General features: G+C 41.2%; 3 protein-coding genes across 3 annotated transcripts; all 3 read left to right on the top strand.

The window, feature by feature from the left end:
- The first annotated feature begins 5,022 nt into the window (after positions 1 to 5,022).
- LOC115377005 (sodium- and chloride-dependent GABA transporter 2-like) lies at positions 5,023 to 17,131 on the top strand. Its single transcript, XM_030076858.1, has 15 exons — positions 5,023 to 5,212; positions 5,390 to 5,524; positions 5,626 to 5,766; positions 8,791 to 8,875; positions 8,970 to 9,102; positions 10,122 to 10,256; positions 11,879 to 11,982; positions 12,075 to 12,199; positions 12,403 to 12,515; positions 12,658 to 12,795; positions 12,912 to 13,014; positions 13,335 to 13,435; positions 13,638 to 13,808; positions 14,271 to 14,364; positions 16,734 to 17,131. Exons 1-15 carry the CDS (start codon positions 5,023 to 5,025, stop codon positions 17,129 to 17,131), a joined length of 2,166 nt encoding a protein of 721 aa, XP_029932718.1.
- Positions 17,132 to 24,529: 7,398 nt separating this feature from the next.
- On the top strand, positions 24,530 to 33,982 carry LOC115377004 (sodium- and chloride-dependent GABA transporter 2-like). Its single transcript, XM_030076857.1, has 14 exons — positions 24,530 to 24,719; positions 24,898 to 25,032; positions 25,134 to 25,274; positions 28,293 to 28,377; positions 28,472 to 28,604; positions 29,643 to 29,777; positions 31,419 to 31,522; positions 31,615 to 31,739; positions 31,934 to 32,046; positions 32,189 to 32,326; positions 32,443 to 32,545; positions 32,866 to 32,966; positions 33,169 to 33,339; positions 33,818 to 33,982. Exons 1-14 carry the CDS (start codon positions 24,530 to 24,532, stop codon positions 33,980 to 33,982), a joined length of 1,839 nt encoding a protein of 612 aa, XP_029932717.1.
- Positions 33,983 to 42,423: 8,441 nt separating this feature from the next.
- Positions 42,424 to 54,260, top strand: LOC115376343 (sodium- and chloride-dependent GABA transporter 2-like). Its single transcript, XM_030075857.1, has 15 exons — positions 42,424 to 42,472; positions 43,909 to 44,124; positions 47,016 to 47,150; positions 47,252 to 47,392; positions 47,792 to 47,876; positions 47,975 to 48,107; positions 48,481 to 48,615; positions 51,597 to 51,700; positions 51,791 to 51,915; positions 52,110 to 52,222; positions 52,354 to 52,491; positions 52,604 to 52,706; positions 53,028 to 53,128; positions 53,331 to 53,501; positions 53,992 to 54,260. The coding sequence occupies exons 2-15, from the start codon at positions 43,935 to 43,937 to the stop codon at positions 54,154 to 54,156; spliced, it is 1,839 nt and encodes a 612-aa protein (XP_029931717.1). The 5' UTR covers positions 42,424 to 42,472; positions 43,909 to 43,934; the 3' UTR covers positions 54,157 to 54,260.
- Positions 54,261 to 72,089: the final 17,829 nt, after the last annotated feature.

Genomic DNA, 72,089 nt, shown 5'->3' with positions numbered 1-72,089 from the left:
AAAAAAGTTACTAGTTAAGTATCATATAGTGAGATATCATTCAAGATTCAAGATTTAAGAGGTTTATTTGTCACATGCATGATTGTACATGTACAGCAGCAGGGAAATGGGATTGCAACTACTCCAGCAACTGTGCAATAAAATAGAAAAAGTAATAAATACAGTCAGGTCCATAAGTATTTGGACAGTGACACAATATTTATAATTTTGCCCTTGTACACCACCACAACAGTGGATTTGAAATGGAGTAACCAAGATGTGATTGAAGTGCAGACTTTCAGCTTTAATTTTAGGGGTTGAACTAAAATATTGCATTAACCTTTTAGGAATTACAGCCAGTTTTATACATCGTCACCCCATTTCCAGAGGCTCAAAAGGCATTGGACACCAGGTGTTGCCTTTTCCCTCATTATTCCCTGACCGATTAAGAAAATTAAACGTCGTTGTTTATCAGAACATGTGATCCAAAGAGGTGTCTATGCAGGTGAAGGAGGCCATCATCAGGCTCAAAAAGCAGAAAAAAAAAAAAAAAATCTATCAGACACATAGCAATAACTTTAGGAGTAGCTAAATCAATGGTTTGGTATATCCTGAAAAAGAAGGAATGCACTGGTCAGCGTTAAAAAGGGTGTTTTTTGGTATTATATGGTCATATATAGGTGATTTTCAAAACTTTCCAAAATGTTTATATTGCTCTTTGTTACTTATTATCTGTATATACTGTTTATAGTGTAAATTATGCTTCATATCTTACTATCCACTTTGCTGCTGTAATACGTGAAATTTCCCCACCGTGGGACTAATAAAGGAATATCTTATCTTATCTTATCCCTTAGGACTTTTTCCCTCACTCAGGACAAAATGAGGATACAAAATCAGTTTGCTTCTCTTGCAGTTTGTCCTTGGTTGACCCCAATTTTGGCCTAAAATTACTGGACTACCCATGGAAATTAAAACAAGTTAGCTAATTATTATGTACCACTGTTGATTACCAACATAATATTGACACAAAATCAAATAATTTAGAGACAATTTTGTTATTATTGGGATTAATACCATTATTAGTTAGTAATACCATAAATTTAACAAAGGCAAAAAGTCACACTCTTTATGATGCAGCCTCTGAGGTTTGGCATGATGGATGGTGGAACTTTCTGAGGAGCTCAAACTGGTTGCGATAAGCTTTTGCCAGCTTTTGCATAACCTGTTCTGGAAACTTCCCACTTACTTGTTTTGTTGATCTACCTCTTCAGTGCCATCCTGCCTATCATGCCATCCTTTGCCACAGAGTGAATGGATCTCCCCTCGGACACTTGCCTTGCTGCTTTTTTTAGACCATCCAAAGAAGGTGAGCCACTTTTTTTTGTACTACCTTAGCGTCTTGATCTCATCTGTAGAAAATCAGAAAATAAATGTACAGGTTACTCTGTACTCAAAGTTGTATGCGAAAGTTTGTGCAACCCTTTAAAAACAGCACTTTTTGGTGATTTTTTACTGAAAAAGATGTAAAAACAGTCTCTCTGGTATATGGAAAAAATACAATATTATAAGCACATTGGACGCTATAAGCACATTGTTTATTGATGGGATAGCCCCTTGAGATGAATCATCTCGTTTTCGAGGGGGTCCCAAACAGAGAGACAAACCAGACAATAACATTACAAGACAACCTGTACAGTACTGACATTACAGGAAATTGTAAGAGAAATAAGTACAGACATTAAGAGAAAAGACAAATTGACACAGACATAACCCAAACATTACAAAAAAAAAAAAAAAAAAAAAAAAAAAAAGCTCTCCCAGCCCAACACCCCCCACCATCACCAGCTATGATGATGATTTTCCAGTCACAGCAAAGCTAATAGCACGAGCAGTGTGTTTGTAAATGAAAAAACAGAGATTTCTTAAAAAGATGAACAGAAGAAATGGTTCGAAGGGAAATGGGTAGCTTATTCCAGTCAGAGGGGGCTTTATATTGAAAGGCATACCGACCAAGTTCTTTATGTATTCTAGGAACACAGAAAAATACGGAGTCTGTATGACGGAGGTTATACTGTGAACTGTAAGGGGTCAGGTATTGTTTGAGGTAAGGGGGATAGTTGAAATGAATACATTTGAAAATAAAAAGTAACCAGTGAAAATCATCAGGATCAGCCATTGTTTGCAGCTCAGAGAGCTCAGTTTCATCAACTATTGAACTGAACATTTTTTTGGCTGACTCTGTTTGACTGACAGTTTTAGTGATCATAAAGATAGCAATGACTTGGAATGAAGTTGGTTCTATTTAAAAATAAATAAATAAATAAATAAAAATAAATCGTTAATAACGCCCTGACTGCTGATTTATGTTTTTATCTGTGTGAGGCTCACACAGTGTCAACAGCCAATCAGCAGCCAATCAGCAGCACTGATCTTTTAGCATGTGATTTTATGGAGTATTTTAATGAGAGAGTAGATGACATCAGAAACAGGCTACCAAAGTCTTCTATCAGTGACTCTTGTGATGCTCCCATTTTGCCCAATTTTACAGGACAGGCTTTTTCTGAGTTGGAGCTCATCTCTCTGCCTGATTTCACTAAAGCTGTTATGGCTGCAAGATGTACAACCTGCTCTTTGGACCCTCTGCCAGCATGGGTCGTTAAAGAGCTATGGTCAATTTTAGGTTTTTATGTTTTAACTATAATGAATCTATCACTTTCCACCGGAATTTTTCCAGCTTGCTTTATAAACCGCTATTTAAGAAATCAAATCTTGATGCAAACTCCTTGGCAAATTACAGACCTGTGTCAAATCTGTCTTTTTTTAATCCAAAATTCTTAAGAAAATTGTCTCAGTTCAATTTATGAAATATTTATCAGTCAGTGATTTATTTGAGCCATTGCAGTCTGCATTTCGGGTTAACCATGCCACAAGAAACAGCACTCACCATGGTGGTAAATGACTTATTGTTGGCAGCTGACTCAGATTCAACTACGGTTCTGGTGTTGTTGGACCTTAGTTCAGCTTTTGACATAGTGGATCACGGCATACTTTTGGACAGGCTCAAGAAACACTTTGGCATCTCGGGTCAGGCGCTTAAGTGGTTGGGCTCTTACCTGACAGGAAGATCTCAATGTGTTGTATATAATAACAAGTTCTCAGAGTCATTTCCTGGCATGGAGTCCCACAGGGTTCTGTCCTAGGCCCACTGTTATTTTCATTGTATTTGGCACCAGATTATGCATTCATTTGGATTATCATTTCACTGTTATGCTCATGATTTACAATTTTTTCTGCCAGTTACAACTGGAAATGGAGCTGGTTTAACCAGGCTAAATACCTGTCTGGCTGCTGTGAGGAACTGGTTGTCAGCTAATTTCTTATTACTAAATTCAGCGAAAACTGAAATGATTTTCATTGGACCAGCAAAATCTAGCCACCAGTATGATCAGCCTACTCTCTCTTGATGACTGTGTTATTCATTGCAAAGACAGAGTAAAGAATCTTGGTGTCCTTTTTGATTGTACTTTTTCATTTGACCTTCATGTAAGTGAAGTGGCACGTGTTGCATTTTTTCGTCTAAGAAAGATTGCAAAGATTCGATCAAATCTATCATTGAAAGATGCTGAGGTTCTTATGCCTTTGTTACATCCAGGTTGGATTATTGTAATGTCCTTTTGTCATGGTTGCCTAAGAAAAGTTTTTGAAGCCTGCAGATGGTGCAGAATGCAGCAGCTTGTATTCTGACCGGCTCATCTAAATATGAGCATATCAGTCCTGTGCTGGCCTCTCTTCACTGGCTTCCTGAGCCTTCCAGAGCTGATTTTAAGGTGCTGTTGCTAACCTATAAAATAGTAAATGGTCTTGCACCAGCTTATTTGACTGAACTGGTGAATCTTTATGTGCCTGCATGCTCCTTGCGCTCTCAGGGGTCTGGACTACTAAGTGTCCCGAAGGTGATAAAGAAGAATTCTGGTGAGCAGGCTTTCTAATTCCGAGAACCAATGTTGTGGAACAGTCTTCCACTGGACATTAGACTGGCATGCTCAGTTGATGTTTTTAAATCAAAGCTGAATACCCACCTGTTTTCTGTTGTGTGTAATTCTTAGAATGGTTGTCTTCAATGTTTTTACGTGATTGTTTGTGCTTCTGTGCTGTTTTTAACCTTTGTAAAGCACATTGATGGAAAGCGCTCTATAAATAAATGTATTATTATTATTATTATTATTATTATTATTAGTGGTAGTATCCTGTTGTAGAAGCCATCCTCTTTTCAGCTTCAGCTTTTTTTACAGATGCTGTGATGTTTGGCTCCAGAATTTGCTGGTATTTAGTGAATCCATTCTTCCCTCCACCCGAGCAATGTTTCCTGTCCCACTGGCTGCAACATAAACCCAAAGCATGATGGATCCACCCCCAAATTTAACAGTTGGCAAGGTGTTCTTTTCATGAAACGCTGCTCCTTTATCTCCAAACATACCTTTGCTTATTGTGGCCAAAGAGCTATAGAGCCTGAAGGTGCAGCTGTGTGGTGTTACATACAGCTGCAGCAGAGCCGTGTGTGTGGTGAAGACTGCAGTTCTTCAGTGCAAGACACAGTTGACAATAGACGACTCCACTTAAAAACTATATAGTGTTGCTGAAGTGACAATACTTGAACACGTCTCCTAAATCAAAGTTTAGCCATTTAATTGCAAACCTTTCATAATCAAAGAGAGATATTTAGAAGCAGCTCAAACTGAGGACACTCTGGCAAGTGATGTGATCAAATTAGTTCTAACAAAGGCACGACTGTGGATTTTTCTCCACATGCTGAAATATAAAATTGGATTCTGGGGTTTGTAGCAATGACAGTGTGGGGGACAGAGGCTTAGAAATGTTTCATCTTTCATAGTTTGTTATGAGGTTCAACATGTACAGCTTTAGGTAGATCTTACCTAGAACAGACAAGCTATATGACAGACAGCTATATAAAATCATCACCTCTCATCACTCCAATACTGTTTGAATACAACAGTAGAACCCAGTTCACCACCAGACCCAATGCAGCCAGCAAGCAAAGGCGAGGTGAAGCCGATGACAGATGAAGAGGATCAGGGTCGTGCACGATCAGAGTCTCAGGACAGAGGACAATGGGCCAACAAAAGAGAATTCATTTTGGCCGTGGCTGGAACAATCGTTGGTCTGGGTAATGTGTGGAGGTTTCCCTATCTGTGCTTCAAAAATGGAGGTGGTGAGTGTCTAAAAGATGAAACTTTCACTCTTATAACTGAAAGTACTCAGAAGAAGTGCATGAATTAAATTCAAATTTAGATTTCATCTCAGTATTACTACAGTAACAGTCTTTATTACAAATGTAATGTGTCTTGCATAAATTTGCCTCCTTTTCCTACAAAATTTTTCACATTAGGAGTTTTCTTGGTCCCGTATGTCCTGTGCCTGTTTACCTGTGGAATCCCCCTTTTCTTTTTGGAGGTGTCTATGGGACAGTTAACCAGTCAGGGTGGAATCACATCTTGGAGGAAAATATGCCCTGCCTTTCAAGGTACCCCTAGTTCAGCATACAACACAGTAAACGCAGTACTTTCACACTGTAAATGGTAATATTTCGCATATCTGCAGATAATAACACGTTTTTGCCAATAGGTATAGGCTACGGTAGTCAAGTGATCCTGCTCTACGGTGTCATATATTACATCGTCATACTGGCTTGGGCCTTCCTTTATCTCCTGTTCTCCTTCAACACCGAGCTTCCCTGGGCCAGCTGTAACAACACGTGGAACACAGGTACACACACCTGTCACGTCGTTTTCATGTTAATATTCCTGACATTTTGGAAGCCAAATTTTGAACTGATAAGTAATTTGCACTCTTTTCTGTCTTTTCTTATCTTTCACTTGGAAGGGTTATTTCTGTCCAACTAAAGGCTGTAAAAAAAAAAAAAAAAAAACATTAGGTTAGACAGGTGCATATGTGAGGATCCAGAAGAAAGTACAGTGGCCATGGATTTGAGTGCATTAGGACATTTGTATAATCCTTGCGCTCCACACAGTGTGCGACCCGACGCGGCGTACCCAGCATCGTTTTATTCGTTTTTATTGTGTCTATTGTGTCATACACTGTGTCATACACTGTGTTTTTTACGGGTCAATGTGAGACCAGGTGTGTGGACCAAGTATGTGGACTAAGAGCTCACTTGCACAGTTATATGGACTTGTATGTGTGATAACGCTATCACTAGCACTCCTCTGGCAAGAGATAGCTGGACACAATGAAGGCTCTGGTAGCCGCCTCACTCTTAGCCGTGAGCTCCTTCTTTCCTTGCGGACCTCCGCTAAGGGAGACGTACCAGTGGCAATTCTAGATTTGGTCAGAGGATAATATCTCATCACTTCAAGCGTGTTTTGAATGCCCCTACTGGAACTGTTTTCTAGGTGCTTGTGATGACACTGATGAATTTTGTGATACTGTTTCTTTTTATGTTTCGTTTTGTACAGACTCTGTCATTCCAACAAAAAAGGTTGTTATCTATTCAAATAACAAACCCTGGGTTACTAGAGATCTCAAATTAATTATTAACAAAAAGAAAAGGATCTTCTACACGGGTAACTCTTTTGAGAAAAAGTCGGTCTCAAGAGAGGTGAGAAGAGAAATTGCCAAGGCTAAAGCTAGTTATAAGAATAAGATAGAAATGCAGTTCAGCAGTGGAAACATTAGAGCAGCCTGGCAGGGTTTGAAATCAATGGCCTCCATTAACCAGTATGCAGAGGAGGCCAGACAACTGGTCTGTATTAACGGAATAAACAATGCAGATTTGCCTGGTACGTTTAATAGTTTTTTCTCTCATTTTGAAAGGTCTGATTTTACCTCTGAAGTTCATATGTTGAGGGATTCTCTTGTACCGCAAAAAGATTTTGTAATACCACAAGACAGGGTCACCGGCTTACTAAAGAAAACAAATATAAGGAAGGCGGCCGGCCCCGATGCAATTTGCAGGCTCACTTTAAAATACTGTGCTGACCAGCTCAGTGGAATCTTTTCGAGTCTCTTTCAGCTGTGTGCTGATCACTGTCAGCTTCCGTCCATTTGGAAAACCTCAATAATAATTCCAATTCCCAAATCAAAAAAACCCAGAGAGCTAAATGAATTCAGACCGGTTGCTTTGACGTCTCTAGTAATGAAAACCTTTGAGAGAATTTTGAAAGATGAGGTTATGTCCTTGGTGTCTGACAAACTTGATTCCTTGCAGTTTGCCTATCGGGCTGGAAGGGGGGGTAAGGATGCAAAGGTCTTCATCCTAGATAGGGTTTACAAACATCTGGAGAAACCCCAATCTCATGTCAGGCTTCTATTTGCAGATTTTTCTTCTGCTTTCAACAAGATGCAGCCACATATTTTAATAAACCAGCTTTCATCTTATTTTAAATTACCTGATCACTCCTCACTATTATTTTTAAATTTCTTAACTGACAGGAAACAGAGTGTTTTAGTTAATGGCACTTTGTCCGATTTCCTAGCTTCAAACACAGGTTCACCTCAGGGTTGTGTTCTGTCACCCCTCCTCTTTATCCTGTATACAGATAGCTGCAGGTCTGATCAAGAAGGCAGCTATTTAGTGAAATTTTCTGATGATACAGCACTTTTATCTCTTCTTCAAGGCTCAGAGTCTGACCATGGTAGCGCCCTCCCTGACTTTGTCAACTGGTGCGACGAAAACTTCCTAGACCTTAATGTGTCGAAAACAAAGGAACTTGTTATTGACTTTAGGAAAAACTGTGGAAAATTGGAATTAAGTATTATCCATGGTGACAATGTTGAAATTGTTGATACATATAAATATTTAGGAACTATGTTTGACTTGAAATTAAGGTTCAATATTAATACAGAGAGTATTGTGAAGCGAAGCCAACAGAAGGTTCACCTGCTGAGGCTAAACTCCTTTAATGTGTGAAAGGAAATTTTATGTATTTTTTATCAGTCCTCTATTGAAAGCATCTTAACATTTTCTTTTATTTGCTGGTTTGGGGGCCTCTCTGTCAAGGACAAGAACCGCCTCTACAATACTGTGAAGACTTGTTCCAAGATAATTGGCACCCGCCAAAGAGACTTGTGTACCTTGTGGGAGAGGCAGGTGGTCAAAAAACCAAGAGGAATAGTTTCCCTACCTGACCATATCCTGTCCTCCTACTTCATCTTAATGCCTTCAGGCCGTCGGTTTATGGCGCCACTTGTGAAAACAAATTGTCTGTCAAAATCTTTCATTCCTTGTGCCATCAGGCTGCTGAACCTCGATGGTAGTATGTGGAATGAATAAAAATGTACTCCATTTTCTTGGAGCTTGTGTTTGACTGCACCAAGCCCACAATGCTGTGCGCTGTGCATTGAATGGCCTGTTGAGGCTACACTGCTGCTATTATTGTATTTATTATCATGTATTTATTTATTTTTAACATATTTATGGTCCATTACTAAGTGTCTGTGGGTATCTGTGCCATATACTGACTGTCCCTGCCTGGTATTGTTCTGTTTTGTCTGTTTCCTCTTTTTCTTCTTTTTATGCATAGTCTGGGTACACCGCTAAACCGAATTGCCCCTAGGGGATAAATAAAGTTGTCTGATTCTGATTCTGAAACAGTTTTTGGAGGATGAACTTTAGTTTTGGACACTTCTGGTGACCAAATGGTGACCAGAATTATAATACACACACACACACACATGCACACAAAATATACAAGACTTATACAAGAACTTTTCATCAACATGTTAACAAAATACCATTCTCCCTTGTTATTCTTACTCTCCCACGATAAGAGAACTGCATTGATTTGGCTCAGAATCACACAGCAAATGGACAGATTTTGGGGAATGCAACATCTTCGGTTCAGGAATTCTGGCAGTACGTATTCACATTTACATGATCAGTGAAGGAATTGTTTTACACAAGTGAGAAGCACAATTTCCTAAACCTACACTGATATTTATATGTTCAGAAGAAGGATCTTGGGCTTGTCTGGAGGAATCGAGGAGATGGGTAGTATGCGCTGGGATCTGGCTGGGTTTCTTCTGCTAAGCTGGATTATCTGTTTCTTCTGTGTCTGGAAAGGAGTCAAGTCTTCAGGGAAGGTGAGTTCATACCCTACCCTTCTTACCCTTACCCAGTTCTCTCTTTTCTCTTTTTTTATGTTTTGTTCCTTTTGCATTATGCAATATCTGATGTAAATAACTGATCGTAGTAGTTGTAACTTAAAGGTAGGCTGCAATATAATGCTATCACCATTAAGATGCACATTTGCCAAAGTGTTAATTGAGCTTAGTTGTAACTAATGTGTAATTGCATAGCATGTTTAACACTGCCTGTTAAAAATGCAGCATTGTATTGTATGCGTCATAACATTCTCCCATTTATACATTTGAGTATATAGTATAGTATAGATAGGGCCAGCCCAAGTTGCCCTGGACCAGCCCTTAGTTATGCTGCTATAGGCTTAGACTGTCGGGGGACTTCATATCATGCTCTGAGCACTTTCCTCTTTTCTAATCTTCCTCTTCCCTCTTCCTTCTGTCCTTCCTCCTCTATATCCCCCCTCCTTTTTACTCAGTGCATGCTATTGTTCCAGAGTCCTCTGCCCCTTTGCTTTCGCTGTGCTTTTTGTGTCTTGTCTAGGCTATCCTGGAAGGTCATCCAGCTGCAGACGAGAGGGCTGGATGCTGCGTGTCACTTCCATCTAGAGACTACCTGTTCAGGATACTCTGCTGTTTCTGTTGTTGTCTGCTGTCCCAGTTTGTCCCTATCTCCCTGTCTCTGTCTCTTTGTCTCTCTCTCTCCCCTCCCCACCCAACCAGTAGAGGTAGATGACCGCCCGCCCTGAGTCTGGTTCTACCTGAGGGTTCTACCTGTTAAAGGGGAGTTTTACCTTGGCACTGTCGCCAAGAGCATACTCAGGAGGGAATCTTCTACTATAATCTGTAGAGCGTGGTCTTAACCTGCTCTACCTGTAAAGCGTCATGAGATAACTTCTGTTGTGATTTGACGCTATATGAATAAAGTTTGATTGATTGATTGATAATCTGTAATGATAATCTGTAATGAAATTTGACCTCTCCTCTTGTAATTGTTGTATTTTGGTGGTTCTCTCTCACAGGTCGTCTACTTCACGGCTACTTTTCCCTACGTGATGATAATAGCTTTGCTGATTCGAGGTCTGACGTTACCAGGAGCCTCAGACGGCGTTCGATTTTACCTCTCTCCCAATCCAGGCCGCCTTGCGGATCCTCAGGTGGGATTAAAGACTGAACAATACATTGTTGCACTTAACACTAACATTTCAGTTGTACTGTATAATCATGCCTATTGTTTGTAGACACTTTACTGTATAGGCGAGTAACTGTTCTGAGGCCTGATTTACAGTCAGGTCCATAAGTATGTGGACAGTAACACAATATTTAGGGATCCAAGCGCAGGGTGGCTTCCAGTACCAGTGGTGCTGGGAACCCTATTAGTTTCATTTTTTTTTTTTTTTTTTTGTTATTATTAACACCAAATTTGGTAGCCCAGTGACACATAGGACGCTGAAGGTTTAAATTTGGTGTGAATCAGCCGCTAGGTGGCGCTGTTATGCTCATATATTTGCATCTTGAGAACACTTGGTCCCATTTACACAAAACTCAGGGCAATACTTTCCCATACCTTAATGAGACTGTCTACCAATTTTGCCGCAAATTGGCCACTCCACAGTGCTTTTTCCACAAAAAATAACTTTTTTTTTTTTTTTAAATTGTCTATGACAATAACTCCTTATGCTCCATTTGGCCGTCAAGCAAGAGAGAAGAGCTGGTCTGTTCCACAACCAGGACGAAAACCGCATTGTTCCTCTTCAATCTGAGGTTCGACTATCGGTCGAACCCTCCTCTCCAGCACCTTAGAGTAAACTTACCCAGGGAGGCTGAGGAATGTGATACCGCTATAATCTGCACACACCCTCTGGTCCCCCCTTTTAAACAGGGGAACCACCACCTCGGTCTGCCATTTCTTCGGCACTGCCCCAGCCTTCCACGCAATGTTGAAGAGGTGTGTCATCCACGACAGCCTCTCAACACCCAGAGCCTTCAGCATTTCTGGATGGATCTCATCAATCCCCGGGGCCTTGACACTGTGGAGGTGTTTGATTACCACAGTGACTTCCTCCCTAGAGATTGACGCTGATCCCCCATCATCCTCCAGCTCTGCCTCTACCCTAGAGGGCGGGTTAGTTGGGTTGAGGAGTTCCTCAAAGTGCTCCTTCCACCGCCTGACAACATCCTCAGTTGAGGTCAACAACATCCCATCCCTGCTGTATACAGCCTGGATGGTCCCCCGCTTCCCCCTCCTGAGGTGCTGGATGGTTTTCCAGAAGCACGTTGGTGTCGACCGAAAGTCCGTCTCGATGTCTTCTCTGAACCTCTCCCACACCCACTGCTTTGCCTCCCCCACAGCTGAGGCTGCGGCCCTTCTGGCCTGTTGGTACCTTGCAACTGCCTCGGGAGTCCCCCGGGACAACATATCCCAGAAGGCCTCCTTCTTCAGTCGGACGGCTTCCCTGACCACCGGTGTCGACCAACTATGTTCGAGGGTTACCGCCCCTCGAGGCACCCATGACCTTCAGACCACAGCTCACAACTACAGCTTCAGCAATGGAAGCTTTGAACATTGCCCACTCTGGTTCAATGTCCCCAGCCTCCACAGGGATGTGGGAGTAGCCCCCCCCCCCCCCCTTTCCCAAGGTCTGCATTAATTAATGTCATTTGGTTAGGAACCACTAAAGCAGAGTAATTGTGAATGTAATGCAAGACTAGTAAAATGTAAAAGGTGAGATAAAAAAAAAAGATAATACAACTAAAATGTTTCATTGTTTGTTTTAAGGTGTGGATGGATGCTGGAAGCCAGATATTTTTCTCCTATTGTGTGTGCGTAGGTTGTTTGCAGTCTCTGGGAAGCTACAACAAATACCACAACAACTGCTACAGGTAAGCAAAATTAGATTATTTGTCTGTATTTTCTAATTACCTCCCTCTTGTTCACATGACTCAGGATACACAGTCATCTTTCTCACTTACAGAGACTCAGTTGCCCTGTGCCTGCTGAACAGTTTAACCAGCTTTGTGGCTGGCTTTGCAGTCTTCTCTGTTCTTGGCTTCATGGCGAAAGAGTTGAGTGTCGACATCTCAGCAGTGGCTGAATCAGGTATTTGATTGTTTGCGATGCAACACAATTACATACATGATCTATTTTTTTTCATACATGCTGTTTTTGGGGGGGGTGTGTGTGAAAATGAAGCAGCTCTTCGTATTAAATGGCTCTGAGCATTTCATTAAGGTTGGAGCTGAAAGCTGCATCACCTATGGGGCCTTGGCTAACACTCTGCATCTGGTATGGATTACTTTCAGGCCCTGGCCTGGTGTTCATCGCCTACCCTCAGGCAGTAGCCATGATGCCTGTTCCCCAGCTCTGGGCTGCATTCTTCTTTATTATGATCGTCCTCCTTGGACTGGACACTCAGGTGCATGGTTAGCATTAGATTGTGGTAAATACATCTTAATAGGATGTAGGCTTGAGGAGCATTATGTTTGATGCTCTTTAGTTATTTTTCTTTTGATGAGTAACGAGGTAAACAAATGGACATGAAAACATTGTCCCCACAGTTTGTGTCTCTGGAAGGCATTGTCACAAGCATATCAGACATGTATCCCTCCGTCTTCTTGAGTGGTTCTCGACGTAAACTACTTCTGCTGGCCGTAAGTGTCGGATGCTTCCTTGTTGGACTGTTGATGGTCACTGAGGTAAGTCAGTTTCTTTCTTTATCATGTGTAGTTTAAAGTAAGAATGAAGCCCTAGATGCATTTATATCTCTTGGTCTGTCTGTCTGTAAGTTTCTTCCTCTCTCTCACTCTTGCAGGGTGGACTCTATATATTTCAGCTGTTTGACTACTACGCTTGTAGTGGAATGCCACTGATGTTTTTTGCAATTTTGGAACCTGTTTGTTTGGGATGGGTGTATGGTGAGTTACAGGATGTTGTTATTCAAAGACAGTTACCATCCATCAAAGTTACCATCAAAGACCATTAAGAGTACTTACAAAGGCTGTAGAAAGCCTTTAATTAAAATCTACATCCATTTTCACGTGAGGGTTGCATTCATTTTACAAACCTACATTTGACTGGTGTTACCAGCACTTATACAACATCACTAAATGATACTGCTGATTATATTCAACATGGGTTTTATCAGAATTTTTGTCATCATGACATTATGATGTGCTCAGAATTACATCACTCCAGTCACGGTTACAACAGCTGACTATGAATATCTGTCTCCAAGGTGCTGATCACTATTACGATCAAATTCAGGACATGCTTGGCTACCGCCCTTGGCCCTATATGAAATACTGTTGGAAGTACATCACACCAGCTGTCTGCACAGTAAGTAAATATGGAGTATGAAGACTTCTATAAGCCTGCGGACACTGGAGAGAGAATGGGATAAAATGAGTGGGCTATGCATCTGTAAATAAATGTATACCGACCCAGAATTACCCAATTAATGTGGCTCTGACTGTCATCTTCTTCTACGAAATGAAAACCTGTTTTTCATTCATGTTTTCTGTCTCTTTGTTTCACTCAGGGCATATTGCTGATCTCCCTCATCAAGTTCACCCCTCTGAAATACAACAACACCTACCAATACCCCTGGTGGGGCTACGCCATCGGGATATTCCTTACTCTCTCTTCAGCTCTCCTGGTTCCTCTGTGGTTTCTCTACAGTTTGACTGTAACCCCAGGGACCCTGAGACAGGTAGTCTGCATACTGAACAGCTTTCACATGTTAGCTTTGATCACCGCAAGTGGGTTCTGACCAGCTCTTGGATGTGATGGGAAACAAAAACATTTTGATTAGCTATGTGTATTCATGCCAGAGAGCACGCCTTGTTTCTGCTTAAATTGATTGGCGCCCATATGTATTACCTTTAATTTTAGGTTTTATGGCACAGATGAAAAATTATCCCTTTTCATTTGAGTCTGTTTAGCCAGTTCTGGGCTCAGAGTCAGCCCTTGAGGTGGCCCAAGATATTCTTGCAGGTGGAATATCTCCCTTTTTAGACCATCTCTGCTGTGTTTTCTACCCTGATACTGCCCAGAGGGATAAAAGTGGCATGAGTGCCAGGTTTCATGGGGCCCATATTGTGTTTTATGTAATGCAGTATGGATTGCTGTAATGGAGAGTCAATGGTATATTTTCTTTCCCTCCTCTTTCCAGAGACTCAGAGTGTTATGCACTCCAGCGGAGGTGCTGGGCGGCTCGTCGGCAAAGAGGACGGTCGACTCTGAGGCACGTCACTCCTTCACAAAGAGTGAAGCGTTCCCCTTGAACACGACTGAAGAACCCACACATGCTGTTTCTGAGGGTTATTGTTTAGAATGAAAACAAGAGCGCTGAGATATCGTGAGAAAGGTGTTGGTGCATCAGACAGGCTGTCATAAACATGGGGGACTCTTCTGATTTTTTACAACTTCCAACTCTTCTTTTAACATGGAAATTATTTTGTGAATTATTTTGTGAATTTGTTTTACCAAAATAAATAATAAATCACCTCAGGGACAACTATACTACATAAAAGATCGTTATTGTTTCATACTTTAATTCACATGAATGCTTTTTTGTAGTCTGTAGTGAGTGAAACACAGAATATATTGCCTGTTTTCTGTTCCATGGTATTCTTCACACAAACCTCACTGAAACAGAGCTGCTATAATATAAATGGTTTTGTGAAAACATGCAAGAGTTTTAGCAAAAACACAGCTTACATTTATTTATGTTTACGATTATTCAATTAGTCAAACGATTAATTTTTCAAGTAATCTATCTATCTATTTTTTTTTTTTTTGTTTGTTTTGTTATGTGCAACATATTAACGTGCATCGTTAAGTTTCGTTTCTCGAAGCAGCGGGGTGCAGTCAAAGTTACCTAGTGTTGCTTTACCTCATTCACGCTACCATGTTACCGTAAATTCGCGTTAGTTGGTAATTAGTTAGTTAGACTTACGATTGTCCAGCTTTTTGCTTCCTGTCATCCTCCAGCAGCACCAGGATGTCGCCGCTTCAGTTGCTCGTTCATCGCTGTGGTGCTGTTGTGGTACGCCATCTCTGTTTTGCAAAGGCTGCAGACGACCAAGTCATTTGGTTTCTCTTTAAAATATCTCCACATTTTTGATGTCTTTGACAGTCTTTTTGGCTGTTTTGTGGTGCCACTGCTTCCATTTTTTTCCACTTCTGTTCATGAATGTCAACGTCTGCTGTACGCTGATTGCGTAAATTGCGTAATCGACGTAATCAACAACACCTCGACGGTATGTTGTACGTGTCGACGTATTTACGTCACCGACATAATCAATTAATTGGGACAGCCCTAGTTGACTTGTGCAATCTCCAAGTGACACAACCTCAACTCTGCTCTGAAGAAATTTAAAGAAAAGCAAAGAAGTGTAAATTAAATCAACTGAAATGACGGACAAAACTCATGAATCAACATCGGAGTGAACAGATTAAAATTTACTCAGGTGATTCCCACTTTGTCCTGTAGCTCCAGATATGTGTTGCCACTTAGTTTGCATAAATGAAGATGCCAGTGGAGGTATATACATATACATGCTCTCTCTCTCTCTAAGGTGAGAGCTGAACAGTTACAGAGGCTCCCCTAGGCTTTTCATGTGTATGTGGCTACATCTAGTGGAGGAAACTGCTAACGGCAACTAAACCCTCTCAGCCCCTGCAGCCAAACAGAGGAAACCCTGTGTGACTGTGGCAGCTGGACTCGTCACAGTCCTGTCATTTAGTTCATCTGTAACCCTGCAAATTAAAAGTCCAAAATCTAAACTTTGGCTTTTGTGCTCGTGACCAGAATGAAAGTTTCATTCTGGTCAGGATCTTGAAGGCATCTTCCCTCCATGTTTTGACATTTCTGGTTTAATCAGGATGTTGCTGTGTGTGACAAGGATTTTTAAAGAAATACTTCCAAAGTTTTGGGCAAAATCCCATTTTCCTGACTTCCCCAGACTGAGACCAGATGTTGGCCACCATTTCTGCCTCTATGTCAAGTGCTTCAGTTCCTATGGGGAGCATTTCCTGAAACCGCTGAACACATTTATGCTTCCATCTTTGTGCTCATCTGTTCACCACTGAAGGCTGAGGAAGATCCAGCACAAATTAACTTGTCCAACAGTAAAATAATTGAGCTTTGTTCAAGTTTCAATGGGCTCATGAAAATTTAAGTGACTCAACATGAATCAAGAAAAATAAAGAACAAACATCCCTTCAATCAGCAGTGTGTCTGTGTGTGTGTGTGTGTGTGTGTGTGTGTGTGTGAAAGAGTGAGAGAGAGAGAGAGAGAGAGAGAGAGAGGGCACACACCAGCATAGACATATCGAGTACGGCTGTATGGAGAAGATGCTGAGTGTCTTGTCATGTGCACTGAAGCTCATATGAAACAGTGTCACCCTTAAACTGGTCATGCCATACTGTTGCTGTTCACAGCAAGAGAAAAAAGAAAAAAGAAAAAGCAACCAAAGCAGAAAGACATAAACAGGAAAAGAAAGTCTAAAAATGAACCATTTCATGCAGAATGGAGAGCATATTTTATGTGGTGTGATGAATGTCAAAAGAGGGACGGACAACAGCAGGCAGGGAGAGATAAAACTAATGCGGTTCCTCAGTGTCTGAAAAGGGGCTCGGTGGACCTGGACCTGGATCTGCCCCCACCACAACGACGCCAAGCGAGCACCGCCACCATTACCAATAAGACTGCTAAAACCTGGACTGTACAACAGAGCCAGGGCCCTCCTGTCCAACGATGAGCTAGAAGAAGAAGTCAAGCCCCACCCGGCCTACTGCACAGAGTCCTTACCAGCAGGTACATCAGTCACGTCGGCCGCCCCAATACTCTCCCCATCACTCACCTGGACTGGAATGAAATATAGAAGAGACAACGGACACAGAGACAAGACCCTGAGTCCAGTCATGTTCATCATTCAGGCCCCCATGGTAGAAGTCCCTGATGGTCAAGGATCAGGACAATCAGTTTACAAGCTGTGGACACAGGGAGGGAAGCAGCCACTCGCTTGATGGCCATTTCAGAAGATGGTGAGGAATTTGCAACTCCATTCAGAGAATTTGAGACAGTTCCACCCAAGCACAGAGGAAATACAGACACTCCTGTGGGTTAAACATGGAGCTATGATGGGCAAAGATAGAAGACACTGACATGGAGAAGAGGCAGAGGACAGGGCAGAAGGAGAGGACAAAGAGGACGGGGTCGAGACAGAGACGATGGCTGTTTGGTATGCGGCGCCAAGGACCATTGGGCTAGAGATTGTCCACAGAAGAACTGCAGGCTGTGGTGAATCAGACTGACTTGTGACGGAGTGAGAGACAGGGACGGGGATCCACCAGCCAGTCAACTCCAAGACACATGAGCACGCAAAACAAACACACAGCAATGAAGAGCAGCTTACATCACCTTTAAGCAGTGCTGAAATGCGTATGGTCCCCTGACCCTTGGCCTGTAGGTTTCTTGATCAACTATGCTGGTTTTTTTTTTTTCTTTGCTTTTTATTTTTTATCTGATTATATTGTGTTTTAATAATGTGAACACTATGTACAACACCAACCTGCCAATGGGACTAGAGATGGAAATTAGCCACAAGGCTATAATTTCACATGTTTACATGTATATGTGCATTAACATGTATTGTCCCATTTCTTTTAAAAATAAATAAATCTACAAATCTACTAACTGATACATACAGCTATCGCACGCTTAGAGAGCAAACAGGTTCCCTCACAAACTAAATCCACAGACAAAGTCTATCAGATGATGATAGAAACAAGTGGCAGATGCACAAAACTGGCAGGAGCACGGGGTTTCCCCATAGTTTAACAGTTTACACAAGATCTGCCCTGTGAAGATGAACATATTCAAACATGCATTTCTATTGTCACCCTGACTGTGAGCTTTCCCGAAGCACCCAGCAGAAAATGGTCCCAAGGTTAGCTTCCATCCACCACAGTGACCTATTTGGGAGACATGATCACAGCAGAGGGCAAATCCCTCTCCTCCAAAAGAACAGAAGTCATCCAAAAGGTTCCTAAACCACAAACAAAAAAGCAACAAAGCAAATGATATGTTATCTGGGAATGATGTCTTATTGCAGACAATGGATCCACTCATATCCTGAGGCCGAGGCTCTGCTGGCTGGCAGGTGCACCACTTTGGGCCTGCCCAACTCAGATAAACCGTTCACCCAAGCAGTAAAACACATGGCCATGTGACATCTATCCTGCTGAAAGGACATGGTGATCCTAAGAGCCTGGTGGTGTGCAGCAGAGAAAGCTGTTTTGGTCTCCAGGGACTTGTTACGTTACTCAGATTTGACTTTGCTGGTTCCTCATTCCTTTTCTGTTATTCTCTTGGAACAGAAAACAACAAATCTGTCAGCAGCTAGCTGGCTAAAATACCAAACTGTATTAAACGAAATGCCTCATGTCAACATGAAGCGCTGACAAGCAATAAATACTGCCAGTCTTCTGCCCACAACAACAACTATGGTGAAACTCATGCCACCATTGTGCAGGTGTGTTCGCCCAGACCAGTTTTGCAGGAGCAGTCAGGACACGTTGCGATTTTCTCTGCCCAGGCCACTGAGTTGGTGGCGCCAACAGAGGCCTGCAAATTGGTGGCAGGAAAAACGTCACCGTCACAGAAATTTCTTGAATGCCTCAGGAAAACCAGTTTCCCACTGTACACTGGTGTCAGCATTGCTGGAAGCGATCCAACTCATAAAAGTGGCAGCATGCAAATGTGATGCCCACAATGATGCTTAAGACTAGGAAACAAACCAGTTCACCCCTTCATGACTAACATTCGTTTTGATGTACCCACAGATCTGTCAGCATAACAGGAAATGCAAAGCTGAGCAACACCTTAGGAGAAAGCAGTTTGGAAGAATGTGGAGTGTGGCAACAAACAGGAGCTTTGGTATGGCCCAGACAACAAACTATGTCTACCCAAATATCCCACATTATGCAAAGTTGACACATAACAATGTGTCAAAAGGGGGATAATAGTAGAAATAACAAAATATTGGTTTACAATAGGATTTCAGAATTATTCCTAACAATTTTGTAACATTTTCTGTGCCACCAGCAATGTAGGCAGTGAGATACAAGTGCCTCGAGTTGCACACCTTCTTCCTGACAAGCCATTTGATCACCTACAAATGGATTTTATTAAGTTAACACCATGTGAAGTGAAAAGATAATGGCTGGGAATGGCAGAAAGCAGCGACAATGGTGCTGCTTTGGTAAGCACTGCTCTGGAAGGAGCAAGTAATGACCTGGGTTTGGAAATACAACATCACTGTGCCCACCATCCCGAAAGAGAGAATGGCATCATAGAAATAAATTGATAAAATGCTGTGAGGAAACTGGGTTGAACTGGATCAAAGGCCTCCCATTGGTGTTGATGCAAATGAGAACCAGACCAAGACTGGAATATGGCCTGAGCCCCTTATCAATGTTTATGATTGACGGTCATCACACTTAATGCTTTGCAGCCATAATGCTTCGCAGTTCATTGTCAGTCCATGGTGCCCTGACATTTGTAACTGGACACAAATACTGTCAGTCATGTCACACAGTTCACTCAGATACAAGCTGTGTGTACATGGTGGCCTATAACAGCATCCAAGGAATAGTGGGTTAACATGATTTGTTTCTGCGACTGCAATTTGTAATTACTAGGTTTACTATTTCAGCCAGTTTCAAGAGCACCCCCCTGAGCCTGGAGAAAGTCTCATTTTTAGCTCTCCCTGCTCTAATAACTTTATTATGACCAACCATTAATTTTTCTTCAACCAGCTGTTCAAGAAAACTCTCCTTTCTCGGTAGAGCACCACAGTGGATTTTGATGGTATTACAGTGAAATTGCAAAGCTCTGTAGGGCAGAATGGGGTAACATGAGCCACTTTTTACATTTGATGATTTTACTGCAAAAAAAAAAAAAAAAATGTGTACTTGTTTCAAATAATTGTTACATTATATACCTCAGGGTTGTTGTGTACCCATGGAAATTAAAACAAGTTATCTAATTATTATGTACCACTGCTGGCAAAATCAAATAATTTAGAGACAATTTTGTTATTATTGGGATTAATACCATTATTGGTTATTAATACCATAAATTTAACAAAGGCAAAAAGTCACACTCTTTATGTCGCAGCCTCTGGGGTTTGGCATGATGGATGGTGGAACTTTCTGAGGAGCTGAAACCGGTTGCGATAAGCCTTTGCCAGCTTTTGCATAAAATGTGTACTTGTTTAAAATAATTGTTACATTATATACCTCAGGGTTGTTCTGTACCCATGGAAATTAAAACAAGTTGTCTAATTATTATGTACCACTGCTGGCAAAATCAAATAATTTAGAGACAATTTTGTTATTATTGGGATTAATACCATTATTAGTTATTAATACCATAAATTTAACAAAGGCAAAAAGTCACACTCTTTATGACGCAGCCTCTGAGGTTTGGCATGATGGATGGTGGAGCTTTCTGAGGAGCTCAAACTGATTGCGATAAGCTTTTGCCAGCTTTTGCATAACCTGTTCTGGAAACTTCCCTTTGTTTTGTTGATACACCTCTTTAGTGCCATCCTGCCTATCATGCCATCCTTTGCCACAGAGTGAACGGATCTCCCTTCGAACACTTGCCTTGCTGCTTTTTTTAGACCATCCAAAGAAGGTAAGCCACTTTTTTTGTACTACCTTAGCGTCTTGATCTCATCTGTAGAAAATCGGAAAATAAATGCACAGGTTACTCTGTACTCAAAGTTGTATGCGAAAGTTTGTGCACCCCTTTAAAAACAGCACATTTTGGTGATTTTTTACTTGAAAAGATGTAAAAACAGTCTCTCTGGTATATGGAAAAAAGACAATATATAAGCACATTGGACGCTATAAGCACATTGTTTATTGATGGGATAGCCCCTTGAGATGAATCATCTCGTTTTCGAGGGGGTCCCAAACAGAGAGACAAACCAGACAATAACATTACAAGACAACCTGTACAGAGAAAAGACAAAAGACAAATTGAGAGAAAAGACAAATTGACACAGACATAACCCAAACATTACAAAAAAAAAAAAAGCTCTCCCAGCCTAACACCCCCCACCATCACCAGCTATGATGATGATTTTCCAGTCACAGCAAAGCTAATAGCACGAGCAGTGTGTTTGTAAATGAAAAAACAGAGATTTCTTAAAAAGATGAACAGAAGAAATGGTTCGAAGGGAAATGGGTAGCTTATTTCAGTCAGAGAGGGCTTTATAGTGAAAGGCATACAGACCAAGTTCTTTATGTATTCTAGGAACACAGAAAAATATGGAGTCTGTATGACGGAGGTTATACTGTGAACTGTAAGGGGTCAGGTATTGTTTGAGGTAAGGGGGATAGTTGAAATGAATACATTTGAAAATAAAAAGTAACCAGTGAAAATCATCAGGATCAGCCATTGTTTGCAGCAGTAAAAGCACAGAGAGCTCAGTTTCATCAACTATTGAACTGAACTTTTTTTTTTTTGGCTGACTCTGTTTGACTGACAGTTTTAGTGATGCGCCCATGCCTAAAACCGCTACTGCTCATGTCCTCCACAATTCTTGGTGTGATAATTCTTCAGTGTGAGCCAATCCTTTTGCCACAGAGGAGACACAAGCGTGCCCCTGGAACTCGCTCTGGCAAACGTGTGAAGCTGAACATGTTATTGAGGACGATTAATAACGCCTTGACTGCTGATTTATGTTTTTATCTGTGTGAGGCTCACACAGTGTCAACAGCCAATCAGCAGCCAATCAGCAGCACTGATCTTTTAGCATGTGATTTTATGGAGTATTTTAATGAGAGAGTAGATGACATCAGAAACAGGCTATCAAAGTCTTCTATCAGTGACTCTTGTGATGCTCCCATTTTGCCCAATTTTACAGGATGGGCTTTTTCTGAGTTGGAGCTCATCTCTCTGCCTGATTTCACTAAAGCTGTTATGGCTGCAAGATGTACAACCTGCTCTTTGGACCCTCTGCCAGCATGGGTTGTTAAAGAGCTATGGTCAAGTTTAGGTTTTTATGTTTTAACTATAATGAATTTATCACTTTCCACCGGAATTTTTCCAGCTTGCTTTAAATCTGCTGTGGTTAAACTGCTATTTATAAAATCAAATCTTCATGCAAACTCCTTGGCAAATTACAGACCTGTGTCAAATCTGTTTTTCCAAAATTCTTGAGAAAATTGTCTCAGTTCAACTTATGAAATATTTATCACTCAGTGATTTATTTGAGCCATTGCAGTCTGCATTTCGGGGTAACCACTGCACAGAAACAGCACTCACCATGGTGGTAAATGACTTATTGTTGGCAGCTGACTCAGATTCAACTACAGTTCTGGTGTTGTTGGACCTTAGTTCAGCTTTTGACATAGTGGTTCACGGCATACTTTTGGACAGGCTCAAGAAACACTTTGGCATCTCGGGTCAGGCGCTTAAGTGGTTGGGCTCTTACCTGACAGGAAGATCTCAATGTGTTGTATATAATAACAAGTTCTCAGAGTCATTTCCTGGCATGGAGTCCCACAGGGTTCTGTCCTAGGCCCACTGTTATTTTCATTGTATTTGGCGCCAGATTATGCATTCATTTGGATTATCATTTCACTTTTATGCTCATGATTTACAATTTTTTCTGCCAGTTTCAACTGGAAATGGAGCTGGTTTAACCAGGCTAAATACCTGTCTGGCTGCTGTGAGGAACTGGTTGTCAGCTAATTTCTTATTACTAAATTCAGCAAAAACTGAAATGATTTTCATTGGACCAGCAAAATCTAGCCACCAGTATGATCAGCCTACTCTCTCTTGATGACTGTGTTATTCATTGCAAAGACAGAGTAAAGAATCTTGGTGTCCTTTTTGATTGTACTTTTTCTATTGACCTTCATGTAAAGGAAAGGGCACGTGTTGCATTTTTTCGTCTAAGAAAGATTGCAAAGATTCGATCAAACCTAATATTGAAAGATGCTGAGGTTCTTATGCCTTTGTTACATCCAGGTTGGATTATTGTAATGTCCTTTTGTCATGGTTGCCTAAGAAATGTTTCTGAAGCCTGCAGATGGCGCAGAATGCAGCAGCTTGTATTCTGACTGGCTCATCTAAATATGAGCAGTCCTGTGCTAGCCTCTCTTCACTGGCTTCCTGAGCCTTCCAGAGCTGATTTTAAGGTGCTGTTGCTAACCTATAAAATAGTAAATGGTCTTGCACCACCTTATTTGACTGAACTGGTGAATCTTTATGTGCCTGCATGCTCCTTGCGCTCTCAGGGGTCTGGACTACTAAGTGTCCCGAAGGTGATAAAGAAGAATTCTGGTGAGCGGGCTTTCTAATCCGAGCACCAATGTTGTGGAACAGTCTTCCACTGGACATTAGACTGGCATGCTCAGTTGATGTTTTTAAATTAAAGCTGAAGACCCACCTGTTTTCTGTTGTGTGTAATTCTTAGAATGGTTGTCTTCAATGTTTTTACGTGATTGTTTGTGCTTCTGTGCTGTTTTTAGCCTTTGTAAAGCACATTGATGGAAAGCGCTCTATAAATAAATTTATTATTATTATTATTATTATTATTAGTGGTAGTATCCTGTTGTAGAAGCCATCCTCTTTTCAGCTTCAGCTTTTTTTACAGATGCTGTGATGTTTGGCTCCAGAATTTGCTGGTATTTAGTGAATCCATTCTTCCCTCCACCCGAGCAATGTTTCCTGTCCCACTGGCTGCAACATAAACCCAAAGCATGATGGATCCACCCCCAAATTTAACAGTTGGCAAGGTGTTCTTTTCATGAAACGCTGCTCCTTTATCTCCAAACATACCTTTGCTTATTGTGGCCAAAGAGCTATAGAGCCTGAAGGTGCAGCAGTGTGGTGTTACATACAGCTGCAGCAGAGCCGTGTGTGTGGTGAAGACTGCAGTTCTTCAGTGCAAGACACAGTTGACAATAGACGACTCCACTTAAAAACTATATAGTGTTGCTGAAGTGACAATACTTGAACATGTCTCCTAAATCAAAGTTTAGCCATTTAATTGCAAACCTTTCATAATCAAAGAGAGATATTTAGAAGCAGCTCAAACTGAGGACACTCTGGCAAGTGATGTGATCAAATTAGTTCTAACAAAGGCACGACTGTGGATTTTTCTCCACATGCTGAAATATAAAATTGGATTCTGGGGTTTGTAGCAATGACAGTGTGGAGGACAGAGGCTTAGAAATGTTTCATCTTTCATAGTTTGTTATGAGGTTCAGCATGTACAGCTTTAGGTAGATCTTAACTAGAACAGACAAGCTATATGACAGACAGCTATATAAAATCATCACCTCTCATCACTCCAATACTGTTTGAATACAACAGTAGAACCCAGTTCACCACCAGACCCAATGCAGCCAGCAAGCAAAGGCGAGGTGAAGCCGATGACAGATGAAGAGCATCAGGGTCGTGCACGATCAGAGTGTCAGGAAAGAGAACAATGGGTCAACAAAAGAGAATTCATTTTGGCCGTGGCTGGAACAATCGTTGGTCTGGGTAATGTGTGGAGGTTTCCCTATCTGTGCTTCAAAAATGGAGGTGGTGAGTGTCTAAAAGATGAAACTTTCACTCTTATAACTGAAAGTACTCAGAAGAAGTGCATGAATTAAATTAAAATTTAGATTTCATCTCAGTATTACTACAGTAACAGTCTTTATTACAAATGTAATGTGTGTTGCATAAATTTGCCTCCTTTTTCCTACAAAATTTTTCACATTAGGAGTTTTCTTGGTCCCGTATGTCCTGTGCCTGTTTACCTGTGGAATCCCCCTTTTCTTTTTGGAGGTGTCTATGGGACAATTAACCAGTCAGGGTGGAATCACATCTTGGAGGAAAATATGTCCTGCCTTTCAAGGTACTCCTAGTTCAGCATACAACACAGTAAACGCAGTACTTTCACACTGTAAATGGTAATATTTCGCATATCTGCAGATAATGACACGTTTTTGCCGATAGGTATAGGCTACGGTAGTCAAGTGATCCTGCTCTACGGTGTCATATATTACATCGTCATACTGGCTTGGGCCTTCCTTTATCTCCTGTTCTCCTTCAACACCGAGCTTCCCTGGGCCAGCTGTAACAACACCTGGAACACAGGTACACACACCTGTCACGTCGTTTTCATGTTAATATTCCTGACATTTTGGAAGCCAAATTTTTGAACTGATAAGTAATTTGCACTCTTTTCTTTGTCTTTTCTTATCTTTCACTTGGAAGGGTTATTTCTGTCCAACTAAAGGCTGTAATAATAATAAAAAAAAACCATTAGGTTAGACAGGTGCATATGTGAGGATCCAGAAGAAAGTACAGTGGCCATGGATTTGAGTGCATTAGGACATTTTTATAATCCTTGCGCTCCACACAGTGTGCGACCCGACGCGGCGTACCCAGCATCGTTTTATTCGTTTTTATTGTGTCTATTGTGTCATACACTGTGTCATACACTGTGTTTTTTACGGGTCAATGTGAGACCAGGTGTGTGGACCAAGTATGTGGACTAAGAGCTCACTTGCACAGTTATATGGACTTGTATGTGTGATAACGCTATCATTAGCACTCCTCTGGCAAGAGATAGCTGGACACAATGAAGGCTCTGGTAGCCGCCTCACTCTTAGCCGTGAGCTCCTTCTTTCCTTGCGGACCTCCGCTAAGGGAGACGTACCAGTGGCAATTCCAGATTTGGTCAGAGGATAATATCTCATCACTTCAAGCGTGTTTTGAATGCACCTACTGGAACTGTTTTCTAGGTGCTTGTGATGACACTGATGAATTTTGTGATACTGTTTCTTTTTATGTTTTGTTTTGTACAGACTCTGTCATTCCAACAAAAAAGGTTGTTATCTATTCAAATAACAAACCCTGGGTTACTAGAGATCTCAAATTAATTATTAACAAAAAGAAAAGGATCTTCTACACGGGTAACTCTTTTGAGAAAAAGTCGGTCTCAAGAGAGGTGAGAAGAGAAATTGCCAAGGCTAAAGCTAGTTATAAGAATAAGATAGAAATGCAGTTCAGCAGTGGAAACATTAGAGCAGCCTGGCAGGGTTTGAAATCAATGGCCTCCATTAACCAGTATGCAGAGGAGGCCAGACAACTGGTCTGTATTAACGGAATAAACAATGCAGATTTGCCTGGTACGTTTAATAGTTTTTTCTCTCATTTTGAAAGGTCTGATTTTACCTCTGAAGTTCATATGTTGAGGGATTCTCTTGTACCGCAAAAAGATTTTGTAATACCACAAGACAGGGTCACCGGCTTACTAAAGAAAACAAATATAAGGAAGGCGGCCGGCCCCGATGCAATTTGCAGGCTCACTTTAAAATACTGTGCTGACCAGCTCAGTGGAATCTTTTCGAGTCTCTTTCAGCTGTGTGCTGATCACTGTCAGCTTCCGTCCATTTGGAAAACCTCAATAATAATTCCAATTCCCAAATCAAAAAAACCCAGAGAGCTAAATGAATTCAGACCGGTTGCTTTGACGTCTCTAGTAATGAAAACCTTTGAGAGAATTTTGAAAGATGAGGTTATGTCCTTGGTGTCTGACAAACTTGATCCCTTGCAGTTTGCCTATCGGGCTGGAAGGGGGGGTAAGGATGCAAAGGTCTTCATCCTAGATAGGGTTTACAAACATCTGGAGAAACCCCAATCTCATGTCAGGCTTCTATTTGCAGATTTTTCTTCAACAAGATGCAGCCACATATTTTAATAAACCAGCTTTCATCTTATTTTAAATTACCTGATCACTCCTCACTATTATTTTTAAATTTCTTAACTGACAGGAAACAGAGTGTTTTAGTTAATGGCACTTTGTCCGATTTCCTAGCTTCAAACACAGGTTCACCTCAGGGTTGTGTTCTGTCACCCCTCCTCTTTATCCTGTATACAGATAGCTGCAGGTCTGATCAAGAAGGCAGCTATTTAGTGAAATTTTCTGATGATACAGCACTTTTATCTCTTCTTCAAGGCTCAGAGTCTGACCATGGTAGCGCCCTCCCTGACTTTGTCAACTGGTGCGACGAAAACTTCCTAGACCTTAATGTGTCGAAAACAAAGGAACTTGTTATTGACTTTAGGAAAAACTGTGGAAAATTGGAATTAAGTATTATTCATGGTGACAATGTTGAAATTGTTGATACATATAAATATTTAGGAACTATGTTTGACTTGAAATTAAGGTTCAATATTAATACAGAGAGTATTGTGAAGCGAAGCCAACAGAAGGTTCACCTGTTGAGGCTAAACTCCTTTAATGTGTGAATGGAAATTTTATGTATTTTTTATCAGTCCTCTATTGAAAGCATCTTAACATTTTCTTTTATTTGCTGGTTTGGGGGCCTCTCTGTCAAGGACAAGAACCGCCTCTACAATACTGTGAAGACTTGTTCCAAGATAATTGGCACCCGCCAAAGAGACTTGTGTACCTTGTGGGAGAGGCAGGTGGTCAAAAAAGCAAGAGGAATAGTTTCCCTACCTGACCATATCCTGTCCTCCTACTTCATCTTAATGCCTTCAGGCCGTCGGTTTATGGCGCCACTTGTGAAAACAAATTGTCTGTCAAAATCTTTCATTCCTTGTGCCGTCAGGCTGCTGAACCTCGATGGTAGTATGTGGAATGAATAAAAATGTACTCCATTTTCTTGGAGCTTGTGTTTGACTGCACCAAGCCCACAATGCTGTGCACTGTGCATTGAATGGCCTGTTGAGGCTACACTGCTGCTATTATTGTATTTATTATCATGTATTTATTTATTTTTAACATATTTATGGTCCATTACTAAGTGTCTGTGGGTATCGGTGCCATATACTGACTGTCCCTGCCTGGTATTGTTCTGTTTTGTCTGTTTCCTCTTTTTCTTCTTTTTATGCATAGTCTGGGTACACCGCTAAACCGAATTGCCCCTAGGGGATAAATAAAGTTGTCTGATTCTGATTCTGAAACAGTTTTTGGAGGATGAACTTTAGTTTTGGACACTTCTGGTGACCAAATGGTGACCAGAATTATAATACACACACACACACATGCACACAAAATATACAAGACTTATACAAGAACTTTTCATCAACATGTTAACAAAATACCATTCTCCCTTGTTATTCTTACTCTCCCATGATAAGAGAACTGCATTGATTTGGCTCAGAATCACACAGCAAATGGACAGATTTTGGGGAATGCAACATCTTCGGTTCAGGAATTCTGGCAGTACGTATTCACATTTACATGATCAGTGAAGGAATTGTTTTACACAAGTGAGAAGCACAATTTCCTAAACCTACACTGATATTTATATGTTTAGAAGAAGGATCTTGGGCTTGTCTGGAGGAATCGAGGAGATGGGTAGTATGCGCTGGGATCTGGCTGGGTTTCTTCTGCTAAGCTGGATTATCTGTTTCTTCTGTGTCTGGAAAGGAGTCAAGACTTCAGGGAAGGTGAGTTCATACCCTACCCTTCTTACCCTTACCCAGTTCTCTCTTTTCTCATTTTTTATGTTTTGTTCCTTTTGCATTATGCAATATCTGATGTAAATAATTGATCGTAGTAGTTGTAACTTAAAGGTAGGCTGCAATATAATGCTATCACCATTAAGATGCACATTTGCCAAAGTGTTAATTGAGCTTAGTTGTAAATAATGTGTAATTGCATAGCATGTTTAACACTGCCTGTTAAAAATGCAGCATTGTATTGTATGCGTCATAACATTCTCCCATTTATACATTTGAGTATATAGTATAGTATAGTTAGGGCCAGCCCAAGTTGCCCTGGACCAGCCCTTAGTTATGCTGCTATAGGCCTAGACTGTCAGGGGACTTCATATCATGCTCTGAGCACTTTCCTCTTTTCTAATCTTCCTCTTCCCTCTTCCTTTCATCTTCTTCCTGTCCTCCTCTATATCCCCCCTCCTTTTTACTCAGTGCATGCTATTGTTCCAGAGTCCTCTGCCCCTTTGCTTTCGCTGTGCTTTTTGTGTCTTGTCTAGGCTATACTGTCCTGCTCATCCTGGAAGGTCATCCAGCTGCAGATGAGAAGGCTGGATGCTGCGTGTCACTTCCATCTAGATTACCTGTTTAGGATACTCTGCTGTTTCTGTTGTTGTCTGCTGTCCCAGTTTGTCGTTATCTCCCTGTGTCTGTCTCATTGTCTCTCTCTCTTCTGTCTCCACCCAACCGGTAGAGGTAGATGACCGCCCACCCTGAGTCTGGTTCTACCTGAGGGTTCTACCTGTTAAAGGGGAGTTTTACCTTGGCACTGTCGCCAAGAGCATACTCAGGAGGGAATCTTCTACTATAATCTGTAGAGCGTGGTCTTAACCTGCTCTACCTGTAAAGCGTCATGAGATAACTTCTGTTGTGATTTGATGCTATATGAATAAAGTTTGATTGATTGATTGATAATCTGTAATGATAATCTGTAATGAAATTTGACCTCTCCTCTTGTAATTGTTGTATTTTGGTGGTTCTCTCTCACAGGTCGTCTACTTCACGGCTACTTTTCCCTACGTGATGATAATAGCTTTGCTGATTCGAGGTCTGACGTTACCAGGAGCCTCAGACGGCGTTCGATTTTACCTCTCTCCCAATCCAGGCCGCCTTGCGGATCCTCAGGTGGGATTAAAGACTGAACAATACATTGTTGCACTTAACACTAACATTTCAGTTGTACTGTATAATCATGCCTATTGTTTGTAGACACTTTCCTGTATAGGTGAGTAACTGTTCTGAGGCCTGATTTACAGTCAGGTCCATAAGTATGTGGACAGTAACACAATATTTAGGTATCCAAGCGCAGGGTGGCTTCCAGTACCAGTGGTGCTGGGAACCCTATTAGTTTCATTTTTTTTTTTTTTTTTGTTATTATTAACACCAAATTTGGTAGCCCAGTGACACATAGGACGCTGAAGGTTTAAATTTGGTGTGAATCAGCCGCTAGGTGGCGCTGTTATGCTCATATATTTGCATCTTGAGAACACTTGGTCCCATTTACACAAAACTCAGGGCAATACTTTCCCATACCTTAATGAGACTGTCTACCAATTTTGCCGCAAATTGGCCACTCCACAGTGCTTTTTCCACAAAAAATAACTTTTTTTTTTTTTTTTTAAATTGTCTATGACAATAACTCCTTATGCTCCATTTGGCCGTCAAGCAAGAGAGAAGAGCTGGTCTGTTCCACAACCAGGATGAAAACCGCATTGTTCCTCTTCAATCTGAGGTTCGACTATCGGTCGAACCCTCCTCTCCAGCACCTTAGAGTAAACTTTCCCAGGGAGGCTGAGGAATGTGATACCGCTATAATCTGCACACACCCTCTGGTCCCCCCTTTTAAACAGGGGAACCACCACCTCGGTCTGCCATTTCTTCGGCACTGCCCCAGCCTTCCACGCAATGTTGAAGAGGTGTGTCATCCACGACAGCCTCTCAACACCCAGAGCCTTCAGCATTTCTGGATGGATCTCATCAATCCCCGGGGCCTTGACACTGTGGAGGTGTTTGATTACCACAGTGACTTCCTCCCTAGAGATTGACGCTGATCCCCCATCATCCTCCAGCTCTGCCTCTACCCTAGAGGGCGGGTTAGTTGGGTTGAGGAGTTCCTCAAAGTGCTCCTTCCACCGCCTGACAACATCCTCAGTTGAGGTCAACAACATCCCATCCCTGCTGTATACAGCCTGGATGGTCCCCCGCTTCCCCCTCCTGAGGTGCTGGATGGTTTTCCAGAAGCACGTTGGTGTCGACCGAAAGTCCGTCTCGATGTCTTCTCTGAACCTCTCCCACACCCACTGCTTTGCCTCCCCCACAGCTGAGGCTGCCGCCCTTCTGGCCTGTCGGTACCTTGCAACTGCCTCGGGAGTCTCCCGGGACAACATATCCCAGAAGGCCTCCTTCTTCAGTCGGACGGCTTCCCTGACCACCGGTGTCGACCAACTATGTTCGAGGGTTACCGCCCCTCGAGGCACCCATGACCTTCAGACCACAGCTCACAACTACAGCTTCAGCAATGGAAGCTTTGAACATTGCCCACTCTGGTTCAATGTCCCCAGCCTCCACAGGGATGTGGGAGTTAAAGCTACATTAAAGTTAATAAGATAAGAGTGATTTGAAATTTTAGGTTGCTTTTTTTATTTAAATGTCATTTGGTTAGGAACCACTAAAGCAGAGTAATCATGAATGTAATGCAAGACTAGTAAAATGTAAAAGGTGAGAAAAAAGATAATACAACTAAAATGTTTCATTGTTTGTTTTAAGGTGTGGATGGATGCTGGAAGCCAGATATTTTTCTCCTATTGTGTGTGCGTAGGTTGTTTGCAGTCTCTGGGAAGCTACAACAAATACCACAACAACTGCTACAGGTAAGCAAAATTAGATTATTTGTCTGTATTTTCTAATTACCTCCCTCTTGTTCACATGACTCAGGATACACACTCATCTTTCTCACTTACAGAGACTCATTTGCCCTGTGCCTGCTGAATAGTTTAACCAGCTTTGTGGCTGGCTTTGCAGTCTTCTCTGTTCTTGGCTTCATGGCGAAAGAGTTGGGTGTCGACGTCTCAGCAGTGGCTGAATCAGGTATTTGATTGTTTGCGATGCAACACAATTACATACATGATCTATTATTTTTTATACATGCTGATTGGAGGGGTCAAAATGAAGCAGCTCTCCATGTTAAATGGCTCTGAGCATTTCAATGAGGTTGGAGCTGAAAGCTGCATCACCTATGGGGCCTTGGCTAACACTCTGCATCTGGCATGGATTACTTTCAGGGCCTGGCCTGGTGTTCATCGCCTACCCTCAGGCAGTATCCATGATGCCTGTTCCCCAGCTCTGGGCTGCGTTCTTCTTTATTATGATCATCCTCCTTGGACTGGACACTCAGGTGCATGGTTAGCATTAGATTGTGGTAAATACATCTTAATAGGATGTAAGCTTGAGGAGCATTGTGTTTGATGCTCTTTAGTTATTTTTCTTTTGATGAGTAACGAGGTAAACAAATGGACATGAAAACTTTGTCCCCACAGTTTGTGTCTCTGGAAGGCATTATCACAAGCATATCAGACATGTATCCCTCCGTCTTCTTGACTGGTTCTCGACGTAAACTACTTCTGCTGGCCGTAAGTGTCGGATGCTTCCTTGTTGGACTGTTGATGGTCACTGAGGTAAGTCAGTTTATTTTTTTATCATGTGTAGTTTAAAGTAAGAATGAAGCCCTAGATGCATTTATATCTCTTGGTCTGTCTGTCTGTAAGTTTCTTCCTCTCTCTAACTCTTGCAGGGTGGACTCTATATATTTCAGCTGTTTGACTTCTATGCTTGTAGTGGAATGCCACTGATGTTTTTTGCAATTTTGGAACCTGTTTGTTTGGGATGGGTGTATGGTGAGTTACAGGATGTTGTTATTCAAAGACAGTTACCATCCATCAAAGTTACCATCAAAGACCATTAAGAGTACTTACAAAGGCTGTAGAAAGCCTTTAATTAAAATCTACATCCATTTTCACGTGAGGGTTGCATTCATTTTACAAACCTACATTTGACTGGTGTTACCAGCACTTATACAACATCACTAGATGATACTGCTGATTATATTCAACATGGGTTTTATCAGAATTTTTGCCATCATGACATTATGATGTGCTCAGAATTACATCACTCCAGTCACGGTTACAACAGCTGACTATGAATATCTGTCTCCAAGGTGCCGATCACTATTACGATCAAATTCAGGACATGCTTGGCTACCGCCCTTGGCCCTATATGAAATACTGTTGGAAGTACATCACACCGTCTGTCTGCACAGTAAGTAAATATGGAGTATGAAGACTTCTCTAAGCCTGCGGACAATGGAGAGATAATGGGGTAAAATGAGTGGGCTATGCATCTGTAAATAAATGTATACCGACCCAGAATTACACAATTAATGTGGCTCTGACTGTCATCTTCTTCTACGAAATGAAAACCTGCTTTTCATTCATGTTTTCTGTCTCTTTGTTTCACTCAGGGCATATTGCTGATCTCCCTGATCAAGTTCACCCCTCTGAAATACAACAACACCTACCAATACCCCTGGTGGGGCTACGCCATCGGGATATTCCTTACTCTCTCTTCAGCTCTCCTGGTTCCTCTGTGGTTTCTCTACAGTTTGACTGTAACCCCAGGGACCCTGAGACAGGTAGTCTGCATACTGAACAGCTTTCACATGTTAGCTTTGATCACCACAAGTGGGTTCTGACCAGCTCTTGGATGTGATGGGAAACAAAAACATTTTAATTAGCTATGTGTATTCATGCCATGTTTCTGCGTAAATTGATTTGCATCATATGTATTACATTTTATTTTAGGTTTATGGAAAAATTACTTGAAACTTTACTTGGAAACAGAAATTGTTGTCATGTCCCTTTTCATTTGACTCTGTTTAGCCAGTTCTGGGCTCAGAGTCAGACCTTGGAGGTGGTCCCAGATATTCTTGCAGGTGGAATATCTCCCTTTTTAGACCATCTCTGCTGTGTTTTCTACCCTGATACTGCCTAGAGGGATAAAAGTGGCATGAGTGCCAGGTTTCATGGGGCCCATATTGTGTTTAATGTAATGCAGTATGGATTGCAGTAGTGGAGAGTTAACGGGATCTTTTCTTTCCCTCCTCCTTTCAGAGACTCAGAGTGTTATGCACTCCAGCAGAGGAGCTGGGCGGCTCGTCGGCAAAGAGAACAGTCGACTCTGAGGCACGTCACTCCTTCACAAAGAGTGAAGCGTTCCCCTTGAACACGACTGAAGAACCCACACATGCTGTTTCTGACAGTTATTGTTTAGAATGAAAACAAGAGCGCTGAGATATCGTGAGAAAGATGTTGGTGCATCAGACAGGCTGTCATAAACATGGGGGACTATTCTGTTTTTTTTACAACTTCCGACTCTTCTTTTAACATGGAAATTATTTTGTGAATCACTTTAATTTGTTTTACCAAAATAAATAATAAATCACCTCAGGGAAAACTATATTGCATAAAAGATCGTTATTGTTTCATGCTTTAATTCACATGAATGCTTCTTTTGTAGTCTGTAGTGAGTGAAACACAGAATATATTGCCTGTTTTCTGTTTCATGGTATTCATCACACAAACACCACTGAAACAGAGCTGCTATAACATAAATGCTTGAGTGAAAACATGCAAGAGTTTTAGCAAAAACACAGCTTATATTCATTTATGTTCACTCTGGGATTGAATGTGTGTTGGTATGTGCAATCTCCAAGTTACACAACCTCAACTCTGACCTGAAGAAATTTAAAGAAAGGCAAAGAAGTGTAAATTAAATCGACTGAAATGACTGACAACATCGGAGTGAACAGATTAAAATTTACTCAGGTGGTTCCCACTTTGACCTGTAGGTCCAGATATGTGTTGCCACTTAGTTTGCATAAATGAAGATGCCAGTGGAGGTATATACATATACATGCTCTCTCTCTGAAACTTGATCCTGACGGCGTCTTCCCTCCATGTTTTGACTATTAGGCTAGAGATTGTCCACAGAAGAACTGCAGGCTGTGGTGAATCAGACTGACTTGTGACGGAGTCAGAAACAGGGACGAAGATCCACCAGCCAGTCAACTCCAAGACACATGAGCACGCAAAACACACACACAGCAATGAAGAGCAGCTTACATCACAACTGATACAGCTATTGCATGTTTAGAGAGCAAACAGGCTCACTCACAAACTAAATCCACAGACAAAGTCTGTCAGATGATGATAGAAACAAGTGGCAGATGCACAAAACTGGCAGGAGCACGGGGTTTCCCCATAGTTTAACAGTTTACACAAGATCTGCCCTGTGAAGATGAACATGTTCGACCATTCAAACATGCATTTCTATTGTCACCCTTCACATCACACATTACACGCCCAAGCAGGATTGCCCCCGGTATATACGTCATCACGTTTATATACGACACACGCATAAATCAATATAGGCCTAGTTCAAATACATTCATCATGTGTTCCTTTTAACTAAAAGACGTTTTTGTAGGCTACCTTGTAATCAGACATAGGGATGTTTATTTACCTTAAGTTTCGGAGGTAACTTCCTCCTTCAGAAAGGTCCAACTGACAGCCGGAGCAGCACCTGTCAGATCCGGTAGACCTGACCTGACCGGGTGGCCGCGCACTGTGCGGTGCCGGCCGGCACCAGGTCTACCGGATCTGACAGGTGCGCCGTGCATACAGACTGCTGTACTTTCATTATAAACCGACTTTTGTTTATATGCGGTTGCAGCAGCACAACGGACACAACACAGACAACATGATTCATTATTGATTGCGCAACGCGGCGATTTGCCGGTAATCACACTGCACACATTAAACGATTTTGCAGAGGCAAGAGGAAAGTTGCAAGATTTACACCGTATCCACGTTCGCGCTGCGTGCGTGACCGTGCATGTGCTCGTGCATGAACGCTTGGGCGCGGTACAAACTTTGTAACGTGAGTAGCCTCTAACTCATTCATTTCATTGGATAATATGCCGGTTGGGTGAGGGGAAGTCCCTGATTGATCAAAAAGATTCTTCTGATCGGCTGAGCCTCTTGTAAAAGTGGCCCAGCCGCCGCCACCTCTGCTCTGCAGGCATAACTTATCGATCACAAGTGGCTTTTCTCAGGCTCAACAGATAGATCACAGATAAACAGAACTGTTTTTAGTCAAAAGGAAAAAAAAGGCTCTTGATGAGCACTTCAGCGTGAGAAGTCGGAGGTGTGGCGTGAGAGCGTGTGGAGCCAATCAAATGCGTGACTCTCACGGCCAATGCGTGAGAGTTGGCAGCTCTGCAAACATTCACTAAAGTAAGCACTGAGTCAGATTCACCACAATTAGAAGGCATCCCAAAACATCTATGGGTAACAAAACCTGATTCTATGGAAGAAATCAAATCAGTTTTGGACCATCTGGTGAAAACAGGAATAACTGTGTTGTTAGAAAACTCTAATTCTTCATTTTAAAAAAATCAGAGAAGCTCATCCCTTTGAGTGGCATTGTGTGCAAGATTTACAAGCAGTAAAAGCTGCAATAAATGCACAAGTGCCCGAGATGCCAAAACTACCTACCATTTTTGTAGTTATTGACTTGGAAAAAGCATTTTTCAGCAACAAAGTACATCCCAGCAGTCCGTTTTGATATGCCTTCTCATTTGAAGGGAAAAGCTGGACACGGACTCGTTGTCCACAGGGATATCCACAGTTTTCAACTCCGCCCTGAAAGTAAACATTGGGGGGTTACACTTGCCAGGGGGCTCAGGTTCATTGCAATATGTTGATGGCTTGATGATTTGTTCCCCACATAAGCAGGGTTGTGAAGCGGACACCAGAGCTTACCCTAAATACCCAGCAGAAAATGGTCTCAAGGTTTGCTTCCATCTACCACAGTGACCTATTTGGGAGACATGATCACAGCAGAGGGCAAATCCCTCTCCTCCAAAAGAATAGAAGTCATTCAAAAGGTTCCTAAACCACAAACAATAAAGCAAATGTCACAGGGTTTTTTTTTTCCTCTGGTACCAAGTCCAATGAAAAAACAGTTTATTTTCACAGTTCAATCAGATAAAAGTTTGGGGGTGCATAAAAAAGTCTTTAGTCCATTAGCTCCAGGCCTGGGATGGAGGTAGAAGGAAGGAGTGGGGGCCGCTGGCGTGGCGAGCCTCAGGTGGCGTGGCTACGGCCCCGGTCGGTGCTTTCTCCAGAGGCAGCGAGCCGTCCGACTCTGCGCCGGGTCCGCAGCGGTCGAGCCTCGGGCAGGAGGAAAGGAGAGGGGAGAAGCACAGATAAAGCCGCACCGGCTCACAGCGGAGGCACATTAAATAAGTCCAGAGGGTTAATCACTCGCCTCTATCAGTCGTGGCGACTCACTCCGTCCCGCAACTCCGCCGCGGCGTCCTCTGCCCGTGTCCGTAGCTCTCCCTGGGCCAGCCTGCCTCGCACCTGTGTCCCGACTGCCTTTAATTGTCCCTCCAACAATCATGGCTTGATTGGGTGAGTGGTAGCGGCTGCGCTGCTGTCAAATAGGGGAGGTCCTCTACACACATACACACAAGGGAGACTTATAAAGAAAACACTCAACTCACTGCAAATAAAGAGAAAAATATAAAGCAGACTGAAAACAAGGTCTCTCCTGGTCACTCTGTGACACAAATGCTGAGGCCGAGGCTCTGCTGGCTGGCAGGTGCACCACTTCAGGCCTGCCCAACTCAGATAAACCGTTCACCCAAGCAGCAGATGAAACACACGGCCATGTGACATCTATCCTGCTGAAAGGACATGGTGGTTCTAAGAGCCTGGTGGCGTGCAGCAGAGAAAGCTGTTTTGGTCTCCAGGGACTTGTTACGTTACTCAGATTTGACTTTGCTGGTTCCTCATTCCTTTTCTGTTATTGTCTTGCAACAGAAAACAATAAATCTGTCAGCAGCTAGCTGGCCCCCCTCTGCCTGAGGCTAATGTCATGTTGTGAGGTGGAACAACAGAGGAGAAAACAACCTGTTTTAACAACTAAAAGATGTCGAAAATCAAATCTACAGCAGAGGAGCTGAGGCGACACAGATCACTGCCATAGAGAGGCCATATGAATCTGCCAATGATTTTAAATGAGAGCGGCAGAGTGTTGTACTGTAAAGTCTGTCAGCAGTCGGTGGATTACCTGGGGAAACAGACCACGGTGGAACATCTAAAGTCCCAAAGACACGACAACAGAAAGAAGAGTGGTCAGTGGCCAGTCTAAAATCATTTGAAATGCGCCGTCGTCAGTTACGTCAATTACGTCTGCGCATGCTCAATTCACAATGAATCCTGGGGCATCTTTGTTGCTGTGGTTACTGCAAGCGGGGAAAACGACATGACGAACAGCATGGCGAAAAGCAGCAAGAGCGAGGAGACTGCAGTCTGCCTTCAGCTAATGAAAGACTTAAATATCAATATACTATATAATAATAATAATAATAATAATAATAATAAATAAAACTTTATTTGTATAGCACCTTTCATACAAGAATTGCAGCTCAAATTGCTTCACAATAAAAAGAACATTTGAAAACACATTAAATAAAACATTAAAAAGCATAAAACAGCACAGGGTGGAATTAAAAAGAAAAGGCTAAAAACGAGAACTTTGAAATGAAACAAAAGATGCAAATGAAACAATAAAAGACAACAGTGTGGAATAAAATAGGAGCTAGTTAAGGGCTAGAGTGAAAAGGTGGGTTTTCAATCTTCTTAGATACCTAGTGAGCTGGCTTCCCTGATGTCTAAAGGTAGTGTGTTCCAAAGCTTAGGGGCGTAAGTAATAAAGGCGGCATCCCCAATTTTCTTTCGACTGTTGTTGGGAACCAATAAACCAGCAGCAGACGATCTCAGTGCTCTTTGGGGTGCATAGCCAATAAGGGAGTTGGCAATGTAGCTTGGTCCTAGCCCATGAAGTGCTTCATATACAAGTAGGAGAACCTTAAAGTCAACTCTAAATGTTACAGGGAGCCAGTGTAGGGCAGCTAAGACCGGACTAATATGCTCTCTCTTCCTGGTTCTGGTTAATAAGCGAGCAGCAGAGTTTTGGATGAGCTGAAGTCTGTCAGTGGTTTTCTTTGGAAGGCCAGTAAAAAGTACATTACAGTAGTCAAGTCTGCTAGAGATAAAAGCATGTATTAGTTTTTCAGCGACTTTTTGTTTCATAAATGGTCGCACTTTAGCGATGTTTCTAAACTGGAAGAATGATGTCTTCGTCACCTTATTAATGTGGGACTTGAAGCTAAGATCTGGATCCAATACAATGCCAAGACTTAACCTCAGATTTAATCCTGGGAGCCAGTTTCCCCAAGTTAATGGACAGCATCTCTCTTTTTGTTTTTGGGCCGACTAACAGGATCTCTGTTTTGTCTTAATTTAGCTTTAAGAAGTTAGTTTGTTCACTGCCATGAGACAGGCAGTGATGGAATTTATCGGTGTAGCATCATTTGGTTCGGCAGAAATATACAGTTGTGTGTCGTCTGCATAACTATGAAAACATACACTGTGCTCTCTGATGATGTCATCGTGTGGCAGCATGTATAGAGAGAAAAGTAATGGACCAAGGCAGCTCCCTTGTGGAACTCCATAGCAGTTGTCCTGTTCCCCAGACACATGATCTCCCAGTCTGACGTAAAACTTTCTCCCTTTGATGTAAGTTTTAAACCAGTGTAACACACAGTCAGAAAGACCAACCAGTTTTTCGAGGCGATTGATTAAGATGTCATGGTCAATCGTATCAAACGCAGCGCTAAGGTCTAAGAGGATAAGAATTGAGACCTTATTTTCATCATAGTTAAGTCTGAGGTCGCTGCCGATTTTAGCAAGCGCCGTTTCAGTGCTATGATGTTTTCTAAAGCTTGATTGAAATTCCTCCAGGATGTTATTTTCTTTTAGAAAGGCATTTATTTGCGCTGCAACTATTTTTTCAAGTATCTTACTCATGAATGGTATGTTTGATATTGCCCTATCAAACAAAAAAGTTAGTGCATTACTATCTAGGTTGGGTTTCTTTAGTAAAGGTTTTACAACAGCTGTTTTGAACTCATCTGGGAAGATGCCAGTTTGAAGTGGCATGTTTATGATTGCCAGGATGTGACTTCATATACTGTTGAACACCCGTTTAAAAAATGCTGTAGGCACAGGGTCAACACATGAGGTAGTGGAGTTACATTCAGTGACAGTCTTACAGAACTCAGATAATGTTATGCTGGTGAATATCCCCATGGTTGCATCGTTTTTACAGAATTTTCTGAGATCACCTGCGTTTGCATTGGTGTCTGGATTAACAGCAATAGTAGTTCTAATTGATGTTATTCTGTTATTGAAGAACAGTGCAAATTCTTCACATCTAGATGCAGAGAACTGTGGTGAAGTGGGAGCAGTGTTGAGTAGCTGGTCAATAGTGGAGAACAATATTCTAGAGTTTCCTGAATTCTCTGTGATAATCTTGGAAAAATAGTTAATTAATAGTTAATAGTATTTCCTTGTTATATGTGTTCATGGCTTCTTTCAACTGCCCGACATGTTCTCTTTGCTTTTTTAACACTGTTATTGTTTAACCGTGGGGATATTCTGTCTGTAAACTTTATTTTTACCTTTAGCGGGGCAACAGTATTTAAAGCAGCTGACAGGGTGTTGTTGAATTGCTTAACCATGTCATTTAGAGTGCAGTCACTGCTGTGTGGCTCAAATGATCTCATGAGATTAGCAAATTTAGCGTCAGCCTCATCATCAAGAAATCTCTTTTTAACCAGGTACTCCTTCTTAGTTTTCGTTAAGGTTAGGGTGGCACTGAAGAGCACACAGTGGTGATCAGAAATGGGCAGTTCAAGTACTGAAACATTCTTAATGTTTAACCCTGTTGTTATTACCAGGTCTAGGGTGTTATCAAGCTGGTGAGTGGCTTCAGTGACATGTTGAATGAGTGCAAAGCTGTCCAGTATGTTCATAAACTCAGTGGCATTGGAGTCATTCTTTTTGTTGATATGAATATTCAGGTCTCCATTCATTATTAACCTGTCATATCTAGTGATGGCAAGTGAGACCAGCTCTGTAAACTCCTGTAGGAATGCTGATGAGTATCCTGGTGGCCGATATAGTGTAACCGTAAGTACTGCTTGTTCTGACTTGAGCTCAAAAGCAAGCTATTTAAATGATGCAAAATCACCAAGGTCAATGTCATTGCAGACTAACTGTGTAGAAAAAATGGCTGCAATCCCTCCTCCTCTCCTGTTTTGTCTGACTGACTGATAGAGCTGAAAATTTGGTGGACAGGCCTCTAGCAGTGTTGCTGAACCAGTAACACTGTTGAGCCACGTCTCAACTAAAAAGATGCAATCTAAGTTCCTTTCAGTTATCAGATCCATAATCAAGAAAGATTTATTGGCCAATGATCTGACATTAAAAAGAGCTAGTTTCAGCTGTATGGATGATGTGATAGGAAAGGAGGATGACTGCTGTTGAACACTGACAGACTTCAGATTGTTAAGACAAGTGCCATATGGTCTGTAAATGCTACGATGTGTACCTATTATCACAGGGATTGAAAAGGCTATTTGACCTCCATAGGGCCCTGACTTTTCCTGGAGAACATTATTGATATCAGTATCACAGCCTGGACCCGGCACATATCAGTCGGATTCACAGTCATGAAGGTTTATGAGGGATGGAGGGGCCCGACTTTTGGTCGATGGGTGTTTCAGGCGTGATGGAAGGGGAAGGGCATGACGATGAGGGGGGTTACGGGGAGAAAATATGGGGATTTGACGAGGTGTAAGTTGGATTCCAATACTAACAAGGTGCTTCATCCCGTCAGTGAAATCCAGAAGTGGGGAGTCAGGACTGAAAGGAGCAAGTGGGGGACTTAGTGGGGGACTTAGTGGGGACTGGGAGTCTCCAGTTGGGGGCTGGGGCAGACTCCTCTAGTTGGGGTGAGGGTGCTGATTTTGGAGCTGACACCTCTTTCTGGGTCAGCTGTCCTCCATGGTCCGTTCTTATCTCAGGCACAAGCAGTTCCTCCCCACAGGGCCGACTTATCGGTTGTTTGGGGTTGTCTTGCCGCTTGGCCTTGGCAGGGGCTGCTGGTGTCTGACACACAAAGTAGAAAATGTTGGAACCCAACAGTCGCACTCCATATTTATTCAGGTAAAATCCATCTGGCTTAAAGAGGCGTTCCCAAAAAATATGGAAATTGTCAATGTAGTTCACAATATCAATATATGATACTATATATCAATATACTGTAATACGTAACATATTACAGTGAAATTTCAGAGCTCTGTAAGGGAGAATGGTGTAACATGAGCCACTTTTTACATTTGATGATTTTACTGCAAAAGAAATGTGTACTTGCTTCAAATAATTGTTACATTATATACCTCAGGGTTGTTGTGCACCCATGGAAAATAAAACAAGTTAGCTAATTATTATGTATCACTGTTACTTACCAACATAATAATGACACAAAATCAAATAGTTTAGAGACAATTTTGTTATTATTGGGATTAATACCAACTTAACAGAGGCAAAAAGTCACACTCTTTATGACGCAGCCTCTGGGGTTTGGCATGATGGATGGTGGAGCTTTCTGAGGAGCTGAAACCAGTTGCAATAAGCTTTTGCCAGCTTTTGCATAACCTGTTCTGGAAACTTCTCTTACTTGTTTGGTTGATACACGTCTTCAGTGCCATCCTGTCATCCTTTGCCACAGAGTGAATGGATCTCCCCTCGGACACTTGCCTTGCTGCTTTTTTAGATCATCCAAAGAAGGTGAGCCACTATTTGTCTTTTTTTGTACTGCCTTAGCATCTTGATCTCATCTTTAGAAAATCAGAAAATCAATGCACAGGTTACTCTGTACTTATGTAGCCTGTTTAAACTTTTTAGGGTAGACTGAACCACTGGCTCTGTTTGTCCCAGCATCACTGGCATGTTTTACCCCACAGCCTCTATTTAGACAAAACTGTTTCCCACAGGGTCTCAGACCCTCTATCATGCTGAGTTTATGACCGTGTTTTGTAGCTTAAACTGTCTTAAATTAACATGTGATAACATCCAAAACCAAAATGTATCTATTTTTATCAAGATACCAGGCTGATAACTTTAGCAACATGATTAATTTACTTAGGCTTGATTTTCTTACTCTCCACATGTTTGAGTCCAAGATGGATTCCATAATGTGAACTATACCTCCTTGATTTTACGGTTACATGATTACTTTTGTTTATGGTTACCCAGATACAGGGGGTGGCTCATCTGGCTTGTAGCGACGCCCTGCAGTAGAAACTACAAGTGTGCCGCCCCATTCAGAGAGAGACTGTGTGCAGAACAGGCACAGTGGTGTTACTTCACTGATTATTTAAATTTCCTGAGACACCAACAGAAATGGTCAGGTTTCATTATTAATTAATGTTATGTGGCCATCTACACACACAAAAAGACACACACACACACACACAGTCCAGGTTCACAGAGATAATTTTTTTGGAATAAAGCAGCTGTCCTGATAAATCCTGAAGTCTATCTGCGGTCTAAAGATTATTTCAAAAGCTACACTGCTCCACAGTGCACCTCTAACTGGATGACTGAAAACATTTGGTCTGTCGTGATAATAATTTGCAATCATGCTTTTGAAAAATCGATTTTTTTTTTCTGCCTCTTCTCCCTCTTGCTTTCTCTTCTCCCTATCTGCTCCCTGTTTCCCACCCCTGTAGATTTTACTTATCTTAAGGTTGTTTCTGTATTTTACTCCACCCGGAGCTCCTTCACACACACACACACACACACACACATACACAGGAATTCCTTAACAGATTGCCCCTCCCCTTTGCAAACATTTCAAATAACAATCTTGGCCTTTCTTGGCTTCCATAACAATCAATGACTACTCCACTTAAAAAAAAATATCGAGTTACTGAAGTGACAATACTTGAACATGTCTCCTAAATCAAAGTTTAGCCATTTAATTGCAAACCTTCTTTCTTAATCAAAGAGAGATATTTAGAAGCAGCTCAAACCAGCAGTTTGTAACAATGACAGTGTGGAGGACAGAGGCTTAGAAATGTTTCATCTTTCATAGTTTCATAGTTATGAGGTTCAGCGTGTACAGCTTTAGGTAGATCTTACCTAGAACAGACAAGCTATATGACAGACAGCAATATAAAATGATCACCTCTCATAACTCCAATACTGTTTGAATACAACAGCAGAACGCAGTTCACCACCAGACCCAATGCAGCCAGCAAGCAAAGGCGAGGTGAAGCCGATGACAGATGAAGAGCATCAGGGTCGTGCACGATCAGAGTGTCAGGACAGAGGACAATGGGCCAACAAAAGAGAATTCATTTTGGCCGTGGCTGGAACAGTGGTTGGTCTGGGTAATGTGTGGAGGTTTCCCTATCTGTGCTTCAAAAATGGAGGTGGTGAGTGTGTAAAAGATAAAAGTTTCATTCGTATAACAGAAAGTACTCAGAAGAAGTGCATGAATTATACAGTGCATCCGCAAAGTATTCACAGCACTTCACTTTTTCCACATTGTTACGTTACAGCTTTATTCCAAAATGGATTAAATTCATCTTTTTCCTCAAAATTCTACACACAACACCCCATAATGACAATGTGAAAAAAAAGTGTTTTTTTTTTGAGTTTTTTGCAAATTTATTAAAAATCTAAATTTAAGAAATCACATGTACGTAAGTATTCACAGCATTTGCCATGAAGCTCAAAAATGAGCTCAGGTGCATCCTGTTTCCACTGATCATACTTGAGATGTTTCTTTAGCTTAATTGGAGTCCACCTGTGGTAAATTCAGTTGAGGGGCAGTAGCCGACCAGGTAGCCTTGCCTGCATAAATAAATTATAAATAAACAACTAGTATTTGCAGTATATTAAATCGTTTTTTACCTAATTATTTTGCACTGAATGACACACTGGAGTTGGTCGGCTCTGACAGCGCTGCATCACGTGCGCCTACGCAACATCATAGCCTATGATTTTTGAAAATAGTACTATGTCAACTAATAACACCAGCACAAGAACTGCTGAGGTATATGCAACATAATTTAGACAATTGTTTTTGTCATATGTTATAATAATTGACAGGACCTTCCACTATTTTTCCAGCCTGCACTGTGCGTGTCCTCGCACAGAGCGAGGCTGAACATCTGAGACATGAACAGACTGGAGGAAGTTGCCGTCGTCGTGGGTGTGTGCCCCTGCAGTTATAAAATGATTATTAGACTACAACTTTGAAATATGCCAATTCTGATATGTTTATACTCCAAACTGACGGAGCAACCTAACGCAGACATGTTAGCTCACCGTTTACAGGTGATATGCCATGTTGGTTGTTGAGCTGTGATACGCAAAATGTTGTTCGCAAAGTTTGCATTCGACTTTTTTTCTATTTATTTTGGTAAAATGCTGCCACACTGACGATGTCTTTGACATGGTAGAGGACTAATGTTCATTAAACGTTCTTAATTAAGCAAATATTCTGAAAACCAGGGCTAATTTTTTCTTCAATTCAGAACATACGGGCCTACCTATCTGTCTCCGCCAGTGGGTTGGGCTAATCCAAAATTGTGAAAACAAGGGGGGTGTTCTGAGACTGTTACCTGTGAAACCGTTTGTTTGTGAAAACACCCCCATTGGCACTTAGTGCTTTACTCCTGATCAAATTAATACAGCAAATAATTGACCAATCAGATTTTGATCGACCAAGAACGTATCGACCAATAAATCGACCAGTTGACTAACAGCCCTACTAGGCACAAATCTGGGGAAGGGTACAGAAAGATTTTTGCTGCTTTGAAGGTCCCAATGAGCACAGTGGCCTCCATCATCCATAAGTGGAAGAAGTTCGGAACCACCAGGACTCTTCCTAGAGCGGGCCGGCCATCTAAACTGAACAATCAGGGGAGAAGGGCCTTAGTCAGGGAGGTGACCAAGAACCCGATGGTCAGAGATCCAGAGTTCCTCTGTGGAGAGAGGAGAACCTTCCAGAAGGACAACCATCTCTGCAGCAATCCACCAATCAGGCCTGTATGGTAGAGTGGCCAGACAGAAGCCCCTCCTTAGTAAAAGGCACATGGCAGCCCACCTGGAGTTTGCCAAAAGTAACCTGAGGGACTCTCAGACCATGAGAAACAAAATTCTCTGGTCTGATGAGACAAAGACTGAAGTCTTTGGCGTGAATGCCAGGCGTCACGTTTGGAGGACACCAGGCACCGCTCATCACCAGGCCAACACCATCCCTAAAGTGAAGCATGGTGGTGGCAGCATCAGGCTGTGGGGATGTTTTTCAGCAGCAGGAGCTGGGAGACTAGTCAGGATAGAGGGAAACGTGAATGCAGCAATGTACAGAGACATCCTGGATGAAAACCTTTTCTCCTTTGCCATTATGGGAGTTTTCTCCTTTACCATTATGGGAGTATTTAGTCTGGTTTGATAGGATAAAGGATAGGCTAAAATAAGCCTTTGGCTTCTGCCTATTCCTGTTTCGGCCTTTTACTTGGTATTTATTAAGCATGTATATTTACTTTATTTGATATTCACCATTCTGATTTCACTTAATGTACTTGTATGGACTTTGTATTCCTGTTGCTAATCTTGGTCAAAATAAACTTGATTGATTGATTGATTGATTGATTGATTGATTGATTGATTGATTGATTGATTGATTGATTCATTCATTCATTCATTCATTCATTCATTCATTCAACCTGCTCCAGAGCGCTCTTGACCTCAGACTGGGTTCATCTTTCAGCAGAACAACGACCGTAAGCACACAGCCAAGATATCAAAGGAGTGGCTTCATGAAAACTCTGTGAATGTCCTTGAGTGGCCCAGCCAGAGCCCAGACTTGAATGTGACTGAACTTCTCTGGAGAGATCTGAAAATGGCTGTGCACCGACGCTTCCCGTCCAACCTGATGGAGCTTGAGAGGTGCTGCAAAGAGGAATGGGCCAAACTGCCCAAACATAGGTGTGCCAAGCTTGTGGCATCATAATTGCTGTTATTTGGCTGTGATTTCTCAGTTTTTTTTTTATTTTTATTTTTAATACATTTGCAAAAATCTCAAAAAAAAAGAATGAATTTAACCAATTTTGCTATAAGGCTGTAACATAACATAATGTGGAAAAAGTGAAGCACTGTGAATACTTTCTGGATGCACTGTATAATTCATGAACTTCTGAATTTCAGTTATAATATGGATTTTATTTCAGTATTACTACAGTAACGGTATTTATTACAAATGCAATGTGTCTTGCATAAATTTGCCTTCTTTTTCCTACAAAATTTTTCACATTAGGAGTTTTCTTGGTCCCGTATGTCCTGTTCCTGTTTACCTGTGGAATCCCCCTTTTCTTTTTGGAGGTGTCTATGGGACAGTTAACCAGTCAAGGTGGAATCACATCTTGGAGGAAAATATGTCCTGCCTTTCAAGGTACTCCTAGTTCAACATACAACACAGTATATGCAGTACTTTCACACTGTAAATGGTAATATTTCACATATTTGCAGATAATAACACGTTTTTGCCGATAGGTGTAGGCTACGGTAGTCAAGTGATCCTGCTCTATGGTGTCATGTATTACATCATCATACTGGCTTGGGCCTTCCTCTATCTCCTCTTTTCCTTCAACACCGAGCTTCCCTGGGCCAACTGTAACAACACCTGGAACACAGGTACACACACCTGTCACGTCGTTTTCATGTTACTGTCGTTTTGGGAGCCAAATTTTTGAACTGATAAGTAATTTGCACTTGTCTTTTTCTTGTCTTTTACTTCGAAGATTTTTTTAGTCCTCACAAAACAAATAAGAGCTCTTGAGGTAATCAGGTCAGAACATGTTTAACCACCCTCTCCTTCAGTAGGTGTAAATTAGTGAAAAACTCTTTTTCGGGGATGATCTTTAGTTTTGGACACTTTTGGTGACCAAATGGTCAGAATTATAATACACACACAGAATTATAACACACACACACACACACACACACACACACACAAGACTTATACAAGAACTATTCATCAACATGTTAACAAAATGCCATTCTCACTTGTTATTCTTACTCTCCCACGATAAGAGAACTGCATTGATTTGGCTCAGAATCACACAGCAAATGGACAGATTTTGGGGAATGCAACATCTTCGGTTCAGGAATTCTGGCAGTACGTATTCACATTTACATAATCATTGAAGCAATTGTTTTTAATTGTTTTGTGAGAAGCACAATTTCCTAAGCAATCATTGATATTTATATTTTTAGAAGAAGGATCTTGGGCTTGTCTGGAGGAATCGAGGAGATGGGTAGTATGCGCTGGGATCTGGCTGGGTTTCTTCTGCTAAGCTGGATTATCTGTTTCTTCTGTGTCTGGAAAGGAGTCAAGTCTTCAGGGAAGGTGAATTCATATGTTACCCTTCTTACCCTTACCCAGTTCTCTCTTTTCTCTTTTTTTATGTTTTGTTCCTTTTGCATTATGCAATATCTGATGTAAATAATTGGTCATAGTGGTTGCAACTTAAAGGTAGGCTGAAGTATAATGCTATCACCATTAAGATGCACATTTGCCGCAGTGTTAATTGAGCTTAGTTGTAAATAATGTATAATTGCATGGCATGTTTAATACTGCCTGTTAAAAATGCAGCATTGTAATTTATGTGTCATAACATTTTCCCATTTATACATTTGAGTGATAATCTGTAATGATAATCTGTAATGAAACTTGACCTCCCCTCTTGTAATTGTTGTATTTTGGTGGTTCTCTCTCTCAGGTCGTATATTTCACAGCTACTTTTCCCTACGTGATGATTATAGCGTTGCTGATTCGAGGTCTGACATTACCAGGAGCCTCAGATGGCGTTCGATTTTACCTCTTTCCTAATCCAGGCCGCCTCACAGATCCTCAGGTGGGATTAAAGACTGAACAATACATTATTTCACTTAACACTAACATTTCATCTGTATTGTATAGTCGTGCCTACTGGTTTAAAACCACTACCTTTAAAAGCCCAAATCTTTGCAAAAATGTGGATTCAGTGTCATTTTCTGATAGATAGATAGATAGATAGATAGATAGATAGATAGATAGATAGATATACTTTATTGATCCCAACCAGGGAAATTCTGTCAGGTATCCACACTGTCATGACCTCCTGATGGCAAAGGCAAAAAAAGATTTCTTGTTAATCACCTCAAAAATTTGTTTCGGCATGCTTGATGCTAGTGTTTCCAGGAGGCTAGTGGGAATGTTGCTCTAAGTGGTGAAGATGGCTTCATGGAGGGCATCCACTGTCTGGAACTGGTGTCCATTTCTGTAAACTTTCCTTGCCATCCAATCCCAAATGTTCTCAGTTGGATTTAGATCAGGGGAACACGCAGGATGGTTCAAAAGAGTGATGTTCTTTCTCTGGAAGAAGTCCTTTGTCAGGCGGGCATTGTGAACTGCAGCGTTGTCCTGTTGAAAAACCCAGTCATTACCACACAGACGATGGCCTTCAGTCATGAGGGACGCCCCCTGCAACATCTCCACATAGCCAGCTGCCGTTCGATGCCTCTGCACAACCTGAAGCTCCATTGTTCCATTGAAGGAGAAAGCCCCCCAGATCATGATGGCGCCCCCTCCACTGTGCCGTGTAGAAAACATCTCAGGTGGGATCTCCTTGTCATGCCAGTAACGTTGGAAGCCATCAGGACCGTCAAAGTTACATTTTTTCTCATCAGAGAATAAAACTTTCTTCCACCTTTCAATGTCCCATGTTTGGTGCTCTCGTGCAAACTCCAATCGGGCAATTTTGTGCCGTTGAAGGAGACGAGGCCTTTGAAGACGTTTTTTGTTCTTAAAACCCTGCTCTCGCAGATGCCGTCTGATGGTTATGGGACTGCAGTTGGCAGCAGTGACAAGCTTAATTTTGGCCGAGGATTGTTCCGTGTCTTGATGGACAACCAATTGGATCCTCCAGCTCAGGGCTGGTAAATTTTTTTTGGGTCTACCACTTGACTTTTTTGTTCCATAACCCTCAGGATCTTATAAGACGTTTAAGACGACTGTCTTACTACATCCAACCTCAGCAGCAATGGCACGCTGTGAGGGCCTTGTTGTTGGGCCTTGCTTATGCAGCTCAACAATCCGACCGCGTGCAAGGAGAGAAAGTTTTTTTTGCCTTTGCCATCAGGAGGTCATGACAGTGTGGATACCTTACAGAAAATGACACAGAATCCACATTTTTGCAAAGATTTGGGCTTTTAAAGGCAGTGGTCTTAAACTTTTGATCAGCTGATGAACAGCCTATTTCAGTTTAATGATTGTTTGCAATAAATTGCTTACTCATTTTTTTTTTTTTGTCTCACTCCCATTTCTTCGTTTTGCATTTTGAAGCTCTACTTAAAACCTTTTTAAGATCCAACAGTGCAAAATGTAAATTCTTGCAATTTCTCAACTAGTCTTAAGATTTTAATCAGGAGTGTACTTATGGACCTGACTGTAGATGTAGAGCCAATCAGGGGTTAGAGAAATTCCCACAACATAAAGTGACACCGACGGAGCGTCTTCAGTTTTTCAAGATTTCCCACGATGATCCATCAAAGGAGAAACAGGACATTTACAAGAGGGATGCAGGACATTAAAAAGAGGGGGCTGGTCAGTGAGGCCACCAACCAACCGTTGATTTCCACTTATTAACTGTCTCTTTGTATGAGAAGAGTACATGACGGAAAGAGAACACATGGGGAATAAATATATACAGAAATAAATAAATACTGTCTGTCAAATGAAATTCTGAAATAAGAATTCCCATGTGGAACGAAGTCTGCATTAAAGTTTGTGAGATAAGAGTGATTTGAAGGTACATGTTTTCAGTTTATGTCACGTAATATTTTTGAAACACATTTGAAATTGAAATTTTACGTTGCTTTTTTTTGAATGAATGAATGAAAAATAATTTATTTTGGTCAGGTCATTTAAATTTACACTGTTTAACAGGAAAAATGAATAAATAAATAAACAAATAAATACACATTCTGTCAGTATAAATGAAAATATCCACAACCGAAAAGGCATAGGCTGAAGCTAGCGCTTATTTTCGCCTACCCTTCTTATCAGATCAGCTTGATCAGATCAAAATTTTTCAAAACATTAAACAAAATATTATAGCATTTTACACAAAAGATCCCAAATAACTTCAGAATGGTATCTGAGTCATCATATTTTTCAAATACCTTACTTTTGAACAAACGTTTAAATTCGAGGACTGACTGGCACATCTTCAATTCATCGTCTAGACCATTCCATACATCCACACCCCTCACAGAAATACATTGATCTTTTATTTTGGTCCTGGATTTTATTTTCTCCATCATATGTTTCCCTCGGAGCTCGTATCTGCATTCCCTTTTTTTAAACATGCTCAACATTTCACAAGGTAATAGATTGTTATATGCCTTGTACATTATCAATGCTATTTTATAGTCCACTAGGTCCATGAATTTGAAAGCCCTTAATTTAATAAATAATCCATTTGATGGTTCTCTGTAGTTTGATTTTGTGATAATCCGTACAGCTCTTTTTTGAAGAATGAAAATAGGTCTAGTATGGGTAGGATATGCATTCCCCCATATTTCTAGGCAATAAGTTATGTAGGGGACGACGACTGAACAATACAAAATATACAAGGCATGCTCGTTCAACAAATCCTTTACCTTGTAAAGTATAGCAATTGATTTGGCTAATTTTGATTTAAAGTAATTGATTTTTTTTTAATGTTGTTTGGTTAGGAACCACTAAAGTAGAGTAATCATGAATGTAATGCATGACTAGTAAAATCTAAAAGGGGAGATTAAAAAAAAAAAAAAATAGATAAAACAACTAAAATGTTTCATTGTTTGTTTTAAGGTGTGGATGGATGCTGGGAGCCAGATATTATTCTCCTGTTGTGTGTGCGTAGGTTCTTTGCCGTCTCTGGGAAGCTACAACAAATACAACAACAACTGCTACAGGTAAGCAAAAGAAATATTTTTCTGTACTGTCTAATTACCTCCCTCTTGTTCACATGACTCAGGATACACAGTCATCTTTCTCACTTACAGAGACTCATTTGCCCTCTGCCTGCTGAACAGTTTAACCAGCTTTGTGGCTGGCTTTGCAGTCTTCTCTGTTCTTGGCTTCATGGCGAAAGAGTTGGGTGTCGACATCTCAGCAGTGGCTGAATCAGGTATTTGATTGTTTGCGATGCAACACAATTACATACATGATCTATTATTTTTTATACATGCTGATTGGAGGGGTCAAAATGAAGCAGCTCTCCGTGTTAAATGGCTCTGAGCATTTCAATGAGGTTGGAGCTGAAAGCTGCATCACCTATGGGGCCTTGGCTAACACTCTGCATCTGGTATGGATTACTTTCAGGCCCTGGCCTGGCGTTCATCGCCTACCCTCGGGCAGTAGCCATGATGCCTGTTCCCCAGCTCTGGGCTGCATTCTTCTTTATTATGATCATCCTCCTTGGACTGGACAGTGAGGTAGGTGGTTAGCATTACATTGTGGTAAATACATCTTAATAGGATGTAAGCTTGAGGAACATTATGTTTGATGCTCTTCAGTTATTTTTCTTTTGATGAGTAACAGAGGAAACAAAACTTTGTCCCCACAGTTTGTGTCTCTGGAAGGCATTATCACAAGCATATCAGACATGTATCCCTCCGTCTTCTTGACTGGTTCTCGACGTAAACTACTTCTGCTGGCCGTAAGTGTCGGATGCTTCCTTGTTGGACTGTTGATGGTCACTGAGGTAAGTCAGTTTGTTTTTTTATCATGTGTAGTTTAAAGTAAGAATGAAGCCCTAGATGCATTTATATCTCTTGGTCTGTCTGTAAGTTTCTTCCTCTCTCTAACTCTTGCAGGGTGGACTCTATATATTTCAGCTGTTTGACTACTACGCTTGTAGTGGAATGCCACTAATGTTTTTTGCAATTTTGGAACCTGTTTGTTTGGGATGGGTGTATGGTGAGTTACAGGATGTTGTTATTCAAAGACAGTTACCATCCATCAAAGTTATAGTAACTTTGATGGAAACATACATTTGACTGGTGTTATCAGCACTTATACAATTTCCCTAGATGATACTGCTGATTATATTCAACATGGGCTTTATCACAATTGTTGCCATCGTGACATTATAATGTGCTCAGATTTACATCACTCCAGTCATAGTTAAGATACCTGTGAGAAGATGAGAATGTTGCTCTTCAACACACACACACACACACACACACACACACAACCAAAGCAAGCTCCAACAGCTGACTATGAATATCTGTCTCCAAGGTGCCGATCACTATTACGATCAAATTCAGGACATGCTTGGCTACCGCCCTTGGCCCTATATGAAATACTGTTGGAAGTACATCACACCGTCTGTCTGCACAGTAAGTAAATATGGAGTATGAAGATTTCTCTCAGCCTGCGGACAATGGAGAGATAATGGGGTAAAATGAGTGGGCTATGCATCTGTAAATAAATGTATACCGACCCATAATTACCCAATTAATGTGGCTCTGACTGTCATCTTCTACTACTAAAAGAAAACCTGTTTTTCATTCATGTTTTCTGTCTCTTTGTTTCACTCAGGGCATATTGCTGATCTCCCTGATCAAGTTCACCCCTCTGAAATACAACAACACCTACCAATACCCCTGGTGGGGCTACTCCATCGGGATATTCCTTACTCTCTCTTCAGCTCTCCTGGTTCCTCTGTGGTTTCTCTACAGTTTGACTGTAACCCCAGGGACCCTGAGACAGGTAGTCTGCATACTGAACAGCTTTCACATGTTAGCTTTGATCACCGCAAGTGGGTTCTGTCCAGCTCTTGGATGTGATGGGAAACAATAACATTTTAAATAGCTATGTGTATTCATGCAAGAGAGCGCGCCATGTTGCTGCTTAAATTGATTTGTGTCAAATGTAATTTTAGGTTTTATGGCACAGATGAAAAATTATGTGAAACTTTACTTGGAAACAGAAATTGTTGTCATGTCCCTTTTCATTTGACTCTGTTTAGCCAGTTCTGGGCTCAGAGTCAGCCCTTGGAGGTGGCCCAAAATATTCTTGCAGGTGGAATATCTCCCTTTTTAGACTATCTCTGCTGTGTTTTCTACCCTGATACTGCCTAGAGGGATAAAAGTGGCATGAGCGACAGGTTTCATGGGGCTCATATTGTGTTTAATGTAATGCAGTATGGATTGCTGTAGTGGAGAGTTAATGGTATCTTTTCTTTCCCTCCTCCTTCCAGAGACTCAGAGTGTTATGCACTCCAGCGGAGGAGCTGGGCGGCTCGTCGGCAAAGAGGACGGTCGACTCTGAGGCACGTCACTCCTTCACAAAGAGTGAAGGGTTCCCCTTGAACACAACTGAAGAACCCACACATGCTGTTTCTGAGGGTTATTGTTTAGAATGAAAACAAGAGCGCTGAGATATCGTGAGAAAGACGTTGGTGCATCAGACAGGCTGTCATAAACATGGGGGACTATTCTGTTTCTACAACTTCCAACTCTTCTTTAAACATGGAAATTATTTTGTGAATTATTTTGTTAATTCGTTTTATGTAATGCAGTATTGTTCTACCAAAATAAATAATAAATCACCTCAGGGACAAGTACATAGCATAAAAGATCATTATTGTTTCATGCTTTAATTCACATGAATGCTTCTTTTGTAGTTTGTAGTGAGTGAAACACAGAATATATTGCCTGTTTTCTGTTTCATGGTATTCTTCACACAAACCTCACTGAAACAGAGCTGCTATAATATAAATTGTTTTGTGAAAACATGCAATACTTTTAGCAAAAACACAGCTTATATTCATTTATGTTCACTCTGGGATTGAATGTGTGTTGCCCTGAAGAAATTTAAAGAAAGGCAAAGAAGTGTAAATTAAATCAACTGAAATGACGGACAAAACTCATGAATCAACATCGGAGTGAACAGATTAAAATTTACCCAGGTGATTCACTCTTTGTCCTGTAGGTCCAGATATGTGTTGCCACTTAGTTTGCATAAATGAAGATGCCAGTGGAGGTATATACATATACATGCTCTCTCTCTCTCTCTAAGCTGAGAGCTGAACAGTTACAGAGGCTCTCCTAGGCTTTTCATGTGTGTTTATGTGGCGACATCTAGTGGAGGAAACTGCTAACAGCAACTAAACCCTCTCAGCCCCTGCAGCCAAACAGAGGAAACCCTGTGTGACTGTGACAGCTGAACTTGTCACAGTCCTGTCATTTAGTTCATCTGTAATCCTGCAAATTAAAAGTCCAAACACTAAACTTTGGCATTTGTGCTCATGACCAGGATGAAACTTGGTCTTGAAGGTGTCTTCCCTCCATGTTTTGACATTTCTGGTTGAATCAGGATGTTGCTGTGTGTGACAAGGATTTTTAAAGGAATACTCCCAAAGTTTTGGGCAAAATCCCCAACTTCCCCTGACTAGACCAGACCAGATGTTGGACACCATTTTCACCTCTGTATGTCCAATGCTTCAGTTCCTATGGGGAGCATTTCCTGAAACCGCTGAACACATTTATGCTTCCATCTTTATGGTCATCTGTTCACCACTGAAGGCTGAGGAAGATCCAGCACAAATTAACTTCTCCAACAGTAAAATAATTGAGCTTTGTTCAAGTTTCAATGGGCTCAAGAACCAGAGAAGTCAGATAAGAAAAACTGAAGTTACTCAACATCAGTGATGGGAACAACGGCGTTAAAATAAATGGCATTACTAACGGCGATATTTTTTTTCAGTAACGGGTAATCTAACTAATGACTATTTCCATCGTTACAACGCCGTTACCTTTACCGATGTCCATTACTGAAGCTACTCATTGAAGCTGTCATCCGACTTAGCTCTCAGACACTGGGCCACAGGAGCTGCAAAGGTGTCCAACGATGAACCAGAATAAGTCAAGCCCCACCCAGCCTACTGCACAGAGTCCTTACCAGCAGGTACATCAGTCACATCGGCCGCCCCAATACTCTCCCCATCACTCACCTGGACTGGAATGAAATATAGAAGAGACAACAGACACAGAGACAAGACCCTGAGTCCAGTCATGTTGGTGATTCAGGCCCCCATGGTAGAAGTCCCTGATGGTCAAGGAGCAGGACAATCAGTTTACAAGCTGTGGGCACAGGGAGGGAAGCAGCCGCTCGCGTGATGGCTATTTCAGAAGATAGCGAGGAATTTGCAACTCCATTCAGAGAATTTGAGACAGTTCCACCCGAGCACAGAGGAAATACAGACACTCCTGAGACACTCCGGAGAGGGGGGGGGGGCACTCTTTGAGACAAATCAAGAAGCTACTATAACAATTTCAGAGTGTTTAACATACTGCATTTTGATAAAAGGCAGTTATTGGGAAACACAGATATTGATTAACTGATTTATGTGGACATTAGATTAACATTTTATAATTTAATTATTTTTAATTATTTTCTCAAATGTCTCCACACACAAACATAAATGGCAAGATCTAAGATATTGACAAAATAGGTACAAACACAAACAGTACCAGGAAATAAAATAAAGTACTGAAATTAATACAAAAAGGCTGGACAATAAATGATTATCAAATCAAAATCACAACTTCTGTCAACTGCGCGGGGGGCTGGGTGCTTGTGTGTGAAAAGCGAAGCGAACAGCAAGTGGAACGAAGGAGAGATGGGAAGGCAGCCAGCGCACGGCATAGCAGCATAAAAACAAACACAATAATTACACAAATCCGTCTCTGATTAACGTTAGGGGGTTTAGTCACTTGGGGGAGTTTGGAAAGTCGCTAAGTTGTCATTGTATCAGCAAGTGGAACGAGAGAGAGATGTGCGGCCAGCGCACGGCATATCGGCACAAAAACAAACACAACAAACGTTACATAAATAAGTTTCTGACTAACGTTAGGTTATTAAGTCTCTTGGGGGTAGTTTGGAAAGTCGCTATGTTGCCATTGTATCACTGGTATTTGCGAGCGCTTGTGTTTTTCGCGCTAGGTGATTCATACATTCCACCTCCGCCTAGCCTACAACTGATGTGTCGCGGCTGAAAGCCATCCTCTCAGCGTTCAAGCAGAAACTATTCGCTGCAGTGATTGGTTAATTCTGTTGTCAGTATTTCATGACGTACGGCCCAGTACCCGCCTAACTCCCTCCGGACAATCCAAGCTAGCATCAACAACAGATTCCTAAAGGAGCCGCAGATTGAATATGTTGATGTCCGTTTTTTTCCCCCTTTCCTCGTTCATTTGATCTAGGCAAGAAGAAATCCACAGAAGAACTGCAGGCTGTGGTGACTCCGTCACAAGTCGGGTACGGGGGACAGCCTGCAATGATGTCTTATTGCAGACATTGTCTGCAATGATGTCTTATTGCAGACAATGGATCCACTCATAAGCTGAGGCCGAGGCTCTGCTGGCTGGCAGGTGCACCACTTTGGGCCTGCCCAACTCCCATAAACCAGTCACCCAAGCAGTAGATGAATCCCACGGCCACGTGACATCTATCCTGCTGAAAGGACATGGTGATCCTAAGAGCCTGGTGGCGTGCAGCAGAGAAAGCTGTTTTGGTCTCCAGGGACTTGTTACGTTACTCAGATTTGACTTCTGTTATTCTCTTACAACAATAAATCTGTCAGCAGCTAGCTGACTAACATACCACACTGCATTAAATGAAATGCCTCATGTCAACGTGAAGCGCTGCACAGCAATAAATACTGCCAGTCTTCTCCCCGCAACAACAATGATGAAACTCATGAAGTTGCCACCATTGTGCAGGTGTGTTCGCAGAGAAATGTAATCTATGCAGAACCTTAAACTGTACCAGTCCATGTCTAATGCATATTGAAGAAGAATGTACCAATTCAACTGCGGTCTCCCAGGCATTCTCAGGAATATCGATCCCTAACTCTTCCTCCCATGCCCTCGCTAAGTGGCCGAGAGATGGGGAAGCGACAGTCTGAAGTTTATCATATAGCATTGAAATCACACTTTTACCAGTAGGATCTATCTCCAAACATGTATCCACCAACATATTCTGTGGAGATGTCAAAGAGAAGTGTTTTAGGACAAAACGGCATACCTGCAGGTACCTAAAGAGGTTTGACTGTGGAATATTAAAGTCCTTTTTCAGCTGGTCAAAAGAAATAAAATGTCCCTCCTTAAAAAGATCACTAACATACTTTATCCCTCTCCTATGCCACAGCAGAATTGATGTGTCTGTGAGAGATGGAACAAAGCTGCAGTTTGCCAAAATACGAGAAGTGATAAGGTCTTTTTTGATTTTGAAATGGGTTCTAAACTGTGACCATATCTTCAAGGTAGCTTGAATAACCAGATTATTTGCACAGTAACGTTTACTTAGAGGTAAAGGAGCACAAACCAGAGAGCTAAGTGTTACTGGGTTACTCACATGTTGCTCCATCTGCAGCCAAAGTGGAGATTCATCCTCTGATAGATCAAAGACCCAAAACATTATTTTATGCATGTTAGCAGCCCAGTAGTAATGGAGATAATTAGGCAAAGTTAGACCTCCTTCCTCCTTTCGCCTTTCTAAGAACTCTTTTCAAATCTGGGGCACTTTCTTATTCCAAATAAATGTGGCTGTATCTAATTCCTTAAAGAAGGACTTGGGAATAAAGACTGGAACTGCCTGGAACAAAAACAGAAATCTGGGCACAATAGTCATTTTTAAAGAGCTGATCCTTCCCGCTAATGATAAGGGAAGCGTCAACATCTCTCCATATCTTGCTTGGCTTTGATAAGCGCGGATAAGTTCTTGGGCAAGAGATCCTTATATTTGCGAATGACACAAACTCCCAGGTAAATGAAACTGTCCTTGCTAACTTCAAAGGGGAAATGCTGGAATGATAATTGGCATGCCTTGTCATTTATAGGGAATAGGTCGCTTTTTGTCAAATTTAACTTATAATCTGACACCTGACCAAACTCTGCAATGAGACCTAAAGCTATGAGTATAGTATAGGGGTGTAACGATTCATCTATAGATCGATGAATCGATTTATATTCCCACGATTCAACTACATCGATCTGTGCTCAGCGAATTGGACTTCCGGACGACATATCGATTAAAAATTGTTTGAAATGGTAAAGAATCGAATAAATATCGATTGATACTATGAAAATTGTACATTGGATTTAAGCACGGCAAACTTTATAGATGTGTGCGTTTTTTAGCACTTTTAATGATAAAGATATGTTTTTTAATTTTTTTATTATAGAACACTTAACAACATATATTTAACAACATAAAACGTCAACAAAGACAATATATAAACTTACAATAAAACCACACATATCGAACAACAAAGAACAAAACAAAACAATACATATCCAACGACAGATAACTACAACAAAACAGCACATAAAATCACATAAATACGTGCATACCTCTTATCTATTATACATGAACCAAAAAAGTATGCCTTTTAACTAAAAAAAACTGCTCTATAGTAGCTAAAAAAGTTAATTAAACTGGGCTATATTGAATATTCATCCCAAGTTTTTGATATTGCCAAGACGTCCCATCTCTTTATATCTGCGCTATCTCCCTGAGTTCTCAACATAATTTTTGTTAGCAAATAATGATGCTTAAGGTACATTATAGTTTTTGAGAGTGATCCTTTTTTGAGTTTTAAATATAAAGGCTTTTCCAAGCAGCACAATAGTGTTTAACAACATATTTTGTTCTCCTTGAAAGATATGTTAAACGTTACTTGATTGAGTCTGCCTGTCTGTGACGTCAGCGGCACGCGCCAGCAGAAGCGTGAATCTCAGAACAGCAACAACAACACAGCATGGCGGATGGCAAAGGAGACAGCGAGAAAGAAATTTTCAAGCCACCATTTCGGTCGAGTGTATAGAAACACTTTGGCTTTTGCAAAGATTGAGATGTGTTAAATAAGTCGCTCGCTGTTTGCAAGATATGTAAAAGCCAAGTAAAAAACAACAGCAACACGACTAATCTCTCTAACCACCTACTAAGGACAGTCGGCCTTGTGGGATTTCACACAAGGCCGACTGTCCAGGCATCTCTTCTGGCGTTACTGCTGCTGCAGCAGCGCAAGGTAACGTCAGCTCTGCAGAAGCCTCGGGCGTCACCAGCATGTTTTATCAGAAACTAGGCACTAGTTGGGTGCACTTTATTATTGTACTTTTTCATGTTGAAAACAACAGTTCATTCAAAGAAATATTAGCGCACTGCTGTTTGTTTATTAAAATGAGAGAAGTAGCAGGTTCAACCACTGCTCATTTAACCTGAATAGAACTTGGGTGCACTGTATTATTGTACTGTTATCCCAAACAACAGTTTATTCAAATAAGAGGTTATACATTTGCCATTAATTGTTTTCTTGTTTATATCCATTATTTTAACCCTGATTCCCTTTCAAGAAACAACAGGGATCTCGGAAACTTCGCCTGCACTGTCCAGTATCCAGGTATTTATTTCACATTCACACTGGTTGAAGTTTTGGCAAAAAAGTTACTGAATCGATTTCAAGTCACTGAATCAAATCAAATCGTATCGTATGATTGTTTTTATTCTTTCTGTTGTTTCATTGCTCTGTTTTAATTTGTTTGATTGTTTTTATTTTTTCTACTGTTCTTTCTGTTTTGTTGTTCTATTATCATTTTTGTACAGCACTTTGTTTTCAGCTGTGGTTGTTTTAAAGTGCTATATAAATAAAGCTGAGTTGAGTTGAGAGTTGAGTATCATTCTAAATGAATTAAGATCGTCCTTGAATCGAATCGGCAACCACACCAGAGGACCCTCTAAACATTACTGCCAATGGTTCAATAGCGAGATCGAATAATAGGGGACTCAAAGGGCAATCCTGTCTTGAGCCACGGGACAGAGGGAAATATTCAGAGAGTATCCTATTGGCCATGGTTGATATATTCCACAACAGCTGTCTTCGTAAAATCTGCCGCATCTTTTGGCCAAATAAAATCTCAAATGAGGAACTGTATAAGAAGACCAAAATAAAGAAGCGAAATAAAGAAGCGAAGGCTGTGATGGTTCGGCCATGTGTTGAGGATGCCAGATGAAAGGTTGCCTAAAGTGGCCTTGAGGTGGACCCCGATAGGGAAGAGGAAGAAAGGAAGACTGAAGAACACCTGGCGAAGGACCGTGATGACGGAACTGAAAGAGATGGGTCTCTCCTGGAACGAAGCACAGGCCAAAGCACGGGACAGGGTCCAGTGGCAGCGGATGATTGCAGCCTTATGCCCCAAATGGGACGAAGAGGATGAGTAAGTAAGTAAATATCCTATTTGTTTGTACCGAAGCTTGCGGGGGTGTCTACAAAATCTTGATCCATGAACAGAAAATAGGCCCAAATCCAAATTTCAACGTGGTGAAAAGGAAAGGAAGTCTCATTCTTAGCTCTCCCTGCTCTAATAACTTTGTTATGACCAACCATTCATTTTTCTTGAATGAATTGTTTTACTCTCTCCTTTCTCAGTGGAGCACCACAGTGGATTTTGACGGTATTGCAGTGAAATTTCAAAGCCCTGTAGGGGAGAATGAAGTAACACGAGCTACTTTTTACATTTGATGATTTTACTGCAAAATAAATGTGTACTTGAATCAAAAGATTGTTACATTATACTGTTTACCTCAGGGTTGTGTACCCATGAAAATTAAAGCAAGTTATCTAATTATTATATACCACTGTTACTTACCAACATAATAATGACACAAAATCAAATAGTTTAGAGACAATTTTGTTATTATTGGGATTAATACCATTACTGGTTATTAATACCGTCAATTTAACAAGACAAAAAGTCACACTATTAATGATGCAGCCTCTGGGGTTTGGCATGATGGATGGTGGAGCTTTCTGAGGAGGTCAAACCAGTTGCAATAAGCTTTTGCCAGTTTTTGCATAACCTGTTCTGGAAACTTCCCCCTTGTTTTGTTGATACATGTTTTCAGTGTTTCCTGCCTATCCTGTCATCCTTTGCCACAGAGTGAATGGATCTCCCCTCGGACACTTGCCTTGCTGCTTTTTTAGACCATCCAAAGAAGGTGAGCCACTTTGTCTTTTGTTTTTGTCATTTGTCTTTTTTTGTACTGCCTTAGCATCTTGATCTCATCTTTAGAAAATCAGAAAATCAATGCCCAGGTTACTCTGTACTTATGTAGCCTGTTTAAACTTTTTGGGGTAAACTGAGCCGCTGGCTCTATTTGCTCCAACATCACTGGCATGTTTTACCCCACAGCCTCCATTTAGACAAAACTGTTTCCCACAGGGGCTCAGATCCTCAATTATGCTGAGTTCATGACCGTGTTTTGTAGCTTAAACTGTCTTAAATTAACATGTGATAACATCCAAAACCAAAACTTATCTATTTTTAACAAGATACAACGCTGATAACTTTAGTAACATGATTAATTTACTTGGCAACAAAAAATCATTTTTTTGGCTTGGTTTGCTTACCACTGACTCCACATGTTTGACTCCAAGATGGATTCCATAATGTGAACTATACATCCTTAATTTTACAGTTACATGATTGCTTTTGTTACCCAGGTTACCCAGATACAGCGGGTGGCTCATCTGGCTTGTAGTGATCTCCCCATTCAGAGAGAGGCTGTGTGCAGTTACACAAGAGACACAGTGGTGTTACTTCACTGATTATTTAAACATCTTGAGACACCAACAGAAATGGTCAGGTTTCAATGTTAATTAATGTGGTAATCTACACAAACAAAAGGACACACACACACACACACACAGTCCAGGTTCACACAGATAATTTTTTTTGGAATAAAACAGCTGCCCTCCTGATAAATCCTGAAGTCTATCTGCAGTCTAAAAATTATTTCAGAAGCTAAAGGTTTCATCCTGTTTCCCCTGGAGAGCTTCCTCTTGCCTGTCAACTTGATAAATACAGTTTTTAGTTTTGCTGCTTAAATGTGCCATGATATTTGCTGCAGTGACATCACTGTGCGCATGCAAATCGCAAAGAAATCGCTCATACATACATGCATTCATATGTGAAATGTTCATACGTTTGCAGGTTTCTAAATTAAGAAATAATTAATTTGGGTGGGTGTGGGGTGAATTATTTATGCATTGACATGGATTCAGATGGCGAATGTGCTGTAACATTCTTGAGTGCTTATCAAAGGCACAATACGCAGGACTGTTTTGACTAAACGCCTGGGTTGAGCGCATGATACGATGGTTGAATCTACATTCTCATCATCAGCTGCAATCAGATTCGCTTTTTCCATCATTTTTATCAGTTTGTTCCAAATGGTCCTCACTTAAATCAAGCGCCAGGCTATTTTGCACAGTGCACCTCTAACTGGATGATTCTGAAAACATTTGGTCTGTCGTGATAATAATTTGCAATCATGCTTTTGACAAATGGATTTTTTTTTCTGCCTCTTCTCCCTCCTTGCTTTCTCTTCTCCCTGTCTGTTTCCTGTTTTCCCCCCCTGTAGATTTGATTTATCTTAAGGCTGTCTCTTTATTTTACTCCACCCGGAGCTCCTTCACACACACACACACACACACACACACACACACACACACACACACACACACACACACAGGAATTCCATAACAGATTGCCCCTCCCCTTTGCAAACACTTAAAATATTTTACTTGTCCTATTGTCTACATACTCAATGCTTGTCTGTGCAAATCCATTCATGTTTCCTACAGAGAAAGGCAAGTCTTTCTTGCTTTTCTCACGTGTTTTGACTTGCCTCACTAAATTTAAAAATAAATATACACCAAAAAAAAAAACAACAAAAAAAAAAAAAACAATCAATGACTACTCCACTCAAAAACTATTTAGTGTTACTGAAGTGACAATACTTGAACATGTCTCCTAAATCAAAGTTTAGCCATTTAATTGCAAACCTTCTTTCATAATCAAAGAGAGATATTTAGAAGCAGCTCAAACTGAGGACACTCTAACAAAGGCACGACTGTGGATTTATACTCCACATGCTGAAATAAAAAATTGGATTCTGGAGTTTGTAACAATGACAGTGTGGGGGACAGAGGCTTAGAAATGTTTCATCTTTCATAGTTTGTTATGAGGTTCAGCATGCACAGCTTTAGGTGGATCTTACCTAGAACAGACGAGCTATATGACAGACAGCTATATAAAATGATCACCTCTCATCACTCCAATACTGTTTGAATACAACAGCAGAACCCAGTTCACCACCAGACCCAATGCAGCCAGCAAGCAAAGGCGAGGTGAAGCCGATGACAGATGAAGAGCATCAGGGTCGTGCACGATCAGGAGAGTCTCAGGAAAGAGAACAATGGGCCAACAAAAGAGAATTCATTTTGGCCATGGCTGGAACAATCATTGGTGTGGGTAATGTGTGGAGGTTTCCCTATCTGTGCTTCAAAAATGGAGGTGGTGAGTGTGTAAAACATAAACGTTTCACTCTTATAACTGAAAGTACTCAGAAGAAGTGCATGAATTACATTCAAATATAGGTTTCATCTCAGTATTACTACAGTAACAGTATTTATTACAAATGTAATGTGTGTTGCATAAATTTGCCTCCTTTTTCACATAAGGAGTTTTCTTTTTCCCATATGTCCTGTTCCTGTTTACCTGTGGAATCCCCCTTTTCTTTTTGGAGGTGTCTATGGGACAGTTAACGAGTCAGGGTGGAGTCACGTCTTGGAGGAAAATATGTCCTGCCTTTCAAGGTACTCCTAGTTCAGCATACAGCACAGTACATGCAGTACTTTCACACTGTAAATGATATTTCACATATCTGCAGATAATGACACGTTTTTGCCGATAGGTGTGCGGTAGTCAAGTGATCATGCTGTACACTGTGATGTATTACATCGTCGTACTGGCTTGGGCCTTCCTCTATATCCTCTTCTCCTTCAACACTGAGCTTCCCTGTGCCAGCTGTAACAACACCTGGAACACAGGTACACACACCTGTCACGTCGTTTTCATGTTAATATTACTGACGTTTTGGAAGCCACATGTAATTTGCACTTGCTTTTCTTTGCCTTTTCTTTTCTTTCATTTTATTTCTGTGCAACTAAAGGCTCTAATGATACTAATGATACTACTACTACTACTACTACTAATGATAATAATATAATAATAATGACAATAATAAATAATTAGGTTAGACAGGTGCATATGTGAGGATTAAGAAGAAAGTACAGTGGCCATGGATTTGAGACATTTTTTTTAATCCTCACAAAACAAATGAGAGCTTTTGAGGTAATCAGGTCAGAACATGTTTAACCACCCTCTCCTCTAGTAGGTGTAAGTTAGTGAAAAACACTTTTTGGTGGATGATCTTTAGTTTTGGACACTTTTGGTGACCAAATGGCGACCAGAATTCTAACATACACACACACAGACACATACACATGCATGCAAATTATATAAGGCTAATACAAGAACAATTCATCAACATGTTAACAAACTGCCATTCTCGCTTGTTATTCTTACTCTCCCACGATAAGAGAACTGCATTGATTTGACTTCTTACGCTTAGCCAGTTCTTTCTTTTCTTTTTCTTTATTTGTTTTTTTTTTTCAGCATCAGCATCATCATAAAATTGTCCCATTTATACATTTGAGTGATAATCTGTAAAAATAATCTGTAATGATAATCTTTTATGAAATATGACTTCCCCTCTCGTAATTGTTGTATTTTGGTGGTTCTCTCTCTCAGGTTGTCTATTTCACGGCTACTTTTCCCTACGTGATGATAATAGTGTTGCTGATTCGAGGTCTGACATTACCAGGAGCCTCAGATGGCATTCGATTTTACCTCTTTCCTAATCCAGGCCACCTCGCAAATCCTCAGGTGAGATTAAAGACTGAACAATACATTGTTCCACTGAACATTAACATTTCAGCATTCCCAGCTGGATTGTATGCTCGCTTTTTGTTTTACTGGGCTTCCATTGATGAAGCTGTGTCAATATAGTCGCAGCGCATTCTGTGTTTCAGGATTTCCAGCCATGATCCATCAAAGGAGAAACAGGACATTTACAAGAGGGACACAGGACATTTACAAGAGGATGCAGGATATTTACAAGAGAGATATAGGACACTTACAAGAGGGATACAGGGCATTTATAAGAGAGATACAGGACATGTACAAGAGGATGCAGGACATTTACAAGAGAGAAACAGGACATTTACAAAAGAGATACAGGACATTTACAAGAGAGATACAGGGCATTTACAAGAGAGATATGGGACATTTAGAAGAGAGATAAGGGACATTAACAAGAGGAGAGAGAAAAAGGTCTTTTACAAGAGAGACAGGACATTTACGAGAGATACAGGACACTTACAAGACGGACACGGGACATTTACAAGAGAGAAACGAGACACTAACAAGGGGAGACAGGACAAGAGAGGTACAGGACATTTAAAAGAGAGACACAGGATATTTAAAAGAGAGGTACTGGACATTTACAAGAGGGACACAGGACCTTTACGAGGGAGATACAGGACATTTACAAGAGGGACACAGTACGTTTACAAGGGATATACAGGACATTTACAACAGGGACACAGTACCTTTACAAGGGAGATACAGGACATTTACAAGAGGGACACAGGACCTTTACAAGGGAGATACAGGATATTTACAAGAGGGACACGAGACATTTACAAGAGAGATACAGGACATTTATGAGAGGAAAACCGGACATTTAAAAGAGAGATACAAGACTTTTACAAGAAAGATACAGGAATTTAAAAGAGAAATACGGGAGATTTACAAGAGAGATACAGGACATTTAAAAGGACACACAGGACATTTAAAAGAGAGATACAGGACATTTACAAGAGGGTATAGGACATTTACAAGAGAGATACAGGAAATTTACAAGAGGGTATAGGACATTTACAAGAGACATGCAGGACATTTACAAGAGAGATACAGTACATTTACAAGAGGATTCAGGACATTTACAAGATAGATACGGGGCATTTACAAGAGGAGAGGAACAAAGGACATTCATAAGAGAGATACAGGACATGTTTAAGAATGATACAGGACATTTAAAAGAGGATGCAGGACATTTACAAGAGAGATACAGGACATTTACTAGAGGAGAGGAACACAGGACATTTAAAAGACAAGAGGGACACAGGACATTTACAAGAGAGGTATAGGACATTTATAAGAGAGATACAGGATATTTACACGAGAGATACAGGATATGTACACAAGGGGGTTTGTCAGTGAGGCCGCCAACCAACCTTTGATTTTCACCTGTAAACTGTCTATTTGTATGACTGCATGAGGGCAAGAGAACACATGGGAGTGTCATCCGTCATAGGTTTTGAAGTTATTAACTATTATCTAAAGCCAGATTTTTTTGAAAAATTATTCATGACTCGAATATGCATTCAAATTCAGGTGCATCCCTAGTCAGTTGTAAGATTTTTTACATTTGACATTTTAGGTTGCATGTTTTATAACCTAAAACCACAGAACTACTAAACCACAGATGCATGACAAGTTAAGTGTAAAAGGGGAGATAAAAAAAAAAACTGAACAACTAAAAACATTTCATTGTATGTTTTAAGGTGTGGATGGATGCTGGGAGCCAGATATTATTCTCCACTGCTATATGTTCAGGTTGTTTGCAGTCTCTGGGAAGCTACAACAAATACAACAACAACTGCTACAGGTAAGCAAAATTATTATTATTTTTTATACTGTCTAATTACCTCCCTCTTGTTCACATGACTCAGGATACACAGTCATCTTTCTCACTTACAGAGACTCATTTGCCCTGTGCCTGCTGAATAGTTTAACCAGCTTTGTGGCTGGCTTTGCAGTCTTCTCTGTTCTTGGCTTCATGGCAAAAGAGCTGAGTGTCAACATCTCAGCAGAGGCTGAATCAGGTAATTACATACATGATCTATTCTTTTTTTTATACATGCTGTTTTGGTGGGGTCAAAATGAAGCAGCTCATCGTGTTAAATGTCTCTGACCATTTCAATAAAGCTGAAGCTGAAAGCTGCACTGCTGTCTGTAGTGAAAACACTGCGACCAGCTAGAATTGCCGGTCAGTCCTCTGTCCTACTTCTGCTTGACCTATCTGCTGCCTTTGACACAGATAACCACCAAATCCTCCTCTCTGTGCTCACTGAGCTTGACCTCTCAGGATCTGCCCTCTGCTGGTTTGAGTCCTGCCTCTCAGGGAGATCCTTCAGAGAGTCATGGAGAGGGGAAGTGTCTAAATCCTACTGCTTGTTCAAAGGGGTTCCTCAAGGGTCAGTACTTGGTCCCCTTCTCTTCTAAAAATGCACCTCCTCTCTTGGTGCCACTGCTCACATGACTTTTAATATCCCTCCACTGAAACCCCAGCTGCCACTCAAATCAAATTCAAGTTCTTGACACTCGCCTGGAGCCTCCAGCACAACATGGCCCTCAATCACCAGCTAGACTCCTCTCCTCTGTGGTTCCTCGATGTTGGAACGAGCTACCAAAGTCCATTTCATCCGCAGAGTCCCTCTCAATCTTAAAGACAAGGCTAAAAACCCAGCTCTTTAGGGAACACCTGCTCACCTAATGGATTGTGTTATCCCCCATATAATAAAAAAACAAAACAACAACAATAACAACAAAAAAAAATGTCTGCCTCTATGCTTTCTTCCTTCCTCTATGGACTTTATACATTCCCTCTTTGCACTGCCTTGTAGCTTCTCTGTCTTTTGGACTAGAAACAGGGCTTTATAGCTCTATAGCTTTATTTTTGGATATCTCTGGATAAAAGATGGGGTCGAGACAGAGACGATGGCTGTTTGGTATGTGGCACCAAGGACCACTGGGCTAGAGATTGTCCACAGAAGAAATCCACAGAAGAATTGCAGGCTGTGGTGAATCAGACCGACTTGTGACAGAGTCAGAAACAGGGACAGGGATCCACCAGCCAGTCAACTCCAAGACACATGAGCACGCAAAACACACACACAGCAATGAAGAGCAGCTTACATCACAACTGATACATACAGCTATTGCATGCTTAGAGAGCAAACAGGCTTACTCACAAACTAAATCCACAGACAAAGTCTGTCAGATGATTTTAGAAACAAGTGGCAGATGCACAAAACCGGCAGGAGCACGGGGTTTCCCCATAGTTTAACAGTTTACACAAGATCTGCCCTGTGAAGATGAACATATTCAAACATGCATTTCTATTGTCACCCTGACTGTGAGCTTTCCTGAAACACCCAGCAGAAAAAGTTCCCAAGGTTAGCTTCTATCCACCACAGTGACCTATTTGGGAGACATGATCACAGCAGAGGGCAAATCCCTCTCCTCCAAAAGAATAGAAGTCATCCAAAAGGTTCCTAAACAACAAACAAAAAAGCAAATGATATGTTATCTGGGAGTGATGTCTTATTGCAGACAATGGATCCACTCATATCCTGAGGCCGAGGCTCTCCTGGCTGGCAGGTGCACCACTTTGGGCCTGCCCAACTCAGATAAACCAGTCACCAAGCAGTAAAACACATGGCCATGTGACATCTATCCTGATGAAAGGACATGGTGAGCCTGGTGGCGTGCAGCAGAGAAAGCTGTTTTGGTCTCACGTTACTCAGATTAGACTTTGCTGGTTCCTCATTCCTTTTCTGTTATTCTCTTACAATAGAAAACAATAAATCTGTCAGCAGGTAGCTGACTAACATACCACACTGTATTAAACGAAATGTCTCATGTCAACGTGAAGCGCTGAACAGCAATAAATACTGCCAGTCTTCTCCCTGCAACAACAATGGTGAAACTCATGACGCTGCCACCATTGTGCAGGTGTGTTCGCCCGGACCAGTTTTGAGCAGTCAGGACACGTTGCAATATTCTCTCCACAGGCCGCTGAGTTGGTGGCGCCGACAGAGGCCTGCTAATTGGTGGCAGGAAAAACTGTCACCGTCACAGAAATTTCTTGAATGCCTCAGGAAAACCAGTTTCCCACTGTACACTGGTGTCAGCATTGCTGGAAGCGATCCAACTCATAAAAGTGGCAGTATGCAAATGTGATGCCCACAATGATGCTTAAGACTAGGAAACAAACCAGTTCACCCCTTCATGACTAACATTCGTTTTGATGTACCCACAGATCTGTCAGCATAACAGGAAATGCAAAGCTGAGCAACACCTTAGAAGAAAGCAGTTTGGAAGAATGTGGAGTGTGGCAACAAACAGGAGCTTTGGTATGGCCCAGACAACAAACAATGTCTACCCAAATATCTCACATTATGCAAAGTTGACACAGAACAATGTGTCAAAAGGGGGATAAGAGTAGAACAAACAAAATATTGGTTTACAAAGGGATTTCAGTATGATTCCTAACAATTTTGTAACATTTTCTGTGCCACCAGCAATGTAGGCAGTGAGATACAAGTGCCTCGAGTTACTTTCTTCCTGACAAGCCATTTGATCACCTACAAATGGATTTTATTAAGTTAACACCATGTGAAGTGAAAAGATAATGGCTGGGAATGGCAGAAAGCAGCGACAATGGTGCTGGTTTCGTAAGCACTGCTCTGGAAGGAGCAAGTAATGACCTGGGTTTGGAAATACAACATCACTGTGCCCACCATCCCGAAAGAGAGAATGGCATCATAAACATAAATTGATAAAATGCTGTGAGGAAACTGGGCTGAACTGGATCAAAGCCCTCCCATTAGTGTTGATGCAAATGAGAACCAGACCAAGACTGGAATGTGGCCTGAGCCCCTTTGAGATTCTGTTCAGGAGACCTCCAAACACGGAGGGCGGGCCCACTGGGCGACCACTGCCTTTCACAGGAAATTGTGAGGATGAAATGTTGTGTTTTTGTGACTCTTTTTACTGCTAAATCCCTCTGCTGCATTTTTTTTTTTTTGTAGTGGAATAACCTTAGCCTTCTTCCATGATGCTGCAGGGAAAACACTTTTATCAGTACTGGTGTTAAAGATGTGGCACACAGGTCCAGCCAAACAGCTGGCCAACAGTTTCAAAAGCCTTCCATCTAAATTATCAATGTTTACGACTTACTGTCATCACACTTAATGCTTTGCAGCCATAATGCTTCGCAGTTCATTGTCAGTCCATGGTGCACTAACATTTTTAACTGGACACAAATACTGTCAGTCATGTCACACAGTTCACTCAGATACAAGCTGTGTGTACATGGTGGCCTATAACAACATCCAAGGAATAGTGGGTTAACATGATTTGTTTCTGCGACTGCGATTTGTAATTACTAGGTTTACTATTTACTATTGATTTCCCCCCGGGTTTTCTCGAAGGCTTTGAAGAAACGTCCATTTTTACTCACTTTGCTTTCATGTTAATGCTGTTTTTTTTTGTTTTTTTTTAACTGTGATGGTGGCTAAGTGATTAATTTGTCTGAACAACGATATGTAATCTCCTCCTGTTTCTCTGGCATGATCGCATTGCAGGTAGGGGTTCTTTCCTTTTTTGGTGCACAGCCTCAGGAAAATCCTCATTTTAGGTAGATGTTTGTATATTTGAGGTATTTTGTCCTGTCCAGCACTGCCTCTTTGTCCTTGTACCTAAGAAATTTGGGTGGGTTTGGGTTTGTGCCTGGAGAAAGTCTCATTCTTAGCTCTCGCTGCTCTAATAACTTTATTATGACCAACCATTAATTTTTCTTGAATCAAGTGTTCAAGAAAACTCTCTCCTTTCTCGGTAGAGCACCACAGTAGATTTTGATGGTATTACAGTGAAATTGCAAAGCTCTGTAGGGGAGAATGGGGTAACATCAGACACTTTTTACATTTGATGATTTTACTGCAAAATAAATGTGTACTTGTTTCAAATAATTGTTACATTATATACCTCAGGGTTGTTGTGTACCCATGGAAATTAAAACAAGTTATCTACTTATTATCTACCACTGTTGATTACCAACATAATAATGACACAAAATCAAATTATTTAGAGACAATTTTGTTATTATTGGGATTAATACCATTATTGGTTATTTATACCGTCAACTTAACAAAGGCAAAAAGTCACACTGTTAATGATGGGGTTTGGCATGATGGATGGTGGAGCTTTCTGAGGAGCTCAAACCAGTTGCAATAAGCTTTTGCCAGCTTTTGCATAACCTGTTCTGGAAACTTCCCACTTACTTGCTTGGTTGACACACGTCTTCAGTGCCATCCTGCCTATCATGTCATCCTTTGCCACAGAGTGAATGGATCTCCCCTCTGACACTTGCCTTGCTGCTTTTTTTAGACCATCCAAAGAAGGTGAGCCACTATTTTTCTTTTTTTGGACTGCCTTAGCATCTTGATCTCATCTGTAGAAAATCAGAAAATAAATGTAC

This window comes from Myripristis murdjan, chromosome 18, assembly GCF_902150065.1.
Source record: "Myripristis murdjan chromosome 18, fMyrMur1.1, whole genome shotgun sequence".
Classification (NCBI taxonomy): domain Eukaryota; kingdom Metazoa; phylum Chordata; class Actinopteri; order Holocentriformes; family Holocentridae; genus Myripristis; species Myripristis murdjan.
This window is presented reverse-complemented; position numbering and strand designations above follow the sequence as displayed.

Excerpts from the sequence above, each read along its gene's own strand:
- LOC115377004 (XM_030076857.1), top strand. The coding sequence starts at position 24,530 with ATGCAGCCAGCAAGCAAAGGCGAGGTGAAGCCGATGACAGATGAAGAG. Across the intron at positions 28,605-29,642 it reads GAGTCAAGACTTCAGGGAAG|GTCGTCTACTTCACGGCTAC; the intron begins GTGAGTTCATAC and ends TCTCTCTCACAG. Across the intron at positions 31,523-31,614 it reads TACCACAACAACTGCTACAG|AGACTCATTTGCCCTGTGCC; the intron begins GTAAGCAAAATT and ends TCTCACTTACAG.
- LOC115376343 (XM_030075857.1), top strand. The coding sequence starts at position 43,935 with ATGCAGCCAGCAAGCAAAGGCGAGGTGAAGCCGATGACAGATGAAGAG. Across the intron at positions 47,393-47,791 it reads TAACAACACCTGGAACACAG|AGAACTGCATTGATTTGGCT; the intron begins GTACACACACCT and ends TCCCACGATAAG. Across the intron at positions 52,492-52,603 it reads GACTGTTGATGGTCACTGAG|GGTGGACTCTATATATTTCA; the intron begins GTAAGTCAGTTT and ends TAACTCTTGCAG.
- LOC115377005 (XM_030076858.1), top strand. The coding sequence starts at position 5,023 with ATGCAGCCAGCAAGCAAAGGCGAGGTGAAGCCGATGACAGATGAAGAG. Across the intron at positions 5,525-5,625 it reads AATATGCCCTGCCTTTCAAG|GTATAGGCTACGGTAGTCAA; the intron begins GTACCCCTAGTT and ends TTTTGCCAATAG. Across the intron at positions 10,257-11,878 it reads GCCGCCTTGCGGATCCTCAG|GTGTGGATGGATGCTGGAAG; the intron begins GTGGGATTAAAG and ends GTTTGTTTTAAG.